Genomic DNA, 72089 nt, shown 5'->3' with positions numbered 1-72089 from the left:
CATCCGGCCAGTAATAATTAATTAGCCATAGTTCTCCTATGCGTGGGCCAACAGTGGAGAAATTCTACCTGTTGCATTTTGAACTCTCATGCAGCTGTTAAAGGCATAGGAGGCCTGCTAGAATAAAAAGCATCCCCTCACGGGCCCTGCAGATAAAGGGATAGCTGAGAAGATCCTTCATACACACTGACAGCTCCGGGTGGCAGGAGGCTTTAGCAAGAGGGCTCTGGTAAGGGGATGGGGCATCACAGTCCTAGACACTTCCTAAAGCTATTTTAAAAAATGCACACAGAATGACATCACAACTCGACGCGTGTGATGGGAGGCCAATTCCCCCCCCCCCCGGCCCAGCAAGCCCCCTGGACTTTTAACAGCGACATAAGAAGAAAATTCAGCTAGGAAAGATTTCCACATTTGAATGTCTGGTTTCTCAAACCTGTGAAAGACACAACAGGAAATAAGCCCTAGGCGAACACATGAACACATCAACTTTGTAAACACAGGGCAAAAACACAGGGGAGGTTTTGCCTTGGATTTGCCGCTCTCTAGATCAGTGCTTCTCAACCTTTTTTACTCCATTCCCCCCTTTCACCATTTTTCAGAATATAATTCCCCCTTCCCAAAATAATCTAACTCAAAAAAACAAACTACAATTTTACAGATTTTACATAATCTACAGGACATCACACTTTGCTGAATAGTGGTTGCAATTCCCCCCTTGAAACCCTAAAATTACCCCCCGGGGGGGAATTCCCCCCTTGTTGAGAACCCCTGCCCTAGATGCACATTTTCCCCATCTGAATTCTCAGAACTCTGCATGGGGGCTTATTGTTGAGTTTTGAGCATTTGGCTTGGGGAAAACGTGCATTTAAAGAGCGGCAACTCCAAGGAAAAACCTCCTGTGTGTTTTCGCCCTGTACAGTCTCCTAGTATATCCGGTTCTCTGTTTTTCTGGGGAATGTCATAAACAATGATAATTTGCCAAGGAACGAAAACTGAGGAGCAAAAGAGATAATAATCGTGTCTTCAGTCAGGGATGGGTAGGGTTGCCAGCTCCAGGTTGGGAAATACCTGGAGATTTTTGGGGTGGAGCCTGAGGAGGGCGGGGTTTGGGGAGGGGAGGGATTTCAACACCATAGAGTCCAATTGCCAAAGCGGCCATTTTCTCCAGGTGAACTTATCTCTATCGGCTGGAGATCAATAGTAATAGCAGGAGATCTCCAGCTAGTACCTGGAGGTTGGCAACCCTAGGGATGGGTGATATCTTCAGCTGAGAGTACCGCAAGAACGTTCCTTTTGTAGCCCAAGCACCTGAACCTAAACAGCTGTACTCCCACTTGTCCTAATCACGTCGACGTGAGCGAGCAAGGATCTGATTCTGCATAAGGGAGCTTCATGTGTACTATATGCAGTGGGCCGTGGCTCAGCGTTAGAGCATCTGCTTGGCATGCAGAAAGTCCCAGGTTCAATCCCCGGCATCTCCAGTTAAAGGGACCAGGCAAGCAGGTGATGTGAAAAGCCTCTGCCTGAGACCCTGGAGAGCCGCTGCTGGTCTGAGTAGACAATACTGACTTGGATGGACCAAGGGTCTGATTCAGTATAAGGCATGTATTCAGTATTGTCATGTGTTCATAACAATAGTGGTTGCAGATCAACATATAAGTTTCTATAATTGTTTTCCAAATATCTAAACATAAGTCCATGTGCAATTGCTGTTTATATGTCATGTGTTCAAATATTGATAAGAGTTCTAAGGTTCTCAATCCATTGATTTTCTGGCATCCCAGGCATCTCCAGTTAAAGGGACCAGGCAAGCAGGTGATGTGAAAAGCCTCTGCCTGAGACCCTGGAGAGCCGCTGCCGGTCTGAGTAGACAATAGTGACTTGGATGGACCAAGGGTCTGATTCAGTATAAGGCAGCTTCATGTGTTCATAACAATAGTGGTGGCAGATCAACATATAAGTTTATATAATTGTTTTCCAAATATCTAAACACAAGTCCATGTGCAATTGCTGTTTATATATCATGTGTTCAAATATTGATAAGAGTTCTAAGGTTCTCAATCCATTGATTTACTGGAAGTAGGCTTTTATCTTTCCAATGTTGTAATATGAGTCTTTTAGCTGTAGTAACGGCATGCAGGGTCAATTTTCGTAGAACATCCTTCAAGAGACAGGCAAATACTTTAAAAGTACATAGACATTTTCAAATATCAGTGAACAGTCTAATATAAAACTGATATGAGTAATAACTCATGTGAGCAAACACCTCCCGAGCACTGCCCTCCCCCTCTCCCCAGGTTCAATCCCCTGCATCTCCAGTTAAAGGGACTAGGCAAGTAGGTGATGTGAAAGACCTCTGCCTGAGACCCTGGAGAGCCGCTGCCCGTCTGAGTAGACAATACTGACTTTGATGGACCAAGGGTCTGGTTCAGTATAAGGCAGCTTCATGTGTTCATAACAATAGTGGTGGCAGATCAACATATAAGTTTATATAATTGTTTTCCAAATATCTAAACACAAGTCCATGTGCAATTGCTGTTTATATATCATGTGTTCAAATATTGATAAGAGTTCTAAGGTTCTCAATCCATTGATTTACTGGAAGTAGGCTTTTATCTTTCCAATGTTGTAATATGAGTCTTTTAGCTGTAGTAACGGCATGCAGGGTCAATTTTCGTAGAACATCCTTCAAGAGACAGGCAAATACTTTAAAAGTACATAGACATTTTCAAATATCAGTGAACAGTCTAATATAAAACTGATATGAGTAATAACTCATGTGAGCAAACACCTCCCGAGCACTGCCCTCCCCCTCTCCCCAGGTTCAATCCCCTGCATCTCCAGTTAAAGGGACTAGGCAAGTAGGTGATGTGAAAGACCTCTGCCTGAGACCCTGGAGAGCCGCTGCCCGTCTGAGTAGACAATACTGACTTTGATGGACCAAGGGTCTGGTTCAGTATAAGGCAGCTTCATGTGTTCATATGTAGACAGAATGGATGAACACGAGACTGGAGTCAGACAACAGTTTGGGTGATGGGAGAGACAGAAGGGGGAGTGCACCTGTTAAACCAACATCTTCAATATTCCCCCTTGCCAGTCCTGATAATCATACAATTAACTCGTTAACTAAAATAGTAAAATCCATTTTTGCCAGTTTATCCCAATATGTGACTGCTTTCACCCATGTTTTTTTTTTTAATTCTTCCATATCTTTTCCAGGTAGGAATTCTGTTAATTTGGCCATTCTCATAGACGTCCATAGTTCCTCTCTCCAGTCCCTTATGGAAGGTTTATTTACTTGCTTCCAAACTTTAGCTATCATGATTCTTGCGGGGGAGAAACAGACACCTCTATACTAATACCAAAGGTTAGGAAAACAGTACTGCAATTTTAAAATACAGGAAGGACCGAAGAAGGATTCTACACTATTGTGATTTTGAAACGGCCGTATGCTATTGAAGATTGTGGCTTCTTATTCATCTGAAAATTGAACTTGACATCAAGTTCAGGGGTGGGGAACCTTTTTTCTGCCAAGGGCCATTTGGATATTTATAACATAATTTGCGGGCCATACAAAATTATCAACTTAAAAATTAGCCTACTATATTTGGTCAAACATTTAGCCAAGAGGCATGGCCAGAGACGGCTCCGAGTATCAGCCACACAGAGCGACTCACTTTTGAACTCTGCTGTCCCTAGCTGGGCCCAAGAGATTCAGGCAGGGCAGCATCCTTCTGAGCTAAAGATCTGCCAGGACCCATGAAGGGCCAGACCAAATGATTTTGCGGGCCTTATACGGCCCCCGGGCCTGACGTTCCCCACCCGTTATACATACCGTACTTGGTACTCTGCTGAGACCTTTGAAAGATTTTTTGCTCCTTTATTGTATATTTTGCACATACTATGTGTTGGTTATAGTGTGGTTGCTTGCATTTGTACATTGTACGCTGATAGGAATCTCAGCAGCTTATATAAAATTGCACCTGGTTTGTAAATGTTTTTCGCTCCTGTCATGATTCTTGCAGCAGCAACAGAAGATTGGCAAATGACGTCACCACTTCCCACCCCTTCTCCCTCCTCCCCCTCCTCCTAGCCCCTTCCTCCAGCCCGCTTCGCCTGGCTGAGGACCGGAAGTGAGCGCACGGCGGCCAGCCCAGCGCCGAGAGCCTGGGAGGCGGGGCAGTCCTAGAAGGGGGCGGGGCGTCGGGCTCGCCAGGAACGTTCTCCCCAACGGAAAATACGCCGTGGCGGTTGGCCCGCAACGGAAAATACGCCGTGGCGGTTGGCCAGCGCCTCGGGATGGAGGCGAGCTGAGGTGAGGGGATGGGGGGGGTTGGAAGAGCGGCGTATTATGGGCACTGGGGCGGCGGCGCGCGAGAAAGGCGGGTTGCCACGGCGCTCGGGATGCCTCCCCGCCTGGCTCGGGACGCTGGGGGTGGCGCGCGCGCGCCCCCGCCGCCGCCGCGGCCCTGGCTTCCTCCTCCCCGCCTCGCTTGGAGTCGCCTTGGAGTCTCCTGGCGGCTGCCTGCTTCCGTCAGCGGGTGTTCCCCCCCCCTCCGCCCGCGCTTGCTTGGGACCCTGGCGCGCTTCAACCCCCCGCCATCTCTCCAAGGGGAGGAATGAATGAATGAGGGGGGCTGTGCTGCTTTCCCCCCCTTTCCTTTGTGACCCCGGGGTTTGGGGTGGGTAGGCGGGGGAGTCCAGGGCAGCCAATTAAGGTGGCGCCGAGGAGGAGCTGCCGGCCTGCGGGCTTCGGCAAGAGGCAGTGGCCCTTTATGCATGGGCGGTTTTGCCTTGGATTTGCCGCTCTCTAGTTGCACATTTTCCCCATTCGAATTCTCAAAACTCTGCATGGGGGCTTACTGTTGAGTTTTGATAATTTGGATGGGGAAAATGTGCATCTAAAGAGTGGCAAATCCAAGGCAAAACCTCCCGTGCGTAAATGGCCTATATAGGGGCTTAGATGCACATTTCCCCCATCCGAATTCTCCAAACTCAAACATAAGCCCCTATGGCCATTTATGCACGGGAGGTTTTGCCTTGGATTGGCCACTCTTTAGATGCACATTTTCTCCATCCGAATTCTCAAAACTCAACAGTAAGCCCCCATGCAGATTTTTGAGAATTCGAATGGGGAAAATGTGCATCTAAAGAGTGGCAAATCTAAGGCAAAACCTCCCATGTATAAATGGCCAGTGAGTTTATGTGGCTGAGGCAGCCTTCTCCGAGCAGTTCTCATGTAAGCTTAGGGGGTTGCTCAGCTTGGAAAGGAGGCGGCTGACGGGAGACGTGATAGAGGTGAAATTACGCCTGGTTTGGAGAGAGTGGGCAGGGAGAGGTTTTTCTCCCTCTCCCATAATACTAGATCGCAGGGGTCATCTGCTGAAGCTGGAGGGCGAGAGATTCAAAACAGATAGATGGCCATCTGTCAGCAATGCTTAAGCAGATGATGAGAGGGAACACATCTTGGTCATCTGGGGAGCGCAGGGTAGTTGTAAATTTCCTGCATTGTGCAGAGGGTTGGATTAGATGACCCTGGCGGTCCATTCCAACTCTATGATTCTAAGTATTTTTTAAGACAACGCATAGTTAAATTGTGGAACTCCCTGCCCCATGATGTGATGGCTGCCAGCTTGGAGGGCTTTAAGAGGGGAGTGGAAATATTCATGGAGGAAAGGGGTATTCATGGCTATTAGAATGGATACTAGTCATGCTGCATACCTATTCTCTCTAGTATCAGAGGAGCATGCCTATTATTTTGAGTGCGGTGGAACACAGGCAGGATGGTGCTGCTGCAGTCGTCTTGTTTGGGGGCTTCATAGAGGCACCTGGTTGGCCACTGTGTGAACAGACTGCTGGACTTGATGGGCCTTGGTCTGATCCAGCAGGGCCTTTCTTATGTTCTTAATTTGATGGAAGGGCCAGCGCTTAGTGGCAGAGCACATTCTTTGGAATCTGAATGGCCCTAGTTTTATTCCCAGTGTCTCAAGTTAAAAGATTTTAGGTAGCAGGGCAGGAAAAGGCCTCTGGAAAAGAAGGGGCCAGTGCTACCATTAGGCGAACGAGGCGGTCGCCTAGGGCTAGGGTTGCCAACCTCCAGGTGGTATATAAAAATAGACACTTCTGTGTACCTTACAGTTCAACCCAAATCATGCAGAAACTCAGTTGTATAAATAAGCCAATTCTATAATCCAAAATACAGTTCTTCCATATAGTCAACATACATTGACTGGAAAATACATTCATGTCCTAGAGTATCACGCATGATAAGAACATAAGAAAAGCCATGCTAGATCAGACCAAGGTCCATCAAGTTCCTCAGTCTGTTCACACAGTGGCCAAACCAGGTGCCCCTAGGAAGCCCCCAAACAAGCACAAAACTTTAAATAGGACATTATAATTAATTATATTCCAAAGCACTGTTGTGGTACTTACCTTAAAATAAAAAATATATAAATTGTCGGTTGGGGATTGAACCTGGGACCTTCTGCATGCCAAGCAGAAGTCTCACACTGGCAATTAGCTATGCATGAGTGAAGGTTTTTATGGCCAAAGGCCCTTGGGTACCGCAGGTGGTAAAAGAGCAGTTTTTGTGGGGAATGTTTGGATAACCAGGAAGTTCATCAGTTACATTAATGTTAACCCAACAATGCATGTTATTGACAGTGAAAGCTATGTATCTATGTATTACAAAATAGGGAACTGCAGTATAAGCCATTGTTTTTGTTCTGTTCTGCTTGTGGTATTTGAGGACACAAAGCATGTAGGGACATAACTATTATGGCCTGTAACGTCCAAGATATGTCAGGTATCTTAACTTACCTGGAATGTCTAAGCAGCTTAAGTGTCTTCTTCCATATTTTAACTCATTGGACCCCTGCAACTCACAGATTCATGACTCGCAATTTGACTTACTCATGATCCAATCATGAGATGCGGTCCCTAGCCTCTTTTTAATCCTGCTGTGCCATCACCATGATCATTGCCCTGTGAAATTTGGTTGGTTTTTTTGCTGGAAGGCAGAAGACCCCTACCTGCCAATATTGGTGGATTTTTGCCATTTATCTTGATTTCACGTATGGCAAGGGTTGAAATTTGGTGTATGACTGCTAAAGTTTTCTTTTCTTTAGATGTGTAATAATTTTGTTTAGTGTGTTGCATTGTGTTGTTTAGTTAAGAGCTTTAAGCAATGAACCAGTTCAAACTTCAGTTAAGATATAAGAAGAAGGTGCTTGAGAAGATGGTCCTCCATAAGGTTGTGATCCAGACACAATGGAAGGATGCCTTGCTGCAATCATCTTTCTTCTGTTTCAGTGGCAGGGGAAGCCAGGGTCTTAAAGCGGATCTGGGAGTAGCTGACTGCTACTCTGGCCTCACTGATGGCAGTTAGCAAAGTTCTTAGCGGCAGTTGGATCCAGGCAAAAAAGAGGGGTGGATGCCAGACTATAAGCTGTTCTCCTTCAGCGATCTCCATAGTATGCAAGACTCTTAAGAGACTGAAGTGCTTATACTATTTACTATATTTTAAAAAAATATTGGAGCTGTAGTAGTAACACATGCAATGTGTCTAACGTTTTGCAGCTATCTTTTCTAATATACATCTTTCCAGTTGTTTTCCCCCCAGAAGAAACAAGGAATCATGTCATAGCTTCTAAAGTATAGAATTAAGGAAGGTGGTATGGTTGTAAAAAGAAGGCAAAATTGCTACATGCAGGTTAGATTTTTAAAATGCTTTTTCCCTTTTCAAAGGGCTCATTAAGGCATTGTTTTGAGATCCCACGGGCTAGTAAGGGAGGTGTGTGAGAAGTGTAAATGTATGCAATTTCACGGTAACAGTTTAGCAGGGCTGAAGCTTCCTTATTATGGAAGGGATGAGAATATAGGTTGCATGGTGTGCTAATTTTATAGTCACTCAGTGGAGCTTGATAGTGTTCACAAAACCTGTGTATATATTTAGTAAATACTGAAGACCAAATACAGACAAGTCAAAGGAAGCTATAACGTATTGGAGAACTTGTTGCCTCTACCACCAGTTCGAAAGATGAAATTATTTCTTGAGGCTTGTCTACAAATTCACTTTTCACTTCAACTTCCCCTCTTATTTTTTTTGCCATATTTTTCTGTCTGTCATGTGGACTGAGTAAACAATGAAAACTGTTAGTCCTGCATTAAGAGAGAACTGAGGGGAGTTACCATTTTCTCTGGATTTTCCCTTTCATTTCACAATGTATGCCCAATATGTTTCCCCTTCAAGGAATTTTGTCCTCCACCCACCACATTCCACTGTCCTTTGTGGCAGACTTTTTTTGTCACTCCGTGTGTGTCGATATTAACATTCTACTGCAGAAGCTATCCAGTTTGTGTCACTGTTTTAATGTGACAAAAAGAACATGCAATATTCACATTCCTTGTGAATGTTCTGATATGTTCTTTAATATCAGTGGTTTCAGGGGGAGAGTTGTATCAAAATAAGATATTGGCACCATTAAAAACCAAATAGTATTATAATTGTTCCCTTATGTTCATCAGCTTTTTCAAGCAGAGATACTAGAAAGAACTGGCCTACATAGAAAGTAACAATATAAAACCCACAATTTGCATTCTGTATTGTGATAATTTTAATTAACCCTATTCATAGTGTGCATAATCTAAGAACGACTGTACCAAACTTCCTGAGGCGATGCCACATCTATGTAAAAATACTTAATCTAGGGAATTTGACTGGTGTTTAATTTTGTCTTTGTCTTGGTAGGCTACAGTAGTAGTTATCAGGATCTTTTTATCCCTTGAGACCATTAATATATTAAAAGACAGCCTCTCTACGGACTTCAGGAATAACATGGTCATATAAAATATAAATCTGCCTGATACTGATTCAGGCCATTGGTCTAGTCCAGAGGTGGGGAACCTTTTTTCTGCCAAGGGCCATTTGGATATTTATAACATCATCTGCGGGCCACGCATTCTGGCCCTGCCCCCTTTAACCCCTCATTGTCGCCACTTCCGCCCCAGCCCTCTTGCAGTACAGAGGAAATATGTTTCTCCACGGCCCAGGTGGGAAAGGGTTAACACGGTTTCTTGTGTGGTCCTAGCAGCTCCATAGCTAATGACTCTTCTACAAGGGGGGGGGGGAAGGTTCCTTTTCTCAGCAAAACAAACTCACATCCATCTTGAATAGAGGCTATTCCTGTCCGTGGGAGGGGGTGGATCGCCAGTCTTAGATCCTTCTGAGCTAGAGATCTGCCAGGACCCACAAAGGGCCAGACCAAATGACTTCACGGGCCGTATATGGCCCCCGGGCCTGATGTTCCCCACCCCTGGTCTAGTCTGTCTACATTGGCTGGCAGCAGTTCCTTCAGTCAGAGGGCTTTTCCTGCCCTGCTACCTAAAATATTTTAACTTGAGACACTGGGAATAAAACTAGGGCCATTCAGATTCCAAAGAATGTGCTCTGCCGCTAAGTGCTGGCCCTTCCATCAAATTAAATATATCGTAATTTGATTCCATATCAACTATTAAAACAACCGAGGTTCCTTCCCCCCCCTCCATTTAGCACTATCCTGAGTAACCAAGGAAACAATATTCATCCTTTAATTAAATTTTTGGAAGACAAAACATTTGAGTAAGGTTAAAGATCCTTTATGAAAATATTACTGAAGGTAAAGCATCTGTTCAACATTATAAGTTGTTTTATATTTAGATGTATTTTTAAATCTGTGAACAGGGAAACATGCATAGTACGTGGTTAGAACCAAAAGAGAAGGATACTGAAATTCCAGTAATATTTTCATTTGAGATCTTTTAAACGTTTGAAACTGATTTTAAAGAATCCGAAGTCTCAACACCCGGGCTTATGGAGTTACTTTTATATTGAAAAGTTTTTGTGATAGTTTATAAGGAATGTGGTTGTGAACCATAGGAGGAAAGGGGTTACCGCACTTTGTATTCCCAGCGATGTATTAAGAGTTTGAAAACGTTATAAAAAACATCGCTTTAAAAGGGTTTTTGGATACCACGGCTAATAAATGGTCTTCACAGCTAAAGGGGCCAAACAAAGTGCGAACAGTATTTTTTATAACGTTTTCAAACTCTTAATACATTGCTGGGAATATAAGTACGGTAACCCCCCATGTCAGTAATCTGAAGCATTCCCTAGAAGGAAACCTGCTGCTAAGAGAGGATACATAAAACATTTTCTAGAGTTTTTGAATAAAAAGTGAATAGTTAAAGTGCTTAAATGTATAGAAAGATGTAAATAGCAGAACCTATTAAGCTGAAGTCCTGGCCAGAGTATATGGGATTTTCTGAATTTCAGCAATAAAAATAAACAGGAAATTTAAACTCAAAACGAGTCACTTGAAAATATAACTCTGTGTGTTTAGGATGCTTACTCTCTGTCCTGTCAATTCCCTTTTTAGTTTCATTTGGTTGTAGGGTGTTTGTTGATTGCAGCAAAAAGCATTCTGGTTAAAAATTGACTTCAGTGGACTCAGAATAGGAGCCCCGTGGCGCAGAGTGGTAAGCTGCAGTACTGCAGTCCAAGCTCTGCTCACGACCTGAGTTCGATCCCAACAGAAGTTGGTTTCAGGTAGCCGGCTCAAGGTTGACTCAGCCTTCCATCCTTCCGAGGTTGGTAAAATGAGTACCCAGTTTGCTTGGGGGTAAAGGGAAGATGACTGGGGAAGGCACTGGAAAACCACCCCATAAAACAAAGTCTGCCTAGTAAACGTTGGGATGTGACGTCACCCTATGGGTCAGGAATGACCGGGTGCTTGCACAGGGGACCTTTGCCTTTTGGACTCAGAATGGTGTAATTTAGCTTAGGAGGGCAGTGTAAACTAGGAGTAGCCAACCGTTCAGCATTAGGGCTGTTTTAATCTATGCATCTTTTCAAAGGTCTGCAGGGGAGTGTGATGTGGCAAGCCACACCTGCTGAAATAGTTGCTGTGTGATGTTGGAAATATTAACATTGAAAGGTTAGTCACCTCTGGCTTCAATAAAGAACATCCTTCTGTGAAGCCTGTAACTGTTTTCTAATGTACTGGAATAAATGGTACCATTCTGGCAGTAGAATCTCATTTTTGAATTATGTTGCATATTTGCTTTACGCTTGCAGCTATTATCAGTCCTCTATTATTCACACTTGTATAACAGGCTTGGCCAGATGCCTTCCTGATTGAATGCCGATTGAATGCCCTTTTAGATCCCCATAGTATAAGGTATAAAATGTTGAGAGTATGGCATGCCCAAGGCTACCAAGGGAGCTTCCTCACTGAATACGGATTTTAGTCTGGTCTCTCCAATAAAATTCCAACACTCCTACTTTTGCCACGTGGTTTGTTAAAATGAAAAATATCAGACATCAATGAACTAGGTGAAATTACTTGGTCCTGACTAAATTTTGCATTATATAGATGGCAGTGTCATGAGGTGTTTTGTTAGTTGCACAATATAGGCCTCACACTTGATTTAAAAAGTGGATTTTGCATATGTTTTGTTGTATGTTATCAGTACACATGGGAGTCACATGATGTCTATGGAGAAGTTACTTTTATGTAGGAAATATTGGCTTGTTTGAAGAGTCCCTAGACCAGGGGTTACCAACCTTTTCTTTAACGAGAGCTCCTTCTGAGCAGTGAAAAATATCTTGAGATAGTCTCCTCTCTTCTATTCTAGAAACAGAACATGGGCTAGGGCCAGGCAGAGCCTCAGAAAAGAAACTGTTGTCTAAGTTGAACAGAAAAAAGGCTAGAGCAGAATTTTGTAATCTTTTCCTTGGGCTTCTACTTCCTGGCCAATGTTTTAATTGCTGTTTGTACGTATTTTAACTCTGTTTTTAATTTTTTTTAATTATGTGTTGCTTTGGGGGCTGATTTTAATGTTTTTTAAATGTTCTTTTATCATGTACGTTTTAAATTGTTAGCCACCTTAGCGGCCCTTGTGAGGCCAGAAAAGTGGGACAAACATTTGAGGAAAGATTGAAGGATTTTGGTATGCTTAGCCTGTCAAGGAGATGACCGAAAGATGATATGATAACCATCTTCAAGTACTTGAAGGGCTGTCATATAGAGGATTGTGTGGAGTTGTTTTCTGTTGTCCCAGAAGGTCAGACCAGAACCATTGGGTTGAAATTAAATCAAAAGAGTTTCCGACTGAACATTAGGAAGAACTTTCTCCAGAACCTGTGTATGTTAAGTACCATCAAGTCACTTCTGACTTCTGGCGGTCTTATGAATCAATGTCCTCAAAAAAGTCCTATTGTTAACAGCCATGTTCAGGTGTTGCAAACTGAGGACTGTGGCTTCCTTTATAGACTCAATCCATCTCAGGTTGCGTCTTCCTCTTTTCCTGCTGCATTTGACTTTTCCTAGCATTATTGTCTTTTCCAGTGACTCTTGTCTTCTCATAATGTAACCAAAGTCTGATAGTCTCAGTTCAGTCACTTTAGCTTCTAGGGACAGTTCAGGCTTGATTTGATCCAGAACCCACTTATTTGTCTTTTTAGAGGTCTGGCAGAACTATTGTTCCATTTTTGACACAGAGATTCTTGTCTTTCAAAGCATAACATTTGTGGCAATAGGTAATCAAATACATAAACACTGTTCTTGTTTCATCAGATATATATGAAATAGGATATAGTCTCAGTCTTCAAGACAGAAACAACACTGTTGCATGATGTCTTTTTGATACCTCGGTGCTCACCTGGAACCTTGGGTACTGGGAAAGAGGGGAGAGGTACTGGTTGGCAAAATGCCTTTCTACTAATACATGGTTGGTCCCATGGGGAAAAGGAGACTATCTAGAAAGAACTTCAGTCAAGATGAGCCTGTCACAGCCTTACTATTTATCTGATGACAGCTCCATAATGTCATGATTGCAATTGGTAACATTGTGAGTAAGGCTACAGCATGACTTTTGTTCGGCTGTTTTTGCTTTGTGGCCACCTTGCCCTACCTTACTTTCCTAGCAATAGCTAAATATTTTATTATAATACCACCTGAGTCATGATGAATAGAGCAGCCTTGACTCATTTTCTTTGTTTCTAGAAGCCAGCCCAAACATTTAGGAGCCAGACTCGTATTTCAGCCTTCAGTGTTAGCAAATATGGTCATATATAACTTGCTGCAGCAAAAAATACTAGGTACCACAATGAAACTTCTTGATGCTATAGCACTTGGGAATTGTTAAGCCCTGATTTAATGGCACTTGGCAGGTGTGGTGGAATCAAATTATTAGAAGTCTATTTGGAGAGGGGATATAGCTTAGATTAGAACTACATTCTGACTCAATAAAGGAAGCCACAGCCTTCAATTTGCAAGATCTGAACAAGGCTGTCAAAGATAGGACATTTTGGAGGACTTTCATTCATAGGGTCACCATGAGTCGGAAGCGACTTGACGGCACTTAACACACACACACACACACACAGAACTACATTCACCTAATACAAACAGCAATATAGGAAGGTTGCTTGTGGATAGGGTCAGGTAGCAACAGTGTATATTAAATAAGCTGCTAGCTTACTGATCAGTGCAAAATCCAATGTCTGGAAGTTTAAAGGGAACAAATTAAGACTAGAAATAAGAAGCAGTTTATAGCAGCAAACATGTACTGTTTGCCAGTAAAAGTAGTAGAATTAATTGTTGCTGTGCTTTCATCCGATGTGAAAAAATTGTGAGCAGTCTGTCTGGATTATTACAACGGTGCTTTCTGTTCCCTCTAGGCTATACAATATTGTGTCTAGTAGTTTGGACTAAGAAGTGGAATTAGGAACCTGGCTAATTTCACTTTCAGTCTCTGTCACTTTGAGACTTTAGTTGTCCCCATCTCATTTACTGGGAGAGAAGGCAGCATGGTATAGCCCAATCATGTCAGATCTCGGAAACTAAGCAGAGTCAGCCCTGGTTAGTATTTGGATGCGAGACCACCAAGGAATTCCAGGGTTGCTATGCAGAGGAAGGCACTGGCAAACCACCTCTGTTAGTCTCTTGCCTTGAAAACCCCATAAGGGGTCACCATAAGTTGGCTGCGACTTGATGGCACTTTACATGCACACGTGTCATTTACTTGATCTTTGAATATGAAGTGGCTGAAATTAAATTGTGTTGTAATAAAAGAAGTATCTTTTAGCATTAATTAACTGCATTAGTAAGACTTCTGTACAATAGTAAGTCCGACAAATAAGTAATTATTGTCCTAGTGTATAGCTATGCATACATAGCCATTGCTGTGTATGATTATCAGGACTGACAAGGGGGAATATTGAAGATGTTGGTTTAACAGGTGCACTCCCCCTTCTGTCTCTCCCATCACCCAAACTGTTGTCTGACTCCAGTCTCATGTTCATCCACTCTGTCTACACATGAACGCATGAAGTTGCCTTATGCTGAACCAGACCCTTGGTCCATCAATGTCAGTATTGTCTACTCAGACTGGCAGCGGCTCTCCAGGGTCTCAGGCAGAGGTCTTTCACATCACCTACTTGACTAGTCCCTTTAACTAGAGATGCAGGGGATTGAACCTGGGACCTTCTGCATGCCAAGCAGATGCTCTACCATTAAGCCACAGCCCCTTCCCCAAGTTTAGGAAGTAGTAGTGGGATGAGCTTGGGTTGCACTAGCCATGAGGTCTTAGCACTGACAACTTGCCCAGAGAATGTTGTCTGTCCAAGGTGAATAAAGCTCCCTATTCTGGCAGACAAGCTGAGCTCTGCGGGATTGGGAAGGAGGTAGTGAGGCCTTCTAGCTGGATTAACAGAGATCGAGAAATGCCTGCATCCTGCAGCTCCCGTTTTCCCAGGATATTCCAGCAGCTCTGGTGCCTCACCCTAAATGCACCTCATGTCCTAAATACATCTTTGCTTGGGAGCCTGCCTCGCAGCTGAACCACTTCTGGTGGCCTAGAAATGATTTTTGGATGTATCAACTGGATACATAACTGGTGTGAGAAACAAGGCAAGCAGTAGCTGTTGTACACAGCACTGGTATCCTGAGCCACAGTACTTGAGTCTCTATGGGAAAAGAGAAATATACCGTAATTGAAATAAGAATATTGGAAATAGTTAGTCAAGCATGAGATTTAGAAATGTACAGAATCACTGATAGATACTACTTCTACATTTGATCATGTGAATGTGTTTTGATTTCAGTTTATCTTTTCTTCTCTTCCCCAGAGCTGCTGAATCTGCATTTGAATGTTCTCAGGCTAAAGACCTTTGAAAAAGTCTCTGAGTCTCTTAATGGGCATCTGCTTTCACGGTATGGCCCAGATAGCTGACAGCAATGAATTCAAACCAAGTTCATCACCGTCTTTGGGCACAGCAAGGGCCAAAGAAGTGGACAAAGAAGAAGCTTTGCAAATGGAAGCAGAGGCTCTGGCTAAGATGCAAAAAGAGAAAGTGGTAGCCTGTAGTAGACAAAGCATTGGCACTTTAAGCAGCTCCTGGCCAAATGTACAGTCCCGCAGAAAACAGGACTATGATCTAATGGTGTTTCCAGAGTCTGATGTCAAGAAAACCATGGGTGACAAGTTAAACACCATTGACATAGAGAAAATTACCCATGCTGAGCTAGAGAAACTCTTGCTGGAGGACAGCTTCGAAGCCAGCAAGCCACCTACGTTGCCACCGACTCCTATTATAAGTCCATCATTCCCTTCACAGTTTTATGCTAGCTCTGCTGCTCAGTGGACAACTGGGTTACCTGGGCCTTCACCTTGCAGTGTACCTTCTATTTACTCTGCACCTTCTTACAGTAAACAAGTTGGTATCTTTCAGAATGGCTTCCATCCAGGTATGTCCTCTTACCAGTCTACAAAGCCTGTTTATCTTGGTCTTCCAGAGAGGTCGCAGTATATTTCATACTCCTTGCCAGCTGCCACAACTTTCCATCCACAAGGAAGCTTGCCTGGATATCATCCAACTCTTACACCTGAAATGGCAAAAGTATTTGATAAGATAGCAAGCACTTCTGAATTTCTAAAAACTGGGAGAGCAAGCACAGACTTTGAGTTGACTGATGCTAAATCTACAATTAGTTTGCCAAGTTCTGAAAGCGTCAGTGATATTAGTAAATTTGACTGGTTGGATTTGGATCCTTTAAGTAAACCCAAAGTAGACAGTGTGGATATTTTGTACACTGCAGAAGATTCTGGAAAGGTGACTTGTAGTATCGTTGTTGAAGATCCTTGGGACGCTGTTCTGCAACAGGAGAAATCCACAGGAAAATGCCTTCTTGAAAGAAAAGTTAGTGGGAAATCTACTTCTGGGGCTACTGTTACAAGAAGCCGGTCTTTAAACATTCGAACTGCTCAGCTTGCTAAGGTACAGGGCCAGTCATCACAGGTAAAATTTATTCAGAATTTTATTTTGAATCTGAAATTTATCATTGCTTGCCAAAGCTTATAAGTTGGACAAAAAATAATGATTTTTCTGTTCTATTTAAACTTTATTATGGTGTACTGTGTGTATAAAGTTCTGTCAAGTTGCATTTGACTTATGATGACCTTGTAGGGTTTTCAAGGCAAGAGACACAGAGGTGGTTTGCCATTGCTTGCCTCTGTGTAGCAACCCTGGACTTTCTCCACCTTGCTTAGCTTCTGAGATCTGATGAGATCTGGGTAGGTTAGACCGTACAGGTCAGGGCATTGCTACTGTGAGACGGTGGGATACAAATAAAATAAATATTAAGATCAAAGAGAAAATCTTAAGAACAAGATATTTTAACTATTCCTTTTAAAATACTATCAAATTTTCTAAATATAAAATAAATAGAAAAATATTAAAGCAAAACATTAACCTAAATCCAAAGAAATTTAACATGAGTGGATAGATTAGGAGTCCCCAACAGTAGCCCGCAGGTGCTAGGGTGCCTGTGGAGAAGGCACCCGCTCAACATTTTCAGCACGTGGGTGGGGCCAGGTGGGGGATTGGCCAGAAAAAAAAATGCTTCAGTAGCTGCTGCAGCCATAGCACATAGATCTTCACTGCTGAATGTAAGCAGCTCCAGGCCTTGACTGTCATCCTCCCTGTTCAGCCCGGAGGGCAGAGAGACCGAAAAGCCCACTGCCACACAAGCTAGCAGGTTTGGTCTGGTTGTGTGTGCTCTGCAGCCCAGCCGGCCTGAACAGGAGAAGGACAACAAAGCCCTTCCTACCAAAACCTACCACCTGGCTTTTGTTCCTGTATTGTTGATGCAGCCTGGGACAAAAGCTGGCTAGCCTGACCAATTTATACTGTTGCCAATTTTTTCGTGACCCCCACATTCAGTTATGGGGTCGCGACCCACAATTTAAGAAGCTTTGATATAGATGATGAGAAAGTGGTTTCAAGACTATTGCTGTAGTATAACACTACTACATAAATACTACAACAATACTACAGTATAACAATACTATAGCAATAGTAGTAGCACCTGAGAGACCAACAAGATTTGGGGGGGTATAAATTTTCAAAAGGCAAAGCTCCATTCATTAGATGTAGTATAGTTGGTAGCTGCGCTGTAATAAGATACTTTGGTTGAAAACTAAAATACTTAGTTTTGTTTCCACTGGCAGGTCTGCGTTTGTGTTCTCCCTCTCAATTGAGACTCATGCAATAAGGCCTTCCTTGTCATTCCTAATTCGCACACTGGTAGTAAACTAAACGAAGAATAACTCCCTCTTCTATCAAGTTTCAGAAGCAGTGTGTAAACATGCTTAGTTAAAACTGTTTCCAAAGCCTTTAAAGTTTTAAAAAACCTTTTAATGAAAGATGAAGCTCTGTGATCTCTTGCTAGAGTTGGGAAAACGAGATGTTTACGTTGTATGCATAAGCAAAGCGCTATCTGGCATAGGAACAAAGCTTTATAACTCAGCAGGACAAAACGTATCAGGCAAGTTTACTTGAAGAAAGAAGCTTGGAGATCTAGTCTATTCACACTAATTCTCAAAAACGTTGTGTTTTTACTAATAAAGTCCACTCTCTTCTGAAGAGACAGACATATTAACTACTGTCCATTCTTTAGGATATCCACGTAGGATCTTTCTTGCATATTTTGTATGTCATGAGTTGGTACGTTGGGTTGGTGAGGATTGATCAGTTCATTTGTATGCTTAAAGTTTTTTAGGCTTTCCTACAGAGTTGAGAATACTGCTGATACCTTAAATCATGAACTATGTCTGTAATCAGGAACTATGTCAGTAGTCAAACCCTTCCCCATGGGACAGTGAGTGTCTCATTGTCTTGACTACTGTTTTTTTTATTTACAGTTGTGGTTTTCTTTTGGGGGGGGGAATTCTAATAGAAGTATTGGCTTGATGTAGGACATATGAAATCCATGTGTTTTTTTCCTAATTTTATAGCTACAGAATATAATTGGTATGCTGATTCAAACCATTCATTCATCCATCCATCCATCTCAGCATTCTGTATAACAGTTACAGGGATCTGCCCATTAAATGGTGCAGATCCCTGTATGTAAAAGTAGTTACTATTTAACCTAAATTAACATCATGTCGTCTTGACATTTTTTAGATTCCTGTAGTGTCTTGATTAATTCCTAATTATTTGCATTTCTATTTAGGAGGCTCAATGGTAGCCATCAGATTTTAAAATTGTGAACTATAGCTCTGTCACTTCCAGACACTGCATTTCTTAGAACTTGATGGAATGAAAAATTAGAAGTAGTTAAATCTTGCGAAAATCAAATACTCATCAAACCTAAACATGCTTCAGTGAAAAGTTAACGTATTAGCATAGTTGAATTTACTTGGAAGTAAAATGGATATTGCATACTTTGAAGTAGGAGTGTTTATTTAAAAAATAATCGGAATCACCATTGCTAATTAAGATGCTTGGAGGGTGAAGAAGCTGTATATTTGTGTGTATTTACCTGTCCACTTCTGTTTGCAGATATTAATATTCCTCTATTGGTGGCTGAGTTCATGTGTGTTAAAAATTTGAGGTAAACAACTAGCTGTATCCCACTTTAGGACACTGCAGCCATTTATCAACGGAGACTCTCACCACTGCTCCCCTGCATTGAGTGCTCTGTTGAGCCTCTTAGTGGGTTCTGTTGTACTACTTACAACATTTTCATGTTAGCGTAAAAAGTAAACCATTTCAAAGCAGATGTGCCTTAAAAATGTTCTCCAATTTTTCTGCTGTGGCTGCACATAATTGGTAGCTCGTAGCTACAACCCAGAGTAGAGTAGAAAGGCTCTCCACTCTATTATTTGGGATTAGGATATAAAGGAACAGTGCAGTTTTTAGCTTTTCTCTCACTAAAGCTTGTGGTTAGTAACACTCCATTGTCTTTGTGTCTCCTGTTTGAGAGAATACATTTACAGTACAGGCTGCTTGCTTAAAAAAAAAAGTCTGTAGAAGATTCCAGTTCTGTTTGGTTTGCTATGGTTGACTTTGGCATGATAATGTTCCAGTGCAATTACTTTATCCTTTTTCTGAAGTTTGGGGAGTGTACAGGAACAGAGAACAGGGATAAACTCACTACTACTATAGAATTCTACACACCACTAAAGAAAGTGTGTGAACTAGACTAGTGCAGGACAGGTTTTTTGAGAGAAGATTTTTAAACGGGTCTTTAAAACCCAGCAGTGTGTTGTTTTTTTAAGTAGGGGAAAAACTAATAATCCAGACAAAGCAGAAGTAACACTGGTGTGAAAGGCTGATGTTTTAGAAGGGCTTCATTTGCATTGGGTAGATGGAGTAGAGTTGGTGTTTGAAAAGCAGGTTAAAGAGGGAGCTCATGAACTGAACCTTGTGGTTTGGAAACTAGTTTATACAGCGCCAAAGAGTGCCTTCTATCAACCACATTTGGTTCACCCAACTCTCTTTCCTTTGAGTCAGCCAATCTGGCCATGCTAGTGCATGTTTTTGTAACATTGTGATTAGAATATTGTAATGCACTCTACATTGGGCTGCCCTTAAAGAGAACTAGGAAACCACAGCTAGTTCAGAATATTACAGACCATTTATCTTGCCTGTTTTAAAACAGCTACATTGGCTGCCAGTTTGTTTCTGAGACAATTAGCTGTGATACCTTTGCCAGGTTTTTTGCTGATAAAATGTCGCGAATACGCTCTGACCTGGATGTCAGTTGTAACACGGACACACCAATGGACAGGACTAATACACAACCTGGTTTATGCATTGACCCTTTTGCCCCAGTTTCCATGATGGACGTCTACAAGATCCTGGGATCAGCGAAGGCCACTACTTGCACTCCAGATCATTGCCCGTCCTGGCTGCTAAAATCATGTAAAGACTACATCAACAAAGCCTTAGTGTCTATTATAAATCAGTCACTAGCTCGGGGCACCTTCTCTCCGCCAATCAAAGAGGCAGTGACGCTTCTGCTACTTAAAAACCTTCCCTACAGTAAAGCATTGTGGCCAGTTCTCGTCCAGTCTCTAACCTGCCCTTCTTGGGCAAAGTGATTGAAAGTGCAGTAGCAGACCAACTCTGGGTCTTCTTGGATAACTCATCTGCTCTAGACCCTTTTCAATCTGGCTTCATGCCGGGCTATGGGACAGAGAAGGCACTGCTAGCTTTAGTTGACATCCTCTATCTGAGTGTAGACAAAGGGTATCCCTCCTTGTTGCTCTTATTGGACTTTGCAGCCTTTTGTTAAGATGCTTGGAAGCCGAAGTAGGTATCAGGAAATGTGCATTGAACTGCTTCAAATTATTGCTCACAGATCTGACTCAGAGGGTTGCTGTGGGAGACCAATTGTCATCTGTGTGGAGTTCCACAGGTTGCAGTCCTATACTCCATGCTTTTCAATCTCTATGCGAAGCCATTAGGACAAATCATTCATAGCTTTGGGGTTGGATATCATCAATATGCAGATGATATCCAGCTCTGTATATCCTTACCCAAATTCCCTGGTGATACAGTAAAGTGGAATGCCTTAGTAATACTTGCTTATGAAAAATACTGCATTCTATGGGTTAGGTCCGAAAAGGCCTCTGTGTCAATGATACAGTAGTCTATTATGTAGCATGGGCGAGGGGAGAAACGTATGCCGCTGTGGCATGATCATGTGATACAAATGTGCTTAAAATTGGGGGGAAATGTATGATTAAAATGCTGGAAAGAGAAGTGGCACAGGTGGCTAGAACTATGAAGTTAAAGCAGCTTCTATTTTAATGTTCATAATTTCTTTTATGAGTTATTCTTCACAAACTTTTTCTAGAGATTGATTTGGGAATTTGAGCCTTTAATAGCAGCTGTATAAATGTTCAAGATTTTTAATAACACGAAGGTATTCCACAGACTCTTGAAGTAAACTACTGCATCCTATTTCCAGAAGAATACCATTAATTTTTATGTGTTAGAAATGTAGAAGCCAGAAAACTAGATAGCTTTAAACTTCAACATTGTGTGTTCAACTTCCTTTAGCAGGGATTACGGATTATATTCCTTTCCTTCCAGTTTGCTTGGATTTGAGAGGGACAGAGCCACTTGGCATGTCTTCCAGTAACTATGGATTGGTTAATTGTCCAATGTGACAGAAAATACTACTAAATCAGTAATACATTTAATCTGGATGCTCAATATAATTTTACTGTCAAATCAAGGCAGTCTCATAATGTGTACTAGCAGCTATATACAACCACTGATTGACTTATTTATCCCTACATTTCAGACTGACAGTGGGACCACTAACCTTCCAGCAGGAAATAACTTTCTCAAAAATGTTGAAGGGCAAAATCAAGAACAAGCTGCTTTTTGTGACACAGTTGCAAAGTAAGCATTCCTTCAGTGCCAACTGATTCTTGGCATTTGCAAATGACATGTTCTGTATCATAATATGTATCTTTATAAGGAAGTCAATATCTGCTCTGGTTTCATTCAGTCACAGAATAAGACTTAGATGCTTAGATTATTTGACTTGCATTGTTTCAGGAAGCAAATGTCTCTTCTGCCTTTAACTTTTTCTCTTGTCCCATCAACTGGAGTACAAAACTACTGTACTAAGGACTGATTCCTGAATGTAAATAAGAATATTATTATTATTATTATTATTATTATTATTATTACTTACTTACTTACTTAGATTTACATCTCGTCCTATCTCAGCCATATGCAGTTGTTGCAATTCCTTTATTTTTAAGATGTCACAATACTATTAAATAGAGGGAGGACAGATGTGAAGTTTACTGCATTGTATGCATTAACAATTCCCAAATTAGCTGAATGGAGTAAACTATACAAAGTATACAAGCTTACATAAACATGTTTACTGTTTCATATTGCTTCGAAGATGTATTGTAGAGGATGCTGTTATTTAGAATTGGGATAGTATGAGATTTGTCGAACATGTGGACAGGTGGTCAAGGATCAGCCTGATAGGTTAGAGAAGAAGCAAGTAAAATGCTTCTTAAAGGTAAAGGTCCCCTGTGCAAGCACCAGGTCATTCCTGACCCATGGGGTGACGTCACATCCCGACATTTACTAGGCAGACTTTGTTTACAGGGTGGTTTTGCCACTGCCTTCCCCAGTCATCTTCCCTTTACCCCCAGCAAACTGGGTATTCATTTTACCGACCTCGGAAAGATGGAAGGCTGAGTCAACCTGGAGCCGGCTACCTGAAACCAAATTCCATTGGGATTGAACTCAGGTCGTGAGCAGAGCTTGGACTGCAGTACGGCAGCTTACCACTCTGCGCCACTGGGAATGCTAAAATTAGCCATCTAATTATTTGCTCAAAATAATCCCTATCTGTTTGAAGGAGAATTCCAAACAAGTAGAATTGCAGCCTAATGCACGTGTTTGTTTGTTTTGGCTGACTTAGTGGGAATTCCTTTTAATTGAAGAGATTTTATTTCATATTGTTTACAGGTTGAGGACCAAGTTTTCTTATACTGATTATGAGACAAACTCAGGCTTTGTCTTGAGTCCAGTCTTGTTGCAAAGAAACATCAGTGGAGAGAATTCTAGCATAAAGATTTCAATAGAAATTGAAGGTTTCCAACAGCCAGTAACATTTACATGTGATGGTATGTATTCATTTTTATAGATGTTCCAGTAGTTCAGAAATTAAGTTTACAGTTCCTATGATGACATTATAAATTGAGACACATGAGAATAGTCATTATTCTACAAGTTATTTCTGCTTGTAAATGTTGTAAAAGGTTCCTATTTAGTGATATTATCTGGTTTAAATCATTAGGGAACAAGGCCAGTTGTTACAATTTAACTTGTTTCAAATCTGCTATTAACAAAAAAGCCATTTCATTCGACAGTCTGGTCATGCTTATATGTTTTGTATCTGTTGATGTTAAGGGGAGCGGAGCTAGTTGGTACAAAAGCAGCGTGCAATGTATTTTCTTGCTAAGATGTTGGATACCATCCCATCAAAAAATGGAAGAACTTCCCTGAGATCTCTGCAGAAGTGCAGGGGCCTTTTGGGCACTCTGTATTTTCCAATGATCGAGGTATCTACTAGCAGAAAGAGAAACTGCCTTTCTGGTTCTTCTGTGTAGAGGACTCACCGTATCTAAACTGGAGTCTGGGCTGCTGTGGTATCACTGGATGCGTGTGATTCCCAGTTGACTGGAGAGAATCTTTCCTAGCACAGGCCTCCAATAGCGATCTAAAGGCTTATCTAGACTAAGACGTGCTATTCAAATTATTTCAAGATTTTTTAAAATCAAGTTAATAATGGTAATATATAATGAACAAAATGTATTGCCCTTGTAACTGGAAGTTGAACAATTTGTTGTGGTTCTCTTGTAGAGAAGTCTGAGAACACTTTCCTGTATGAATTGACCTGTATTCTGGACAAATGTCTGTTGAGCCTTTTTTTTTCTGGGAACGGCCTACATTTTAGAGCAGACATGAGAAAGATGCTGGCCATCTGAACATATTTCTGAGCCATCATATCCTACTTTTAGCTTCCCCTCCACCTTGATCTTCAGAAAGAAACAGGATAGTAAGCTTGACCAGCAGATCAACCTTATGACAAGGCATGTCCTCATGTGGCAAAGCAGAATAAAAATTATACACTTATTAACACTCACTCGAAACCCAATATTAAACTGAAGAATCATCAATAATCAGCACTGAATTGAACAGCAACTGTTGTTAATTTCTATTGTCATCTGTTACTTTTTCCCTTTAAAACAGCAAGTTCTCCAGTTGAGCTTATAATAATGCAAGCCCTTTGTTGGGTACACGATGACTTGAATGACATAGACATTGGCAGTTACATACTGAAAGTTTGTGGAGCAGAAGAGGTTTTGCAGAAGTAAGGATAATTTCCCTATCAATGTTTAACTGTAATGACTTCTGAAAAACTTAGTGCTGCATTTATAAAAGCAAACCTGTAAACTGACTTGATTTCTAGTTTTTGTGAAAAAGGTAACTTATCAGCAAGTGTTAAAGTATTTGTTTAAATATCAGTGTTTAAGCTTGGTTATCCTGATAGATATGCTATTATCAATGCATACATCTTACTAGTTATTAGAAATTGTCAAAGATCTTATCACCTTTTTGTTGCCTAAACAAACATGGTTTACATTCAGTAGGGGGCAGGCAAAGATTTCTTAGGAAGGAAAATAACCCTGGATGTAAGACAACCCCTTTAAAAACATTACACACAAGTCTATTTTAATTACTGTACATAACGGTAACTTGTACATTAATTAATGGCATCTCTCCCCCCTTTCTTTTCTTGATGGCACTAGAGAAAAACCCTAGTCTTTCTTTCAGGAAAATAGGGTATATTAAGTCCATTCTGCTCTCTTTCTATATAGTTCGGGCTATTCTGATTTATACAGTAGTTGTCAAAGTGTTAGAGCTCGATCCAAAACACCATGTGGAACAATGCTTGTGGAACAGAACTGCCCCCACTCTCAACCCCCATTTCAGGCTTCAGACAGTTCTGGGTGAGTCATGTAAGTCGCCTAGTGTTTACTGGCAGGCCTGGCCCTCATGAGTCTTCCCTCAAAGGCCAAAACTGCTCTGGAAAGTGTCCTCCCCCCCCTGCTTTTTATTGACAAAAACCAAGGCTTGAATGATGGCAATACTGTTGTGGTAGCCTAGCAACTTCCACAATGGCCACTGAGATCTCCTTTCTTAAAGGTACAAGTACTCCTATTGTTATTATTGAGAGGGGGGTAATCCCCAGGTATTTTTTTTTTTTTAGATTTCAGATTTTTCTGCAAATCTGGCACTGTTCTGAAGTTCTGCCTGTTCATGTTCCTAATCTTAGTATTATTACTATGTTTCAAAGATTAAGAAGTTTTGTCTCTAATGGATTTTTACATACTTTGCAGACCAAAGTATTAAAAGATTGTTGCTAATTTTTTAAAAGATAGGTGACCTCAGCATTTATTTCTTTAACAGTAAGCACAGTATAGGCAGCCATGAATACATTCAGAACTGTCGAAAGTGGGACACAGAGATTAAACTGCAGCTCTTGACCCGAAGTCTAATATGCAGAGATCTTGCACGAACAGTAAGTACAAAATAATCACACATTCTGAAAATTGTTATGGTTTACTGAGTTCATGAATATTAAGTCAGTGTATATATCTTGTTGTCTTTAAGTCTCGGAATGGTGTAAAATATATTGTATCTTATCCATAGATAGCAAATGAGGATTAGAGATCACTGGTAAATCTCTTACATGAGTATAAGAGTAGGAATAAAATATGTTTGTTTGGGTAGCCTGCTCTTGGAAGGCACAAATCTGACAAGGGTAGACCTCTTTCCCATCAAGATAGTCCATGGCATATTCATCTAGTTTGTGGCAGCCCCTGCTACAGTGTTGATTCCATTATCTCTCACTGCTCTTTCCCAGTGTTTTTTTCAAATTACTCCTCTTGTCCCCTGCACTTGGGCTTCCTTTGTGTGTGTCTCCTCCTCTCATGGCAGCCATTTTGTGTTTGCGCCCACCACCTTGTGTCGAAATTCCAAAAGTGCCCACAGACTCAAAAAGGTCGGGGACCCTTGCAGTAGACTAGCACAGCTATCCCTCTGAAATTGTTAATTTTGTACCTTTTGAACTGTTTTGCCTTTCCATTTTTAAATTGCTTTTAATCAAATGCTTATAAAAGTGAAGAGGACAGGCAAGATTTTCCAGTGAGGAGTCTGCGGCACCCTACAGGCCAAGGCAGTTTTGGTGGCAGGACATGATACAGCATACTTTACCAGACACTCTGTTTCGAGACTGAAGGGGGGGCTAGTAGTAGAATGCATGCTTCGCTTGCAGAGTTCCTTAATTCAGACTCTGGTATTTCCATGTAAATGAATAATTGATTTGGCTTGGAATAATCCATAGTTGAAAGCTAGTAATCTACTGCCAGTCAGAGTAAATAATGCTGAGCTAGGCTGCAGTCCTATGCACATGTACAATCCTCTTCTGGCAGCTGGCCAGAAGGGTAAAAAGTACCAATCATGCCAGTGGAAAATTGGCCAGTTGGTGACCTTATTTATTGGTTGCCAGTGATCTGAGCTACAGATTGTGTAATATTTTCCAGTCCAAGTTCAAGACATTTTCCCATTAAGCAGAGAATCAAATATTTTTTAATCCTTTTGCCATTATATTTATTGAATTTAAAGATTTCCTTCCCTTATAATAAAACAGACAATAGTCTTGTTGAGACAGGATTTACTGTTAATTTTTAGAACTGTATTGATTGCATGTTTCAATTTGCTGGAAACAGCCTCTGAATTTTTAAAATTATAAATGTATTAAATGATCCAATTAAACACCCATGGAGATGAGCTGCAAATAGCTGTGTCTATGCGACAAGATCAGGAGCCTCTTGAAATGGTGGTGGTGGAGGAAAGTTCTGTCAAGTCGCAGCCAATTTATGGCAACCCCATAGGGTTTTCAAGGCAAGAGACCAACAGAGGTGGTTTGCCATCGCCTGCCTTCGTGTAGCAACTCCAGGCTTCCTTGGTGGTCTCTCCTGCAAGTACTAACCAGGGCCAACCCTTCTTAGCTTCTATTGGGCAAGCCTGTGCCATCCAGGTCAGGGGGCTTTCAAAACTGTAGCTATCAAAACAGGCCGTGGAAAAAATTGAGAAAGTACCTGTATATGTGCCTAAAGTTTTCCCGTAGATCCTGACCTCTGCCTTTTAAACAAAGCTTATAAAGTTGGAATTGGCCCTGTGATGAAGCTGAGGACTAAGACATCCGTCATTGAGAGTTGTGTGTTCAAAATTGCTGCTTCATTCTAAGAAAGTGACTGGAATTTGGTACTGTGAGCAATATCAGCAGTAAGTCTTAAGCATTGTACACTCCTATATATCTTAAAGGGCACTTTCACACATGCCAAATAATGCGCTATCATCCCACCTTCAATGCACTTTAACGATCCTTTGCAAGTGGATTTTGCTATTTCACACAGTAAAATCCAGCTGCAAAGTGCATTGAAAGTGGACATTCGGCATGTGTGAAAGCGCCCTTCAAGAGAAAGCATGGCAGAACTTTCATTTTCAGACTTAACTAATCAAAAAAGCAATTCACTGACCATACTTTTGCACATATAAGAACAAGGTAGAATATGGATAATTTCTTCTAAAAACTTTTTTTTTTAATCAGGAAGATGATGAGACACCTATAGATTTAACAAAGCATCTCTACCATGTAGAAAAGCTTTTCAGGGAGAGTATTCAAAGGTGAGCACCGTCACATATGTAACTTGGTAATTAAATTAATTCCTGGTTGGAGTAATGTCACTATATTTGACTTGTATAAATGGGTCCACTTCTGTTTTTCCAGTCACTCTCTTGAAGAGCTGTTAGAAGCTTATCATAATCAAGTTGACATGCTACTTAAAAATGAGGTAAGCTGCATCTTTAAACTGTATTCTAGTACCACTGAGGGCATCTTGGCCATCTTCTGGTCACTGGGTGTGTGTGGGGGGGAGGTAGTTGTGAATTTCCTGCATTGTGCAGGGGGTTGGACTTGATGACCCTGGTGGTCCCTTCCAATTCTATGATGTGATTGAATAGCATGGAGGATGGGACTGATCCTTGTGGAACACCTTAAGTTCCTTTCTATTAGCCTGAAAGGTATCATCACTCCTAATGTCATAAAATATTTTTCACTACTTTACTTCCCCTTTTTTTTTAAAGCTGGTAATGATTTTTCCAATAAATTTCAAGTATGTTCATCATTGATATTATAATTTGGAGGTGGTGGACTCCATACCAAATCTGTGAAGCAGCAGAAGCTAGGATCGACTCAAATTCTTGAGAAACTGCTTTAGTTCCATGGTCTTGACTTTGGTAGCTGAAGGCATCAGGGCTGGCCCTACAATGGACTGGGGATAAGGCATTCCTCAGTGCACTTGATTGGGGTGGGATTTAAGAGATGGAACTTTAGAGAGCAGTGGTGTAAGCTAGTGTTTGATTGCTGGGAGCCACTGTGTAGGCACAGCAAGGCTCTCCTCTCAGTTTGTGCTGGGAGTATTGCTGTTTGGTACTCCGCTGGCTACTGGAAACCGATATATGATATAACCCTCTTCCAATTCTGCTGGTAGGCATATAATATTAAAAGTACATCCCATCCCTACAGCTATTATCCCAGTTGGATGGGTTTTGGGGGCACTTGGGAAAGAGAAATTGCTGAAGAAAAGACCCAGAAACAGTCTGGTTTGAGCTTACATCCAAATGTTTATGCTATGCTATAACTACTAATGGGATGTGGACATCCTGAAGAGACGTCTGATCCTTTGCTCCTCCAGTGGCAGGCTGCCAGAAAAACTGCGTGCTTCCTTCAAGCCTGCAATACTTGGGTAAATGCCCCCTTTGTTTCAGTGAGCTAGGCTGTTCTGGCAGTTATTTGGTTATAAAACTTGTTTGTGTTCATAAATGTTTGAATACTGTTGATCTAGCACTAAAGCATCCTTATTTTTTTAAGTTTTAATTGCTGGTCGTGTGCTTCTCTCGTCAGAATCAACTTAAAGCAGTAGAACAGATCATTAAGACTGTTAAAAAAATTTGTTCTACATTGGATGGGGTAGAGACCCCTGCAATTACGACGTCTGTAAAGAGGTTAAGAAGAACAGTTAATCTTCCAAGGAGTAAAAGTCCTGAGGTAATTACTGCAGTCATGTTGTGTTCATAGCAAACATTCCAAACCCAGGGGAAAAAATCAACTGCTGGCAATTTGATAGTGAGTCACATACTTCTGTTACTTTCCAAAAGAAACACACTGCATGGGAAGGAAAATTCTTCCTTTCCTCCTCAGAAGACTGTGAAGTATTTACTTTGGAGAAGGCAAGGTTGATCTGTTACTACAGTTCCACCTTTTAAACTGCTTTGTCTGGTAAGAGTGAAAAGAACCGCCCAGTCCCACGTGCACTGCCGGCCATTCACAGTAAAGTGGGGACAGTGGGAAGGGCCCATAACTTGGCAGTTGGAAGAAAAGAATCCCTGGTTGATCTCTACAGACCTAAAGTGACATTTCATTGTTAAAATTGAGCTTGTTTGTTCATATTTGCAAGAATACTTTGCTAAACAGATCAACGCTTATGAATGTTTCAGGCATTTATAGTATAATGTGTCAAAGGCTTTTCAATTGTGGGGATGCTTACATTTTTTCACGTCATTTTGTACAGGTGCCTTTGCCGTCTTCTGATGATACCAGCAAGGATGCAGTTGGTAAGAGTGTATCTTAGTCTTTTGTCTCAGTGCTTCCTTTAGTTATTGTTTCCTAAAAAAATATATCTTGCAATCTAGCTTCGTCACAGCCTGCCAACCCTCTGCAAACAAGCATAGATCAGCTGACCTCAGCCATCTATGCCCTTCTCCACCTCTACTTGAATTCATGCAGCAACGCTGCATGCACTCCAAAGAATGATGCAAGCACTAAAGAAGCATGGACCACCACAGAGCACCTCCAGTTCACAATATTTGCTGCTCATGGAATTCTCAGCGGCTGGATCTCAACGTGAGTAGTTTGTTAAACTAAAATGTAAACACCCCCCCACCCCTGGTCTCCAAATGTGTACATCTAAGTGTTTTGATTTGTAACACTGTGTCTCTTTCCAGTTACGAAAAATACTATTTGGTTTGTTCTTTGACCCACAATGGAAGAGATCTGTTCAAACCCGTGCACTCCAAGAAAGTTGGCACATACAAGAATTTCTTCTATTTGATTAAATGGGATGAATTGTAAGTGACTTTTAGTTTCTGAATTCAAGTATTTTGATTTTGCTTGTTGGAATATTATATAATTATGAAGCACCGAGGTGAACCCTGGAAACTTTCCCCCTCTCTGGGATCACCGCATGATCCCCTGCCTGCTGAGACCCCCTTTCTAGGATAGAACTTACAGGCCTATATAAAGATTAGTATGCTTATCTCTTCAGTAAACTGTCCAAAAAGTTTAGACTTCCACAAGGGGTGAGCTTAGACTTCCACATAGGGTGAGTTAAGCCCAAACATTAGCAAAGGTTGATAATTACTGAGTTAATTATTTTATTCTATTTCTACAAACTTTTCCTATCAATTTAGAAAAACATATCAAAATCCTATCCCCTGAGCTCCACCCTGACTCACTGTCATCTCAACCCAACTGTTTCTTTCAACTATCCTGATCCCTTATAGAAATCAAATCATATTGGGTAATATAGATACTTAAAAGTTTATAATACTGTAATTATGTCAGACACCTATCTTGCCACTTCATATTCTAATAGCAAAGTTGGCCAAATCTTCGGTTACTTAAATCTAGTGACTCAAGCTGTGAACGGGCAAGACAGATCTTTTTGCAAACCTGAAAAGGGTCCCAGGTTTGCAGAAAAATCTGAAATAAAAAAAAAAAAAACATTGTGGGGGCTTAAAAAATTTGGAAATGATAAAAGGGGTGCCTGTAGCTTTAAGCAAGAGATTCCCTCGGCTGTTGCTAGGCAACCACAGTTTTCAAGTCTCACTTTCTGGCAGTAAAGACGGGGAAAGGACCTTTCCAAGCATATTTTGGAGAACTCACTGGGGCCAGGCCTAGGGTTTCCAGCTCCAGGTTGGGAAATTCTTGAAGATTTTGCGGTGACGTCTGAGGAGGGCAAGGGTTCTAAAAGGAAGATACCTCGGCAGGGTATAATGCCATTGAGTCCACCCTTTACTCCAAGGGAACTGATCTCTGTCATCTGGAGTTCGGTTGTAATTCTGGGTGATCTCCAGATGACAGAGAAATAACTGCTTTGGAAGGTGAACTGTATGGCATTATATATCCTGCTGAGTCGCTTCCCTCCCCAAACCTCTCCCTCCCAAGGCTCCAGTCTGAAATCCTGAGTAATTTCCCAACCTGGAGCTGGGAACCCTAAGGGGAACTGCTCTCTGTAGTTTGGAGATATGTTGTGATTTCAAGGGAGCCACTGCCACCGCTGCTGCTGTGGGAGGGGGAGAGGAAGGGCATGGGAGGCCAAGAGGGTGATGGGGGGCAGAAAGAGCAAGTGATGGAGGGGGTAGGAACAGAGAGGAAGTGACAGGCATGGGGGGAGAGATAGAGTACAAAAAATAGTAGCAGGAAGGAGAAAGAGTGAGAGAAAAGGAAGGGGAGAAGGGAAGAAGCAGATATGGGGGGAATGGGATAGCTGCTGCCACAGGTTTCTTGCTGGTTCCTACTTGTTATATCTAATTCTCAACATGGGACCAGATGTGGATCCGCAGATGGGAGCTGTGTACACAGAACTGAGATCTGTCTACAAATCCCAGGTTTGCAGAAAAATCTTTTTTTTTAAATTAAGGGTATTACCACACACAAAAAATTTAAAACTAGAGAAGATAAGCTAGGAAGCAGATCTTGGGACAGAAAGCTGATCTCATTGCCTCTGCAGGAGTGGGGGTGAAGGAGGTCAATAGTAGAGGGGAACAAACCAGACTGACGAGAATGGCAAGCAAGCAGGGTCGTGGGAGGAACAAAATAAATAAGACATTGTTGCTGTTAGTGTAAGGAAAAAAGGTGATGGGTAGCATGGCTGCAGCAGTGGCTGGAACAAGGAGGTAGCAGAGCAGCTTTCCCCGTCAGTCCATAGTTGCCAGCCAGCTAGGAAACAACGACAGACAAGCCATGGTGGCCAGGAGGAGGAAGCCCTTCTGCTGTTGCTTTCCCCCCTTCATTTATCCAAGCTACCACACAGGAGATAAAGTAAGCAAGCAGCGGTGCCTCCTCCTTCCCCACCTGCTGTTCCACCCCATGCCAGAGAGAGAAAGCAGGCAAGTGGGGGCAGTCCTGAAAAGAACATAGCAGCTTTCCCTCTCTGCTTACTTGTCTATTTCTAATTCTGTCAGATATGCGAACAAAGAAAAACTGTGATGTAATTTTCTATACAGCAGTCACTTCCATATAGGAAATCGAAAATCCTGTCTGAGGTTAGTCATGCATGAGACATTTGCTCAGGGCGAAAAGAGATGCTTGTTTGTTGCTCATGTAAACAATTCCCTATACAAATAGTGTATGAAAATTGATCCTACTTGAAGACACCTTCACATTAAAAAAAAAAAGGTTTTCCAGCAGTGTGCCAATGCATGACTTTTCTCGTTGCCCCCTCTATAATCCTTTTATTATAGTTTTTTGCTGGTTTAAGAGGGAGTTTCATGAGAGGTATGGTTTGAGAGGTTGTGGCAAAACAGCCCCCCTACATTTTTTTGACATTGGAAAAGTAGTACCGTAAAGTAGTATTTGAATAGTACTTTTCAAAACAAAGTAGTAATCCCTAACAAGCCAGTATTCTTCCTTTACAGGATAATTTTTCCAATCCAGATCTCTCAGTTGCCATTAGAATCTATTTTATGCATTACACTCTTTGGAATATTAAATCAGAATGGTGGAAGTTCTCCTGATACAAATAAACAGAGAAAAGGCCCAGAGATGTTGGGTCAAGTTTCCTTACCTCTCTTTGACTTTAAACAGTAAGTATAAAAATGTCTTCCTTGGCAAAATTGTATAGAATGTCAAGGTGCATACTTCATCTTAACAGTTGTCCTCTGTAATGAGTCTACATGGGAGAATCGAAGAACCCAGTCAAATTAGAAAGGAAAATACATTTGGATTCTGCAATAGGGATGCTAGATTCTTGCCACTTCCTAATCTTGAGCAGTATATTCTGGATGGCCCAGGCTGTCCTGATCTTGTCAGATCACAGGAGCCAAGCAGGGTCAACCTGGTTAGAATTTGTATGGAAGACCACCAAGAAATACCAGGGTCGCTACACAGAGGAAGGCAATGGCAAACCACCAGTGTTCCTCTCTTGCCTTGGAAGCCCTATGGGGTTGGCTGCGACTTGACAGCATTTTACACACACACACGCACGCATATTCAAGAAGTATTTCTTCTTGAGAAGCGTTACATCATAATCAGCCCACGGTGTAAGTGGTCTATAATGGATATAATTGTTTTGAAGCTGAGATAATTTGGGGTCCTAATTAAAACCTCCTTTAATCCTGTAGAGAAATTATTGAAGTAATTAAGATTTAGGAAGCCTAATCCAATGAATTACAGCTATTGATAATTAGGCCTTTATCAGGCCACTGCTAGCACATAATCCTGAAATTTCCGAGTACATTTTCCCCTTCATTAAAACTACGTCTACTAGGTATCTATTGGTCAGTTATTGTCCTGAGTATCAGATTGATTTGATGTCTTGCTGTTGTTTCATTGGTGACTTGTTTTAATACACACAGTTTAGTTGATTATATCATAATGCAAAGATAACTAATTCTATCATATATCGAATTCTAATTGATGGCGCTGTGGTGTCACCCAGAGCAAAGATAGGTGTTTTGGCAAACTGACCTTAAAAAAATTAGGGGGTTTATACCCTCCAAAAACAGTGATTTCACATGGGGGGATTTTCCAGCATGGTTTTGGGTTGCTATAGTAATCCAAAATGGCACCCAGCAGTGATAGCAAATAAGTAGACAAGGGAGCAGGAGAAGACGAGGGAAATATGAAGTACAGGGAATGCAGAGTGGGGAAGCAGGAAGACTGGCAAGGAGGAGGGGGAGACAAGGGCAACAAGAAGGGGAAAACAAAATTATTTTGAGGATAGTTGGGGGAGGAGAGAGTAGGAAAATGAAAGAAAGCAGGGAGGCAGGAATGCACAGAGTTGAAACTGTTAGAACGAGAAAATAAAGCAAGGGGGAAGCAGGGATCTGCAGAAGAAGGAATGAGAGTTTCAATCCTAGCAAGTCCTCATGGGGCCCTTTTTTCAGCTGTCAGGGCTAAAAGAAATGGCTGTTGCCACCGTTCCAGCAGCCGCACACTCAGCCTTGAGCAAGTGTAACAGTACATAAACTTTTGAGAAACTGTTTACAAATGCTAAGTAGTTAGTCTTTTAAATGCTTAGTCGTGCCAGAAAGTGGTGGAGGCAGATGTTATAATGAGGTTTTTGTGTGTATGGACCTCTGCATGGAGCACAGACATTACATGTTCCCTTATGTGTGGGGGAGGGGAAGGATGTATGTCTTCCGTTGCTAAAGTATCTGAACTGGGCCTTACATGATTCTCTAAAATGACATACTTTTTAATGTTGAATATAGTCGCAGTTGCTTATGTTTGCTCTGAATCTGGTTGTTTTTGTATGCAGACTGCCATCACTTTGTAACTGATAGGTAATTCTGCCTAATTGTTTTTTCCCCCCATTTGAATTGGAGTATGCATAATGTAATTGTTCTTTGTTTGGTGCCTTTAGAATGTTGACTTGTGGAACTAAACTTTTACACCTTTGGACAACTTCCACAAACATTGTGCCTGGAATAGCCCTTAAAAAAGGAAGTGTGATGGAAAGAATAGTATTGCAGGTAGGGATATTGCTTTGATGCCATTGTCTGGAATTCTGACAGCACCAATTAATGGTCCCTTTTCTAGTGACATGCATGTGTTCACACATAGGAATGAAGTGCTATATGTATTTTGTCCTTGGAGCACTTTGCAAAACGGTATTGGAACATACACTTTCCCCCTTTCTCGTTCTTGTATATGTGTACAAATCTGGAGGATTTGCAAGGGACAAAAGCTTCCATCCTCGTTTCTTCCTAATTGCAGAGTAATACAGAGCCACCTCCACTCCAGTCATTCAAGCAACCCCAAAGATGTACAAACATCTTGGGGGTTGCTTGAATGAGATTCAGACTTCAAGCTCTCTGTGTCTTATGAGTCTTGTTTGTTTATGCATTTTGTTTTCTTATGAACAGTGCCATGTATCACAGGTCATGTCATTTTGTAAATCTTGAATTTCTGTGAGTGTACCATATTTTTTAATGAAATGAACACATCTTTGTATAGGTGTGTCTATAATATTTGAAAAGGTAATATAAGAGGCCTGGTCTGCATATTGGTGGAATGGTAAGGGGTTGGATTGAGATAGCAAGCTAAAGTTCCTGTTGGTATTTGCATATTGGATTTGAAACCATCAGGAGGAGATTCCATGTTATTGCTTGCTTAGAAATGTATTTTTTTTATTTATTTAGGTTGACTTCCCTTCCTTACCATTTGATGTTATATACAAGACTCCACAAGCTGCAAATAGTTCCACGTGTTGTTCTATAGACACATTAGGAAAAGATTCAAGAGACCGTCTTCTTTCCATTTTTTCCAAAGAGGGTACTCTTGGGTGTGTCACATTGCATTGCTATGTATTTTGTTAACTTTGCTGTTCCCATATTTTTAATTTGCTGAATTTTGAAAATCTGTAACTTCAGCAAATTGTTTGATTGTACAGCATTTTGGCTATACCTTAAATTGTTGTCTTATTGATGCAAAATAATTTGCTTTTTATATCAAGCTTAACCCTTTCCCTTTTGGTCATAGGATTCCTTGAAGCATGACAAAATCCCTACAGCATGTATACTGCAATGTAGGAGGGCACGCAACCAACCTGTTGAATGTCATACATGACAAATCAGTTTAAAATGTACTTTTGTTGTACATATAATCTGGGCATTGACAGAATTCTAGGACAAATGTGGATGACCTTGTCTTTTGGGGAAGCTGATAGTTGGGACACTTTTTACCTTTTCAGCCTTGCTTGTAGCCTTGTATTTAGAACCAAGATTGCTATGGAATCCATGGTGGGTTAAGCTCTAAAATCTAAGTGGGTTAATTTATTTTCAACCTTCTTCTTTTCATTATGGGCCAGCAGACCCTTTCACATCTCTTGGAATAGCCCTGAGATTGTCATGTTCAGTTTCCCTGGGTATGTGCAGAAGGTGGAATTGGAAAATGTTTTTTCCTATGTCTTGGGAACTTACACATAAAGGACACCTGCAACAATCCCTTTTGTTATCATTGTTTAAAAATGTATCGGGTAAGGATCATCTGGATTGTTGGAGCAAGTTGTCATAAATATCTTAAAGACACCTGCATTTCATATTGCAAAGCATCAATTCTGGCACTGGAACGATGCTTGAAAGGTGTTACTTAGCAGATGGAGAACAGACTGAATCCATGTAAGACGCAAGTAGGGGCAGGCATTTGGAGACGGTCATGGATGGGGCTGGTGTACCCCTCCCCCAAGAGATCAAGTTTCAACTTGCCATCGGTTATAGACCCATCATTACTTTAGGAAACTCAGGTGATGCCCATGACAAGGAGCTTATCTATTATCTGATATGCTGTCTTTACCCTGTCCGGGTAATATGGGTCCTGCACCATTGCACATGCTTCTGTAAAGCTGAGGGTTAATTGACTACCACAATGACTTCTATATGACTGCCCTTAATTGTCCAGAACTTACATAATGCCTCTTGAGCTCCTGAATTTACAGGGGTAATGGGGGTACAAGGGAGACCTGTGAAGTTTGTTGGAGGGCATCCCATCCTTTCCCCCTGCTCACCAGGCTGCCCACTCACTAGCCAGCCTGTCTGCTGGGCTGCTCCCTCTGCCTGCCTCATGTAACAAGGCTGGTGTCTCCTGCCTCCCCCTCTCCACTCCGGGCTGCCACTCACCTGGCATAAGTAATGTGGTGAGGAAGACTTGCAGAAGTGCCTAGCCCTAGTGCAGAAGGGGAGATGGGAAGGAGCCCATTCCACCCACTTTGCATCTTAATCCTGCATACCTGTTGTAATACTTCTCCCCAAGTGAAGCTTGAATTACACTTTTCTTTCTTAGAGCATCAGTGAAATGTAACAGCGTTGTCTCAAATTTTTGGGTGTTTGTTTTTTTTCTTCTGAGAGAGCAAGTGGCGATAAAACACATTTTGGAGAGCCTTTAATTGTTGTGGCTACATTTATATTGCAATGAACTAATAAGCTGCTGTGATATTTTTTAAGACTGTCTAGAAAGAATAAAGCCTTTTTGTGGGAAAAGCGACGTTATTGCCACACAGATGCGAACAGTCTTCCAAAGGTGCTAGCAAGTGCCCCAAACTGGGACTGGACCAATCTCCCCGAAATATATTCAGTGCTTCAACAGTGGCCTCCCTTACCACCTCTGACGGCCCTAGAATTACTGGACAAGAAGTAAGTCAAATATATTACGACATCTTCTGTATAGACGTGGAGATAAATGATTCCTCCACAAAAGACTCACAAAGCCTTCAGGTTGGGAGAAATGGACACAGTCAAACATGCTTTCCTTAAGTGTCCCTTTAATGAGGAAGCTAGACTAAAGTTCATAGTTCCCTCACTTAAAAAAAAAAACTACTGCTAGCTCTGAAGAGGGAAAAACCGAGTACTTACTTTGGGAGGGGGATGCCTCAGTCACAAAGCAGGTTGCTAAATTTTGTGCATTCGTTTGCAAGACTCGCTCCTAGAGTGGGCCTCGGAAACTTAAATGAATATTAATCTTTTAACTTCTATGTAAGGAATTTTATGTTGTTGTCATGAGTTTTGTAAGAGTATATATTGTTTGGCTAGTGCCGTGTCAATAAACATTTACATTTGCCTTGAGGGATGGACTGTTCAGAACCGATCTTGTGTATATTTTGAAGTTTTGCAGATCAGGAAGTAAGAACAAGAGCTGTACAGTGGATTGAGGCAATAAGTGACGATGAACTTGTAGATTTGCTTCCCCAGTTTGTGCAGGTGAGGTATACTCAGCCTATGAAATGGGGACCCTTTTTGTTTGCATTTACCTTTTTTTAAACAAAATATGGGTTATTCATGGAAGACAAGACATTTATGTGGCAGATGTATCCAGAGCTAGTTTGCTATTTATGTGAAGCAGAAAGTTCTTGTGGTGTTTGGTTTAAAAGTGATGTCAGTCTTATGGGGTGGGGGAGTAACTGGGAAGAATGCTAGCAGTTTGCTTAATAAGTCAGTCATCTCAGTAAGCCGCCCTTCAATAAATTGGACTGTTCTTGCCATCAATAGACTTTGTTCCAAAAGTAAGGTTAAGTACGGTTTGTTCTGAAAGTAAGGTTCCTCTTGTCTGATCTCGATGCTGATACCCAGAAAATTTATCAGATTGTGAAATATCTAACGCCTGTAATGGCTGTAAAATTGTCACAACAAAATGGTTCTGTTCTGTGCTAAGCTTAAATGGGATCAAGCTGTTTTTGTAAAGCTGTTTCCCTTGTACAATGTAAATGCTTAAGACTGTCAATGAGCAATAAAGGTAGATGACGATTTTAAAAAAATATGTGAAGCCGGTAGATAGTGGTCTCATAAAGCAAGTAATTTCCCACTTACTTTACCCCGCCACATCCATTCTGCCCAAGTTGCCTATGCTGCTGCTTTAAAGCTAAACAAAACTCAGATAATGTATACTGTGTTCCTGTTCAGGATGACAAGGAGTGTCATGTAAACATATAGTGGACATATGAGCATGTAAAGCTGTGTCTTTCCCTCCTGGCATTAAGGGCCAAGAAAGAAAATCCTGGTGCCACAATACCATGAGACTTCATGCAGCCACCATCTTGCTGTGTTCTTCGTTAGTTAGATGCAGCAGTCGAAAGGGATCCTGGTTGCTAAAATAGTGCACCAGCAGTTGGGGGAGGGGGGCTTCTGGGGAAAAAATGCAGGTAGGAATTGCTGAGGCAAGAAGAAAGACTGGAGAAATATTTGAAAGGCTGCTGAAAACTGAGGTTATTTCTTCCTTCATTGGACTAGCTAAAAGTCATATAGAATTAGTTTTTTTTAATTAATGATCATTTGTGTCTGCAAAATATTTTTCACCTGGAATATCTCTAAAATTGCAGGTGTCTGGCTCTCCCAAAGCCAGCTGAGTTTGCCGTTAATCAGCATTATAACTGCGATAGTAACTCAAGCTGATTTTAAATCTTAGCCTGTTATTCTGTTGGGTAAAACCTTGATTTTGATTTTTTAATCTTTTTTTTTTTTAAATTCATAGGCACTAAAATATGAAACCTACCTGGACAGCGCTCTAGTCAGATTCCTTCTGGCCCGAGCATTAGGAAATATTCGAGTAGCACACTATCTCTATTGGTAAGAATATTTGCATCTCTTTTTTTCTTCTGCTTTAAGGCAGATTTAAAAAAATGGAATTAGCTGATCAGCTAACTAGAGGGCAGAAAGAGGGGAAGGAAAACCATATAAGGTGCCCAAAAGCAATTTGAACAGGCCACAATGCATTTTGTGGTTTTTCTTAGTCAGGTAAAGGTCCCCTGTGCAAGCACCGGGTCATTCCTGACCTATGGGGTGACGTCACATCCCGACGTTTACCAGGCAGGGATAAATTAATTGTAAATGCAATGCAAGAAAACTTCCAAACTGCTCATGCCAAACTTTCTGATATTAATAAGACACATTAAAATTCATTTTAGGATACTTTTAAGGTTTTCCTGTTTTATTTCCAGCATTGGTGCCTTTCCCTACCTTCCTGGTTAGCTAGTTTGAGAACCAAAGTGCATTACTGTTGAGAATCATAGTTCCTTATAGAGCAGAAAAATTGGTACTGCCACCACTAGAAATCATTTTTATTTGGATGTAATGAAAAAGGTGCTGTACATTTGCTTCCTCGTGTCCTTCTGGACTGATAGTCTGATGTAACAGGGTAGATTACAGGTCAGTAACCAGCACCAATGTTTACAGTCAGTCTCTCAAGTGCAGTCACAAACCATTCCATCATGAACAAGATGCGTTCCAGAGAAAATCGAATTAATCTAGTTTACAGAGGTTACCTACAGTGCATTCCTAAGAATACTTTCCTGGGGGTAAGCCCTATTGAGTAGACCTGTTCAGGATTCCTTGCTAAATCATAAAATGCTTGTAGCGGTACCCAAGTTACACGAATACCAGGTTTCAAGTATGGACTACAATTCAAATGTAAGAACAAAACTGTATGGTACCACACGTTTCTCTAAAGTTCTCAGGTATGATTCCAGTGTAGAACCTGAGCACCTCATGTAGCATGTGTAGTTCTGTAGAGGGAGACCAACAGGAATCCAAATGGAGATTCCTATTCCATAACGATGTTGATTTTCTCATGTCACTGTGCATACAAAGTAATGTATGACATGGATGGTATGTACATATGCCTAGTTTTTATTATCTTTTCTCTTTTTCCCTTCCCCCTTTTACTGCTTCTGTCACAAAGCTCTGTGATACATGAACCCAACCTAGGGACTTGTGGTACTTTAAAATTATTGCAGCATGTAACTGATAAGCTGGAGCTTCCTTCAGATGCATGAACTGCACACCTGAGATGTTATAAAGGGAAACAACATATTGTTTGTTTCTCTTTATAACATCTCAAATACAAAACAAAAACTTAATAGAAGACAGGCAGTGGACTAACGAAAATAAAGTAAAAGATCACATTAGATATGCGTGCACTTTACACGCACGTATCTAGCGAGGAACACATGTGTACTTGGGTTCCTTCACAAATATTATGTAATATTTCAGGTTACTAAAGGACACCTTGCATGATGTCAGATATGGTGTAAGGTATGAGCATATCCTTGGTGTCTTCCTTTCAATCTGTGGGAGAAGACTTAGAGAAGAGCTGGAAAAGCAGACAAGACTGGTACAGATCCTGGGAATGGTGGCAGAAAAAGTAAAGCAAACGAGTGGATCTGCCAGACAGGTTGGTCAAGCTCGTGGGTTTTGTGTGTGTCAGTGAGAGCCAGCTGGACTACCAAAATGTTTGGGTCAGTGTTCGTATTACAGCCCCACAGGATGGGGGTCCCTGAAGAACATTGTGTGTGTGTGTGTTAAGTGCCGTCAAGTCGCCTCTGACTCATGGCGACCCTATGAATCAAAGTCCTCCAAAATGTCCTACCTTTGACAGCCTTGCTCAGATCCTGCAAATTGAAGGCTGTGGCTTCCATCTCTTGTTGGGTCTTCCTCTTTTCCTGCTGCCCTCAACTTTTCCTAGCATGACTGTCTTTTCCAGTGACTCTTGTCGTCTCATGACGTGACCAAAATACGATAGCCTCCATTTTTACTGAAGAACATTACATTTTTTAAAATTAAATATATACACATATACATATAAATATAGACACAGAACAAAAAAGCCACTACACAACAATATAAACGAAAGAACCAAATAATAACCTTACATCCAGTATAAAAGAGGATACCATCAAGTTATGGGAAAGAAAAACAAAACTCACACAACAAAAAAGGGGAAGGGAAGGAGGAAAAGGGGATGCTTCTCTCTAAGATGGCTGAGACTTGACATATTCATTCCTTTTTAAAAATTACCCTCTGATATAACTATTCAATACCTTATCCAGAATTTTCATGTAAGGCCCTCTAACCATTAAAGAAAATTCTTTAATGAGCTATGCTCTAACCCTGCTTAACTTTTGAGATCTGACGAGATTGGGCTAGCCTGGAGCTATCCAGGTCAGGACACACACAGGAATAGAGCGTTTTTAATTATTTTCCCAAGAATGACCTTTACATATAGGAATAATTAAACAGTTCTTGCATGTATTGATACCTTTGTGAAATACTGAAAGTTTAGTCAATTTTTAATGTTATGTTATTGATTAACAGGTTGTCTTGCAAAGTGGAATGGAACGCGTGCAGTTGTTTTTCTTAAAAAACAAATGCCGTTTGCCTCTTAGTCCAAGCCTTGTAGCAAAAGAACTGAATGTCAAGGTATAGTGTGTGTCTAGATTTTCAATTTTATTGTACTTTATGTGATTATGCCTAGAAGGTGAGAAGATGAAAATTGATGCTGGTTGGGCAGTCTTTTTAACACTGTGTTCGTGTGGATTGGTTGAGTTACAAATTAAACTTAGCAAGAAGCCCAGGAAAAGGGGACAAAGTGATTGCAGAGCTCTTGTTGTAGATAGATAGTGGCAAACTACTTGGCATAAGGACAACCTGAATCTTTAAAAGATAGTTAGGAATATAGCTGCCCTGCCAAAGATTGATCTAGTCCAATTTTCTACTTCAACAGCAGCCAGCCAGATACCTCTGAGGAATTCATAGGCAGAACACATGAAGCTGCCTTATACTGAATCAGATCCTTGGTCCATCAAAGTCAGTATTGTCTACTCAGACCAGCAGCGGCTCTCCAGGGTCTCAGGCAGAGGTCTTTCACATCACCTACTTGCCTAGTCCCTTTAACTGGAGATGCCGGGGACTGAACCTGGGACCTTTTGCATGCCAAGCAGATGCTCTGCCACGGAGCCATGGGAAGGCAGTAGGCCTTTGCTGTTGAGTCTGGCTCTTCCGTCTGTAAAGATGGTGCTTGCATTTTTCTGTCATGGCTAAGAGATGTGGTAACCTAGAACCGTAATCAAAAGGGATTCTGATATGTCTTTTGGTAGCACTAAAAGTAACATGTTCTGCCAGTGTGAATGGAACATAATTGTAATGCTTTGACATACTAAGATATCAAAGAAGTAGGTGTGCATTCATGAAGAAGGAACAGGACATTGTGCAAGCCACACTTTTTTTTGCAATATTTTTTTCTTTTTACCTGTGAGTACTAAATAAACCATTAACAAAGATTGACTAGCCGAGTGGAGTCAAACACATAAATTGTTTGCACGTGGCCTTAAAAAATAAATCAAAACTGCCATAACTCTGAAAATTGTTTATCAGATCTTCTCAGGAGAGGAATGATGTAAGACACTTTGTATCTCCATTGGTGAGAAAAGTGGGGTACAAAGTAAATAATAAAGTTATTTTACTAAATATTCTTAAATCTGTTTACAGTCCTTTTAATTTTAATGTTAGTAATCTTGTCCTTAACGTAATCAATGTAAAATGTATTTGGCAGGCGTGTTCCTACTTCAGTTCGAATGCAGTGCCTCTTAAAGTTGCTTTGGTGAATGCTGATCCCTTGGGAGAAGAAATTAATGTTATGTTTAAGGTATCTTTTTCATGTTCAAGTTAGACCAATACAACTTTATAGCAATAGAAATTTCATTAATATTGTTCTTTTGACATCTGTTAGATTCTCATGACACGTACCTGATCCATCAACATATGAAATTCATTTTCATATTCAAAGGCTGAATCAGTAAGCAAGACTTGGACAATAGAAGGTAGAAGTGTAGGAATATATATTAAAACCTTTATTGGCATAGATATTTTAAATACACCAGTCAGTCATTAAAATACAGTATTTAAATAATAGAATATAAATAAAATAATTAAAATCTGTGATTTTTAAAGTGCTATGTAGTCTATTTAATAGAGTTTAGCTCTGTGGGGGGAGCTTAGTGCAGCGCTCCTAGAGAGGTTTCCAAGAATGTTGCTACCATCAGTGTTATATGTGCGTTACTGTCTCCCTTAGTAGGTAGCGCACTAGGCCCACATCTGTTTGGGCTAGACTATCCTTGAGTAATGGTAGCAGGAATTTTTCTCATGGAAGCGCATGAGGATCGCAGTGTAATAGGACACGGGCTACCGATTCAGGTTGTCTCTTTGGGCAAACAAGTGTAGGAATATGTTAAATGGTCACTTTGGTTCAAGGCCACCTTCCAGATATTAAGAGTGCTAGCATCTACTTCTGCAAGCCCAGTGACACTTTGGGCAAGTTTTATAAGCAGCAAACTCTCCCTCTTCTGTTTTTCTTTCTCCCCTTCTACCCTTGATGCATGACCAATCACTTTAGTTTGAAACACATTTCATGACCTGCCATAGGGTGGGTGGGGTGGGGGCTTGCTGTTCAGAGAAAAAATGCCCAGTAGGCAGGTACAATCTTTCTATATACCTAGTAGATTTTCATATTTCTAGGATCCTACTGTAGCTTTTGTCATCATACTTGTCGAGGCGAAATGGCTGGAAGAACCAATGCTGAATGGCCTATGAATGAAGTATTACTTTGCACACAGCCTGAGAACATGGCTGTGCATAATGGCTGTGCTTTTGCTAGTAATGAGGAAGGCCAAAAAGCTGCTACGTAAGGCAGTGTGAATCCCTTTCTACAGGAAAGTGTCACACTGTTCTCCGAGCTTTTGAGATTTTCCCAGGCATTGCTCATTCCCCTCCAAGCTTATATATGTAGCGAGCAGGAAATGAGATCATCAAAAATATATGCAGAATTCTGTGTACAAGGCCAGTTTCTGTGCCTGTGCAGTAAAATGTGCACCTTGCCTATGAGGCTTGTCCTGCGGAAAGCGCTTTTGTTTATTTGCTGCCTTGGTTCCATTTTAGGTTGGGGAAGATCTGCGACAGGATATGTTGGCCTTGCAAATGATAAAAATCATGGATAAGATCTGGTTACAGGAAGGACTGGACCTGCGGATGGTTATCTTTAAATGTATTTCAACTGGCAAAGACAGAGGTGCAAACTATTCCTAGTTCTTACTGTGTGGGGTCTTCTGTGACATCTTGGCCTTGATCTACTCTGTCTGTATTCCCAGTGGGGATGGTAACTTCAGAGCAGGAAGGCTGAGTACCGCTCTAATTATGCAGCATTTGCAAAACAAGCAAGAGGGATGCTTTGTAGTTAAAGTAGCACTATTAGGGAGTAAAATGGATTGAGCTGTCCAGGGTAATTGCAAAAAATGTGTTCCTTAGTCAGAGATGTGCTGTAGAAAGCATTAACACAGAACTGTTAAATATTTGTATATGAGGATATCTTGGGATGAAACTAGATGGTGTATTTTAATGGAAAATAGAAGCCGTAGGATGAGAGAGTGATCTTGGGATCAGAACCACAGTATCGGGAGGAGGGGATGAGAATCTAATTTTTCCCAGTGTGCCATTTTCCTAACCTCGGTATTACTGCTTGGGGTGGGTGGGTGGGGTGCCCTGCTGCATGGGGAGCCTGTCTTGTGTAAGACTAAGGAAGTAGTATGGCTAATGGTCTTTTGGCTGCGAGCTGTTGATTTCACTCAAGTGCATTGATTAAGGATCAAACTGGATTTGCTGCCTTGTATACTTAGAATCTTTAACTGAGCTTTAACATTATATAAAATCAAGTGGAGAAGTCAGAAGAAGTTGTAGGGGGCACCTCATTTCCCCCTGTATCCCCTTGCCTGCGCTATTTCCTCTTTCCCTCCTGCTGGCAACACCCATATCCTCACCTTTCCCTACTTCTTTCTTTCCTTCCCACCCACCAACCAACCTACCTTTTATCACCTCCCCCACAATCTTCACCTATAGTATTTCATTTAAACCCTGCTTTTCTCCAAAACGGGGATCCAGAACAGCTTTACATTATTCTCCTCTCCCCCATTTTATCCTCAGCAACAAACCTGTGAGGTAATTTAGGCTGAGAATGTGTAACTGGACCAAGGTCACCCATTGAGCTTCTGCAGCAGAGTTGAACCCGGCCCTCTCATATTCTAGTCTGGAATTCTAACCGTTACACCACCCTAGCTTTTATGGAATGGCTGATGTCGAACAGTAGTGAGCAACCAGTCCTGGTTGAGTCAAGCAAGTCACATGGTAGCATGTCGCCTGGTGGTTGCTGCCAAGCCTGGTCCTGATGAGTAGGGTTGCCAGCTCTGGACTGAGAAATACTTGGAGATTTTGTGGGTGGAGCCTGAGGAGGGTGGGGTTTGGAGAGGGGAGAGACTTCCAAAGCAATCATTTTCTCCAGGTGAACTACTCTCTGTTGCCTGGAGATCAGCTGTAATCCCAGGAGATCTCCAGCAACCATCTGGAAGTTGCCAACCCTTCTGATGAGTTCTCCTTCAAAGGCCAAAACAGCTCTGCAGAGGTCCCTGCCCCCTCTCCCTGCCTTTTCTGGGAGAAACCAAGTCTTGAAGACTGGCAATACTGCTGTGGTTGCCAGCAACAGCCACTGAGGGCTTTCATTTCTTAAAACCACAGGTGATGCTTCTGTCATTTGGGGGGGGATTTAACCCCCTTTTTTAAGATTTCAGATTTTTCTGCAAACCTGGGCTGTTTTTCAGGTTTGTAGAAATATCTGTCTTGTCTGTTCATTACTTTAGTGTCCAGATTTAAGTGTCCACATATTTGGTCATGTTAGATATATTGATGATAAAATGCATTTGTAATTTGTATTCCTGCTGCTATTTCTATTTTTTGGGTCTGTGAATTATATGGATTTACAGAAATATTTCTTTATAAAGTGTTTAGTAGACCTAAGTTAACATATGATAATTAAAGAAATAGAACCTTCTTGCTAAGAAATATTTTGAATATGTTTAACTAAAGGAATGGTGGAGCTTGTTCCAGCTTCAGATACACTTAGGAAAATTCAAGTGGAATATGGGGTGACTGGATCCTTTAAAGACAAGCCACTTGCAGAATGGCTAAGAAAATACAACCCTACTGAAGAAGAATATGAAAAGGTAAGTTCCTGCAGATTCAGAACATGAACTTTTATGATAAAACTATTATTTTAAAAAATAAGATACTGAATATTATGTCCTAATGACTTAAAAAAGTAATACATCATGACTTAATTATGAATATGTCATAATTTAAAAATATATGTGCAGTGTAGAGGAACTTTGACATAAACTAATGGCATTTATCCAACCATGCGCTTCCAAAGACTTCAGGACACTTAGCTCTTTGGAAGGCAGCAATTTCCTCCAGTTCCCCCTCCCACTTTGTTCCTTATGCTAGTCCTGAATGTCTCCAGATGCAAAGGAACAGCAATGTTGGATGGCCACCTGGGCTTAAAATCCTTCTGAAAGATGTCTAAATATCAATTACAGCATCAATTATTAGGTTAATAAGCTTAATACAAGGAGCCCTGTGGTGCAGAGTGGTAAGCTGCAGTACTACAGTCCAAGCTCTGCTCATGACCTGAGTTCGATCCCAACGGCAGTTGGTTTCAGGTAGCCGGCTCAATGTTGACTCAGCCTTCCAGCCTTCTGAGGTCGGTCAAATGAATACCCAGCTTGCTGGGGGTAAAGGGAAGATGACTGGGGAAGGCACTGGCAAACCAGCCCATAAACATAGTCTGCCTAGTAAAAGTCGGGATGTGACGTCACCCCAAGGGTCAGGAATGACCCGGTGCTTGCACAGGGGACTGTTGCCTTTTTTAAGCTTAATACAGCCTCTCCTGATAACTTTTACTTTAGAAGCATACCATTGGATCTAAGATAATGGAATTAAACTTGAACCAAGGTTCTTCTTGACTTGCTTGTATCCACTTATGAATGGTCTTTAATATTGCTGCATGGTAATAAGTTGTTTGGACATACCCAACCCACCTTCTAATTTTCTTCTTTGTAAAATTTGTAAGGCTACCCTGAGTTTTTTATTAGTCCTTATACATTTTGTTAATTTTTTTTTGCCATTAATTCGTTTTGCTATTTGCCCTGTCAGTTATATGAGAAAACTTTCAGAAAGGAAAAGAAGTCGGGAAACAGTCATTGTTTTTAAAGTTATTTTTCCAAACCAAGAAAGTGTAATCCTGACTATCTAACCAGATTTACTTTAATTGATGCCCAGATTCTAATATAATGTTCTCCATATAGATCTAACCCCTATGCTTTTATTTCTGTTTTATTTTAGGCTTCTGAAAACTTCATCTATTCTTGTGCGGGATGTTGCGTAGCCACATATGTCCTAGGTATCTGTGACCGTCACAATGACAACATAATGCTTCGCAGCACAGGACATATGTTTCATATCGATTTTGGAAAGTTTTTGGGCCATGCACAGATGTTTGGAAGCTTCAAGAGGTATGCTATGAAACCATGAAAAAATAAAATGGGAGATGACATGCCTCAGTTTTTCATTCCGGAAACTACCTGTCTAGCTTTATAGTTTTATCATCAAGACTGTTAGCCTTCTCTAGCAATGTACTTTGCTAGCTGTAACTTCTCTTAAAAGAATATTATGTGTGAAAAGGTAATATTATGTGTGAAAAGGTAAGACCACTATGCAAATACTTTCTCCAAACTTAAGTTATAACTTAGGAACTAGGTCTGCCCTGAACCGTCTTTCTCTTCCTTCTCCTAAGTGTTTCTTGCTCTCACTTGTCATGGGCAAACATCGTGCAGACCCTGCTCCTGAAAACTGATGAAGTGGGGGTTGGGTGTGCGTTTCATTTGGGTGTGAAATTTTTCACAAAGACTATCATTTTTAGTGTTCTGCTAATATCCCATCATCTTACAAACAAAAGAATATGACAAATGGATTTTTAAGCTTTTCTGTGAAGACATCTAAACTAGCTACTTCAGCAGACAGAGCGCTTTTGCATGTCCGCTTAGTCTTAAGTGGTCTATCTGTTTCAGGGATAGTGGTCATAATTTAACAGTCAGCACGTTCTGAGACCCAGACGTTCTCATTGTACCGCTAAGTGTTGAGATCACGGCTTGTGCTTTGTTGATCTCTTTCCTTACATGCATAGGATGTAGCTAAAAATCTCACCATACAGGTGAGAATCTCTGAAGTAAATGAAATGCTGTAGCCCATCCTAGGTCAGGTAACGTGAATTTGTTGCTTAAGAATCTGTTTTGATTTCACCTTCTCCTTTGAAAGGGACCGGGCTCCTTTTGTGCTGACATCAGATATGGCCTACGTCATCAATGGGGGTGAAAAGCCTACTATTCGTTTCCAGTTGTTTGTCGATCTTTGCTGCCAAGCTTATAACCTGATCAGGAAACAAGCCAACCTTTTTCTTAATCTGCTGTCATTGGTAATAGTCCTAAATTGTATCTTGTAAGGTTGATGATCTGTGGAAATCCAGCTGATGGAGGTTTTTAAGCAGAGGCTAGATGGCCATCTGTCAGCAATGCTGATTCTGTGACCTTAGGCAGTTCATGAGAGGGAGGAAAGAGCAAAAGTCCAGTAGCACCTTAAAGACTAACAAAAATATTTTCTGGCAGGGTATGAGCTGTGGCTCACGAAAGCTCATACCCTGCCAGAAAATATTTTTGTTAGTCTTTAAGGTGCTACTGGACTCTTGCTCTTTTCTACTAGTGCAGACAGACTAACACGGCTACCCACTGTGAATTATCTTCATGAGAGGGAGGGTATCTTGGCCATCTTCTGGGCATGGAGTAGGGGTCACTGGGGGTTTGGGGGGGAGGTAGTTGTGAATTGCCTGCATTGTGCAGGGAGTTGGACTAGATGACCCTAGTGGTCCCTTCCAACTCTATGATTCTATGTGTTTTCATATCAGCTATATGGTTTTCAGGCACAAGAAACTCCTGTTTAAAGTTAAAATGTGGCACTGAAAATGGAAAAGACCAGTTTGTTTACTTGTGCAAGCTAAGTTATCTCTATCTTTAAAAGGGCTGCCGGGTTTAAGATGCATTATTCCCCTGTATAGATGCTGTCTTCTGGATTACCAGAACTTACTGGAGTGCAAGACTTGAAATACGTCCTGGATGCTCTTCAGCCCCAAACTACAGATGCAGAAGCTACAATTTTCTTCACAAGGTTTGACAAAAAAAAAGCATTATGCATGAAGAAGAGCTAGTTTTTATATGCCGACTTCCTCTACCACTTAAGGGAGACTCAAACCGGCTTACAATCGCCTTCCCCTCCCCACAACAGACACCCTGTGAAGTGGGTGAGGCTGAGAGAGCTGTGACTTGCCCAAGATCACCCAGCTGGCTTCGTGTGTAGGAGTGGGGAAATAAATCCAGTTTACCAGATAAGCATCCGCCGCTCATGTGGAGGAGTGGGGAATCAAACCCGGTTCTCCAGATCAGACTCCACCGCTCCAAACCACCGCTCTTAACCACTACACCACACTGAGTGTTTCCATCAGTTTTGTTAATGGGCTTGTGAAGAAATCTCTTGTCAAAATGTTTCTTGAGTTTCTTTCCATTTGCATTTGGGTAAATATGATTTGACATCTGTGTTCACTGTACTACAACTTCAGTTGCTCAAACAGTCCTGTTATGATGATGGATTCATTTGTTTAGCCATAGGCCATTACAAAATATCCTTACATATGTACAAAAAAAAAGAAACCTAAAATGGTATCTAAAAAAGAAAAAATTGCACCGATATACATTGCCCAGATAAAACAATTTCATACACAATCTCTATTAAAACAGAGGTCACCCTCATTTGATTTCCTATACAGAATTTTTCTTGATAGCTTCAAGAGGTCTAATCTTCCTGGCAGCAATAGCAAATTGAGACATTCTGAAGGTGACATGCAAATCAGAATCAGAAAGTGGGAAAACCAATTTATCGATTTCAGAACGAAAAATCACTCCCTTCAAAATTCCATCCACGAATGTGGCTCTAGGCTCACTATACAACGGACATGATAACACATAATGAAAAATGTCCTCCAGCGATGAAGATCCACGGATACATGTCCAATGTTCCTTTGGGGTTTTATTATACCGACTTGTCAGAAAGGCCGAAGGCATGGTCTGAAATCTTAGGGAGGTAAAAGCCACCCTAAGGTTCTGGGATGTGAGGTTGACCAAATAACTGGAGATGCCGGGGATTGAACCTGGGACCTTCTGCATGCCAAGCAGATGCTCTACCACTGAGCCACAGCCCCTCCCCATGGCACCCGCCAACACCTTTCCTGGTGCCCACCAAGTTTTTAGGAAGTGTGTGTACCCAGGTAAGGTTGTTGCTTCTGATTTGGCCATGGGAGATATCTTTGACTGTGCAGAAAAGTTGCTTTAGCAGCAGCTGCCACCACTATACAGGGATCTTCACTGCATGACTGAAGGTGTATTCAACAAAATATTTTTAAACAATATGTTTATTTTAAAAGGCATCCTCTTAAACCCGTGTTGGCGAACCTATGGCACGCGAGCCCTCTCTGTGGGCACGCGCGGACCTGTTGCGTCTGCCTAGGGCTGTGCCGTGTTGCTGTGGTGAGGGCGCTGAGGGCGGTGCTCCCCAAGCCCATGCTCCCTAAGCCTGCACTGGCGCCCTCCCTCTCATTGCACCCAGGGCAAGCCCCTCCCTCTCTCAGCTGAGCTGCGGCCGAGCACCTTGCCACCCCCCTTCTCAGCTGAGCTGCGGGGCAGCTCAGCTGTTTGTCGGGGCCCCACCCGTCTTCAGTTTGGACCGGGAGGCTGTGGCCTAGCATATTGCCACGCCCCCCCTCTCAGCTGAGCTGCAGGGCAGCTCAGCTGTTTGTCGGGGCCCCCGCCTGTCTTCAGTTTGTCTGGGGCCCCGCCCGTCTAAAAAAGCATTTAAAAAATTCTACAACATTTGCAGACAATCCTACAAGCCATCAGGAAATCTACAAGGAATTTTCTAGTATTGTAGCAGCTGCACAGGTGAATTTTAGCAACAGATTTTTACAGTTCCGTAAGATGGAGACAACCCTGTGTTTTCTTACTTCTCCAGATAAAGCCACATTTGAAGAACTTGATCTTTCCTGCCTACACTGGTTAGATTTAGAAAATCTGGAAATGGAGCTAATAGAATTTCAAGAAAGCTCTATTGAAAAATAAATTCTATGACCTGCGTAAAACACTTGAGAAGATAGAAGGGATGCCAAAGGACAGCACAGTTAGTTCTGAAAATGAAATCCTTCAAAGTGTGGAATTCTCTGCCAAATAATTTTAAGTCAATGAAAGCACTTGGGATTGCTTTCCTTACTTTGTTTGGATCATCTTATGCTTGTGAGCAGCTTTTTTCAGCTTTGAATTATATCAAATCTGACACCAGAAACAGACTAACAGATGACCTGAGTGCTGCATGTGTTGCTCTCAAACTTACAAAGTATGAGCCAAGGGTAGACAAATTATCAGCATGCACACAACAGCAAAAATCACATTAATTGTTCAAAAAATTTGACGATGTCCTCAAAGATGTCACAAAAATGGTGAATTACATCATGGCTCGTGCTCTGAATTGTCGACAGTTACAAGCCCTTCTTGAGGAGGTTCAGGCACAGTATAATTGTTTACTTATGTACAATAATGTCCGGTGGCTGAGCAGAGGACAAGTCCTGGAGAGATGCATGCCCAATGCAAACTTTTACCTTTCAATAAAAAGTTGTTTGTATCATTGAAAGCTCTGTTATTGTGTTTTTCTTTTAACGGAAAATATGTGAATGTATGAGTTGTTTTTTCTAAACTAAAACCTCAGTATTCAGGTTAAATTGCTGTATTGGCCAAGAATCAGATTTAAAGTTTTGCAAGACGAAAAGAAAAGAGGAGGATTAGCACTACCCAATCTTAAGCTATACTATCATGCTGCCTGTTTAACTTGGATTACAGAATGGATTAAACATCCCAAAAGTAGACACATCACTTTAGAATGAGCGGATTTTGGGCAAGGATTCCATAAAGTTTTGTGGGACTCCTCAACAACAACTCAAACAGATAAAACATCAGAAGACTGTGATATCAAGATGGCGATATTAAAAGTTTGGAAAAGGTATAAAAGAAGACTCAGTCCCTCTCCACCATCCATAATGTCCCCGATCGAAACCTATCATGATAATGTTAAACTGAAAACGGCTGTTCATTTCATGTACAGTGACATGGTAGACCCTACAGGAGAAATCAAAAGTTTAACTAAACTTCAAGAAAAATTCCAAAAGTTAAACTGGCTGACTTACCTTCAACTGAGATCCAATCTACAAAAAGACTGTTTACATCCTCGCCCATTTCGAGAATTGACTGAATTCGAACTGACAATAACTAAGAACGATGTTCACTTGTTAGGAGAAATCTACAAACTCCTCTTGAAATATGACACAGAAGAAGAACAAGTGAAAATCAATATGATCAAGGGGATGCAAAACTTTGGTGAAATGGTTACAATGGAATCATGGGAAAAACTCTACGTCTGAATTGAAATATACCGTGTGCCAAGAAGTGAAAGAAAATTGGTATAAAACATTCTACAGATGGTACATGACCCCAAATATGATTTCACAGATGACTTCCTCCGGAAAGAAAGGCGCTTGTTGGAAATGTCAAGAAACGGATGGTTCTTAATTTCATGTTTGGTGGACTTGTTCTAAACTACAAACGTTCTGGAAAAAGATCCAACAAGAATTACAGACAATAACAAAAATGAAGATAACACTAGACCCTAAATATTTCCTGCTCAGTATTGTCCCATCAAATTTGCCTTCGAGATTTCATGATGTTTTTAAGTGTGCTACAACGGCAGCCAGAGTGGTTCTGGCAAGAACCTGGAAGCAAATGCAAATACCCGAAATAGAAGACTGGAAAGAAAAACTCCTAGACTACGCCAGTATGGCCAAAATGACTTTCATGCTGAACCCCAATCACAACGAATTTACAGAACAATTTGACGAAAAGTGGGAATCATTTTACATTTACATGACTTCCAGTTAATCAAATGATTGATAAATACCGAATAGCACTAGAATGAGTAATAGGCAATGTTCTGTCCATTATGTTCCAACCATTCGTCATGTAACTTCTGGGTTTTCAAACGGTATAATACACTTTTATTATGTAATAGGTAGATAATCTGATTGATTTTTATTTATTTTTTACAATCACATATTCAGATATATTTTATTTTACTTGATTAATATTCATGCTTGTTATATGGTATTGTATTCGACTAAGTTTACTTTCCCATTGAATCTGCTATATTGTTTTTGTATATCAAACGGTTTTTACCCTTCTCTTCTTTTCCCTTCTGTATCCCCTTAATTATAAAAATAAACCTTTAAAAAATTAAAACAAAAAGTGGGTTTTGGGTTGAAGTTTGGGCACTCGGTCTCTAAAAGGTTCGCCATCACTGTCTTAAACAGAGCTTCTGCCTGAAATGTTAAAGTGCTGCTGGTAGAGGTATGGCATGACCCTCACTCCGACGTTTTGAGGTCGGCTCTGCCTCAGATGTGGCATCTGTTGTGCCCACCACTCTGTGTCAGACTTCCAGAGGTGCCTGCAGGCTCCACAAGGTTGGGGACCCCTGCGCTAGAGTTGACTGTTTGAACTTCTAATACTGTATAGCACAGCCAAAATGTTGTGCATGCTCAGTCCATGGAGCAGAATGTAATCAGTTTTTCCTTTGTTTCAGACTGATTGAATCCAGTTTGGGAAGTGTTGCCACGAAGTTCAATTTCTTCATCCACAACCTTGCTCAGCTCCGTTTTTCAGGCCTACCTTCCAACGACGAGCCCATCCTCTCTTTCTCTCCTAAAACGTACTCACTTAAACAAGATGGCCGTATCAAGGAAGTGTCTGTGTTTACATACCACAAGAGATACAGTCCAGATAAATATTATGTAAGTGTGTTATGTTTTGACTCCTAAGGATGTTTTCTGCATCTCTTTAGCCACCTTGCTTTCTCCCATTCACTTCTAACCAGAATGTCTCCCGTTACCCCCATCCATAATGTGTCTCAGTTATAGATCCTTCTATTTTTTTTTGGTCTCAATATAATTGTCAAACCCTGAGTCAGATCATTGTTGTTGCTCACTTCTAGAATATTTTGCTGTTCGATTCAAATGTTGCCTCATTTTGTAATCTGCTTGTTGACTGTCTGAAAAGTTTTTATCATACTTGTAAATCAACCTGGAGTCTCAGTGAGAAGGGCGAACTATAAATGTGTAGATTTGCCTGGGTCTGGCAGATCATTGCCAGCAGGGGGCACTTGTGTCTCTCACAGGCCTCAGACTGAGAGGGAAGGAGGCTTCTGTCACCCGGGTTCTTCACCTCCGTCCTGACCCTGCTCCTTTCAGCCTCAGAAGCAAGAGCCAGTGTGTCCTTTCTGACCTATTTCCCTTTGCCTTGGGAAGGGCCTGGCTTGTCCTGGGGCCAGCCCCTTTGGAGGCGGCACCCCTTTGGAACAACCATGGGACCTGAGCGATTACTTGTGGGAAGCCCCACATCCCAGCTGAGACGACTTTGTGTCCCGTCCCCCCCGTCCCCCCCCGGTCTCAAGGCTGCATCCCAGCTGCTCATCTGATACAGGGCAGCTAAAGGGTTGGTTTCTGTCAAGCAATGAAGCAACAGGCTTTGCCTCAAAGGTGTCATATGTGTTGCAGCTTTGACTCTTGGACACTGAGGAGTGGGTCTCTGGCTGACCTCAGAGTTGGGGGGCCTGGAGGTTGCTTAGGACCCAATAGTAATAATAATATGACAGACAGTGAAATCTATCTGATGAAGTATGAGTACTCTGTACGAGTGAGAACTCTTGGAAAAAGAGCAAGGTAATCGCCATTACTACTGAAGAGAGCTGCTTGATTTGAAAACAGGTTGATATAGCTACACCCTCAAAAGGAATGACCATGTTACCTTTAAACCAGTCACCAAATTTGGGGGCTTAGCAGTATTACTGATTACTTTCATACGAAAGGCTTCAGTAGCACCTTGGCCATGTATAGGCCACTATCATACCTCAAGGAACTAGGAAAAACTGTTCATGGGGCATGTCTTGAGCACTCCTATCTCCTGATGGCCTCCAAGAGATTGTGGGGGGGGCTGCTATACTCCTCAAAGGAGTCTCCCAGCAGTCACCTCATTCTCCAGGATTCGATATCCTATAGCCCAGGCCTTTGTTGTTCCACTACTATGGAGCAACCTCCCAAGAGGCACCGAGTCTTGGGATCTTCTGGTGAGGCTATGAAATAGAGCTCTCTGTGGGACAGCTTTAGATGTGTTTTAATTAGCTGTTTAATTATTGTAACAGATAGTTATTTTTATTGCATTTACCGTTACCCACCTTGAGTCCTGGGCTGTCTTACGAGAAAGGTGGGGGGTACATAAATACCACAGATAAATGTTGAGTTCACCTGGAAGCCAAGACCGAAAAAAATTCTAAAGCTATTTACAAATTTGCTACCTACTATTTACTGTAGTGTAAAGAAGATGGAGAGATATCAGGGATGTCTGTGCTCAATATGGGATTGCAGGTGTGGGGTGCTGAAGTGGAACAACACTGAGTTGAGCCTCATAAGACAATTCCAAGGCTGCTGATTCTACCTGTGTGCTTTTCTTGTCTCCCCTCCAGGGTAGGAAGCCATGGCCAATTCCTATACATTTCTGTGTGTGTGTATGAGTCTAACGATACTGTTTCAACAGTTATGGCTCTCGTGTTATGACCAAAGCCAGGCCTTGTGATAATGTAACGCCTGCAAAGGAAAATGTTATGGGCTTATATATTGCCATCTAGTACTTAAAGCATGGTGATAGCATTGGGTGCTGCTGCTTTCTTTGCTGTATTTCCCATTTGGATGCCTTAGCAAAACGTCATCATGGTGAACATGAAAAGCCTGCACATTCAAAACAGCCAAATTAATTTCCTCAGTAAAGCTGTTAATCTTACTGGTCCCTCAGAAGACCTTTTAAAGAAGGGTGATAATTAAATACAGTGACAACTTCTGATATGAAAAGCATGATCCTTAAAGCCTAAAGTCTGGACAGCTGACACTATTTATTTGTCTTTTTTTCATGGCTTGATGGGAAACAGATGTTTCTTGTATCTATTCATTTGGCAGATCTATGTTGTCAGAGTTTTAAGAGAAGGGCAGGCTGAACCCACATTCATCTTTCGGACATTTGATGAATTTCAGGAACTCCACAATAAGCTTGGTATCCTGTTTCCTCTTTGGAAATTACCAGGGTATGTTTCAAACAATTCTTATGTTAAAATACTGCACTTACTGGCAGTAAGTTTCCTTTCTGTGTAGACATAAGGTTTTGCCTTCCTAAGATTTGCTCTACAGTGAACCTCTGAGAATAAGTTCACATTAAAGCATTTCAAAGTGTGCTGTTGTTGTATCTCGCCCATGGGCAATCTAACCTGTGTACCGTATTTTTCGCTCCATAAGACACACTTTTTTCCTCCTCAAAAGTGAGGGGAAATGTCTGCGTCCTATGGAGCGAATGTGTGTGAATCCGGCCCCAGGGAGAAGGGCAAAGCTGCCTAGGCAGCGCAGAGCAGTTTAAATACCCCCCCCCCCCGGCTTCCAGGGAGTCCCTGGAAGCCGGGCAGGGGGGGTCTTGAAAGTTCTCCATGCTGCCATCCCAGGCAGCGCAGAGCGGTTTAAATACCCCCCCCCCCCGGCCCGGCTTCCAGGGACTCCGGGGGGGGGGTCTTGAAAGTGCTCTGTGCTGCCTGGGATGGCAGCATGGAGTCTCTAGAAGCCGGGTGGGGGGTGGGGTCTTGAAAGTGCTCTGCGCTGCCTGGGATGGCAGCGTGGAGAACTTTCAAGACCCCCCGCCCGGCTTCCAGGGACTCTGCTTTAAAGCCTCCTCTAAAAACTTTTGGGTGGTGCAGCACAGCTGTTTTCTATGGGGCTTTCCTTCCATTTCCCAATTTTATGTAAAAAAACAACAGCTCTTTTTTCCTCCTGTTGAAGCCGCAAAACCTCTGTGGAGGTGATGTGTCAGCACCTCTGCCTCACCATCCCCAGCTGCTGCGTCTTTGAGGAATGGGCTGTTACTCAATATTTTTATTTCAGCGAAAAGTAAATATTGTTTGTTTCTATAATCATTGGTATCTGTGTCATAGCTTTCCTAACAAGATGGTTCTAGGAAGAACTCACATAAAGGATGTAGCAGCCAAGAGAAAAGTAGAGCTGAATAGCTACATACAGAGTTTGATGAATACATCAACTGATGTGTCAGAGGTGATTATAAAAACCATATTAATGATTTTGTTTTAAGTATTTAATGCTTAATACAGTCAACTTAACATTTTTTTTGTCTTTATCGCCAGTGTGATCTTATTTATACTTTCTTCCATCCCTTACTCCGTGATGAAAAAGCTGAAGGAATTGATGGAATAGCTAGGTGTACTGGTAAGAATATTATTTTTGCACTGTGATGTGAATATTGGAAATATTCTGTTAAGGGGCGATCCAAGCATGAAAGGAAGCAAAGAACATACTGAACACAAAAAAACATGGTATGTACATGTTTCATGCTACAGGCAAATTTCATGCAAATTAAGTTTCCTTGAACAAAAGTGTAGCTGGATTCTTCCCCTTTTGGTGCTTAATGGTGAAGCACAGATCTTGTTTATTTATTTTGTAGCAAAAATCTATATTGTACCTTCCATAAGAAGCATGTGTCACACTTCTCACTAGTAAATTTGTTTTGCTGATTGTAGCAGGGTAATTATTCTTTGACTCACCAATTCGTATGATTAATATGTCCTTTCCAGAATTGTCTATGTGCTATGGTACTGTTTTAGACCTCACAAACAAAGGTTTGTTCACTCATTCTTCCTCTGTTCCCATGCATGCAGAGTATGATTGAAAACTTCCTAGTTCCTGAAATATTCAGTCCCGTTCCAAATAGTCATGACATCTGATTGTGGGTGCCTGGAAAAATTGGAAATGTTTCTTCCCCACAAACCATGTTTCTAAACCATCCTATTTTGAATCCCAGTGTATGGACAAACAAACAAAATCTAATTTGTCCACATGCCCACATCCAAATGTCACAGTGAATTGGATTGAAGACTTCCAGGACCAGGAAGTTTTGATTCATGTTCTGCTCACAAGGGGTGGACGGAAGTAACACAGTGTAGCAGTAAATAAGTGCATAGTGCTATTTAAAGAGGGCAGGAATCCATAAACTAATTAAATGTCAACTCAACCTCTGCAAAAGAAGAGGATGACTTAAACCTGCAAAGATTCTACATTAGAATGTAGGACAAAAAATCTTTACATTTTCCTTTACATTTTTAGATGCATGTCCATCAAGTCCCACCTCAGGCAAAGTAGGTGGAGAAGTTAAGCTGTCCATTTCGTATAGGAACAGCACTCTGTTTATCATGGTGATGCACATTAAAGATCTGGTAAGTGAACAGATTTGTCTGTTTGATTTTACCCTGCCTTTTCTCAAGGAGTTCATGATCATGTACAGTGTTCTCCCATCTTCCTGTTTTATCTTCATAGCAACCCTCTGAGCTAGATTAGGCTAAGAAATTTGACCAAGGTCATCCGGTGAGTGTCAGTTTCCCAAGCTGTCATCCAGCACTCAAACTGCTACATCATATTGTCTCCAAAAAATAAACAATTACTCTGGAAACATATGGGAATGTCTATAAGATTGTAATTGTACTATGTTGTTGCTATCAGGTTACTGACGATGGCACAGACCCAAATCCATATGTGAAAACATACCTCCTTCCAGATGTACATAAGACATCTAAACGGAAAACCAAAATATCACGGAAAACAAGGAATCCTACATTCAATGAAATGGTAAGTTAAAGCAACATGCTATATCAGAATGTTGAGTAGCCTATCAAATTTTGCATAGCCATTGTGGCTAGAATTTTTAAAACTGGGAAGTTAATTCATTCACTTGTGAGCATTTGTATACTGGCTTGGATGTTGAAGAGAGGAACTTTTCAAAAACATCGTTCAAGTAGGAAGCTAGTACCTAGATTTTTTTAAAAAATGTATGTCCAAATTGCACCTAACTTTGTTTATCCATTTTATATCTTTATAAGAATCATTTCCTAAGTGCTGCCATACCAAAATCCCTTAAATTATAACTAGGCTCACTTTATTTTATCCCAATCCAACTATTCAGAAAAACCTGAGTTTTATGATTAAGCCATAGAATAAATGGAAAAGGCAACCTTGTATGTTCATCTTTAAAGTAGTGTACACAAACTGTAAAAACAAAAAAAGCCCGAGCAATTTACAGTGGTTCACCTGGTAATTGAACAAAATAGGTATAATGTGAATTACTATGGGGAAAATATTCCACAGCTGAGGTGCCACAACTGAAAAGGCCCATCACTAGATACTGTCTGACATCAGATGGTGGGAACACAAAGCCGGGCCGGGGATGCAGATCTTAATCAGTGGGCAGATTAGGTATGGGAAAGTACAATCCTTCAAGTGTTTGGACTAAGGCCAGGACTGAGCATCTTTTTCCAGACTAAAAAACACACACTCAAATTGTGTTAAAAAGCCTGGGTGAACAGAAACATTTTGGCCTAGAAACTAACTGGTAGCCAGCATTGTCCTCTTAATACTATTATGACATGGTCTGTAACCTTCCATCAGTAACTTGGTGTGACGGACAGCTATCTGCAAATGCCTTATACCAGTGTGAGAACCCTGGCTCATCGCTCACCAACAGCACCTGATGCTTGCCTAGGCTGAGACTCAGTTTATTGCTTCACATCCAACCCATTGCTGTTTCCAACATTCATCCACAATGCCCATTGATGCACCTGATTCTGTTAGGGAAATTTGGGTTGGGTGTCATCAGAATACCAATGGCACTTAATCCTCTGAGATCTTTTTCATTGGCTTCATGTAGATTGATAAACATATTCCAGTAAAAGAAACTTCATTGGCATACATTCTGCTGTTCTTTGTACCGATGAAGTAATGATGATTGTTGTTTTTAAACAAGAAGTACTTTCAATTATCTTAGCACCCTCTTGCTGAGCTATGCAAAGCATTTTTAAGCCACACATTGGAGGTCATAACAACTATTCATCTTTTCCCCCATATGCTAGACTGAAGGAGAGAGTTGTCTTAATTATGTAGTAGATGGCAATAGACTAAGGCCTGAAGAAATACAGAAATCCCTATGTCCAATTCGGCGAGGCACTGTGGCTCAATGGTAAAGTATCTTTTTTGCTTGCAGGAGGACCTAAGTTCAGTTTGTTAAGTGATGTGAAAGTTCTTCACCTGAGACCCTGGAAAGCCACTGCTACTCAAAGTAGATAGTACTGACCTTGATAGACCAGTAGTCTGATAAGGCAGCTTTGTGTGTTCAACTCATCAAGTGTTTATAACTTTGTCCTGGATATAACTGTCCTAAATGTCATTGCTTCTGGGTTTTTTTACAGCTTGTGTACAGTGGATATAGCAAAGAAACATTAAAGCAGAGGATACTTCAGCTAAGTGTGCTCAGTGCTGAATCACTACGCGAGAACTTTTTCCTGGGTGGTGTCACTCTCTCCTTAAAGGATTTTAACTTGAATAAGGAGACTGTCAACTGGTATCGGCTGACTGCTGTGCCGTACTTGTGAGCTTGAAAATTCGTACAGATGAAAATGAGAATAGAATTGAACAAACTTGACTCCACTGCTATCTGGTCACTTTTCCTACTTGAAGATAACTTGTACACTTTAGCATGAAACACTGCAGCTCATCAAGATTATGGTTGGACCAGCCTTCAAAAAGTTTAAACGGGACTTCTGGAAAAGCAATTCTGCTTTATGCTTTTACCGTAATGTCAAAGCATTGATGTAAATTAATAATGTACATTTAATATTTGTGGATAATGAAGTTCCTAAACCATGACTAGATGTTCCAAATTAAGTCTGGGGGGGAGGGTCTTTTTATTCACTCAAATTTGAACTGCTTGCCTTTTTTGATATGTTGCAAGCTGCTTTATATTTCTGCTGGTGTCATATGTACCACCGTGTTGTAAAAATACCAACACAAAAAAATTGCTCTTTTTCAAGAAACTGTTAGTTGCTGCACAGTCAAAAGGGAAAACTGGACAGCTGAGAAACTTCCTTATTGCCTGTCACAGTAGGACTCCATAAAACCTCTTCAAGGCTATTATCAGGATGAGTGCCAATAATGAAAATTACAAATTATAGTGCCTTATTTTGTCATTCAGCTGCTTCTTGAATTTCACTTCTGATATTTAAAAAACCAACATCTTTATCCAGCCCTTTTAAAAAATGAATGAGTGTTTCCTCGTGTGGCTCACTATTTAAGTATTTTATCGAACACTTTCCCTTACACTTGCTAAGTTTCATAGGTTAAATTTGAATGATGCCACACATTGGAATGCTTGTCCATTTTACCTTGTGACCTCCATTTATGTGCTCTTAAGTAGTACCTTAATGAACTGCAGTTATTACATGGATGCACTTTCAAATTGACTTAGTTATGTTTTGATATGCAACTCATACATTTCCAGAAACTAGATAATGTAGATTATTAACTGTTTGGTAGGACTTTTGGATCCAGTTTACAGATTGCCTTTCTAGCAGTCCCTGATAAATCACTGTACCGTCAGTAACGTGATTAAAAAAATTAACCTCAAAGAGCAAAGGACCATAACACCAATTTCTGATTGGAAATAAGTTGCACCGGTAACTTTTGGTGATGAAATTGAGCTAACTAGGTATATTTTCCAGGAACACTAAAAATAATCCTCCAAGCACTTTATTCATTTCAGTGGATCTTGGCTTGCCTTTACTGAAATGAATGGAAGATGCACAAGCCCTGAATAGATTATAGCCTAAATCCACTGACTAATTTGATCTGAAATTTTATATCTGTGTGACAACTAAGGGGAGATTGCATATAAATGCTATCTCCCATAAAAATTGTCTGACCTAAATGTAAGCTTAAATGCACAATATTTTAATGCTAAAGCCCAAATATTTTTTTAGTAAAGGTAAAAAATCTCCACGACAATTAACTTAAAACAAAATATGCAATGGCCAATGAAAATATGGGAGACAGTGACAATCTTTGTTTTAGTTGCCCAGAAATGAAATAGGCTCTAATTTATTTTCTCTAGTTACCAGCCCGTGCTGCAAACCTAATAGAGCAAAGTAAAGCACATGAATTCTTGGTGCCTAAAATATCCATGGTCCAACTGTATACAATAAAACCTTGGAATGTCTCCCCGAATATTAAAACCACCATTGTGGCTAAAAAGAAGCTGCTTTTTTTAAAAAAAAAAACCAAATTCTATTGGTAATTATTTTCATTATGTAAATAGTAATTATAGAGTAAGTAGAATAAACTAACTAGATTGTATTTCCGGATCACTTGATGCTTTTTGAGACACATTCCATCCACCGAATCACAAGTCATTTAAACAGGAAACCAGACTACTGTTTTCGTGAAACGTTCCATTCAAGTAATTGAAAGCAATATATGCACTGCTTTTTTGAAGTCTGTTACTAGAGCACAGTATCTTGCAGCACAAACCTAGAGGTTTAAAGGGTTATTTTCACAACACTTGTTTGCGACGGCACATGTGCTGTACTTCTTTCGGTAGCTTTTGTCAATGTTTTTCTTAGCTCACGCCTGGGCTTCACCACTTTTCACATGACATACACATTTGCTTAAAGTTATTTGGACACATTTTTTAAAAATCATTGTCCCTATCAAAAACTAGTTTTCTTCTTTTTGAACTATTTATGGTAATATTGATCCAAAACAGATGGTTCTGCAATTTACAAAATATGCTCCACATTTTAAAACTGACATGGGGGCGGGGGGTGCCGGGAAATTGATATGAAAGTTTATACTTTACTAATTTTTTTAATGGGGTGGTATCATGACACTTTTATACTTAATCAAATAAACTCTTATGCAACATACATGGACTGCAGCCAGAAATAATTTGTCTATTTACATTTTTTTTTACTTGTTGAGGAAAGCTTCTTTCTGTAAGAAAAACGACCTCCACGTTTTCTGTACTAAATATCCTGGCTAGGACTTTGCACTGAAGTTTTTTTTATTACTGCCTTTTTATGAGCTCCACATACACAAAAGCATGAGTGATCTTTGATACTTCTCTATTTTTAAAGTTTAAATTGTGTAGAAATCTTAGTATCTTGCCTTAAAACCAACGGCTCTTTCTAGAATACTACACAGTACAGTGTTCAGATAGAACATTATTTGCAGGATAATGCAGCAGTCCAGTGGAGTGTTATGATAGTGGTGGGCTGAAGCATGCTTAAGTCTGTGTTGGATTGTAGCCGCTGCATGTTGTTACATAGAGGAACGTTTTCCTGGCAATATTGTACCATTATAACCCATAGGAATTTTTCCTCCTATGCTTTGTACTCTCATACTGTGACTAAATCTACAGCAAAGGTTTATAGATAATGCAATTTACTGGGAGCAGTTTGCCCTGAATTGTCTATCTCTAAGAACCAAATACTTCAGTTATATTACACTGATAGATAATAAAGATGTACAGTATTTCTATCCATATCCTAACCCATAATATATGGGTTAATGTGACTCCATAACTGTCCTACAATTACATTAAACACTATTCTGGAATAAATAATGTATTGTCTCTTTTTGTTTCTTTTCCCATCAAATATATTAGAGATATGGAAGCTAAGAAACAGGGCAGTTCAGTCCTAAACCTTGGATGCTGGTGCAGGTAGTCATATCCTCTGCACTCTTAGAGAAAAAAAGTGCCCCAAAATTCTCAGGTCAAAGAAACTGAGAGCATAGCAACTGCATTGGAGACCATAGGGAAATTGCCCACCAGTCATGGTGTGATATGATGGCATCCCCCATACACATAAGCAGCCAAACTAATGCACAGTGATACCAGCACACCTCGGCACCACCATATCTCTTCTTGGAGTACCAGTTATTTATTTATGCTGGTTCTCACAATAAGGAAAGGACCAAAGGAAACAAAGTATCCTCTTCTGCTCTACGGAGGACTAAGGTGTGCCCAATGCTAAGATCTCTGTAAATGAGGGTTCAAATTCTCCCTGCAAGCACATTATTTTTTGACAGGCACAGAAGGAAGCATGACCACTCCAGCAATATCACCCAAACACCTCCCTAGTTCACCTTGCAGGAAAGACATCCATTTGAAAGGCCGTGACATCTCCCACACAAAGAATGAGTGTGTTGCGGAGGGGTGTGTGTGTGGGAGGAGAATGATACCCTGAAGAACAGCTTCACTGAGATACGGGCACTGAGAGCAATAACAGAACACTCAACCATACATTGACAGAAAGCACCTGTCATTTCCCCAATAGCTCACTATAGAAAAGCATATATAGGAAACCGAAATGAGGGGGGCACAGATGGAATACGGCAAAACACATATTTTGACCAGCACTAAAGCAACCAGCAACATAACAGACAGGATTAGAATCCACATCTCACATAGCGCAAGTATTCCTCTAACCTAGTGGTTTCCAAAGTGGGCAGTATCACCCCCTGGGGGGCGGTGGGATTATCTAGGGGGGCGCTAGGGGTGGGCCCCGTCTACTGTGTTGTTCACTAATTTACAATAGGTCAAGCTAATGCACCATGCTGGCAAATTTGGTGGAAACTCAGAATTTTTTCCCAGACTTCAAAGAGCTGGTACCACTGGATCAAGTTCATCAGTTTTGTTGAATGAATTTCAACTGAAAAGTTTTAATGTGATTTTGAACAGATGTGCAATTAATTGTTACTGTTTTGAAATTTCATTGTTATTTTCTTTAGTGCGTCATGCAAACCCCTATTTTGAATAATGCTTTTTATAGGGTAGGGTAGGGGGGCGCTGGGGTTGATTTTGTGGGACCAAGGGGGGGGTGGCCCGAAAAGTTTGGGAACCACTGCTCTAATTGCACCCCAAAGGAGCACGCAGGGGGGGGAAAGACATCTCATGAGGTGCAGATAGCAGTGCAAGGCAAAGAGTAGAGAACAGCATAATACTCTTACAGTGCTTGAAAATACTGTATCAAACTTTGTGGTTATGTACTAGTTGCCTGTGGAAGTAATTCCAGGCACAGCTGTGAAGCCAGGCACTGCCAGACCAAAGCATGAGATCGCCACCGCTATTTTGCTCGGCCCCTTGCCATGCGGCCATCCCTGCGGTGAAAGACATCTTGTCAGTCTCTGAAGTGCCACTGGGCTGCCGTTTTGTTTTACAGGAAGAAAGTAACACAAAAAATTCACCCACGGCGTTTCATTCGACCAAGGGGCCAAAACGCACAGGAGGTTTTTTGCCTCGGATTTGCCGCTCTCTGGATGCACATTTTCTCTGGCCAAATTCTCAAAACTCAAAAAAATGAGCCCCTGTGCAGTTTTGAAAATTCAGATGGGGAAAATGGGCATTGATGGCCCAGGCTAGCCTGATCTCGTCGGATCTCAGAAGCTAAGCAGGGTCGGCCCTGGTTAGTCTTTGGATGGGAGACCACCAAGGAAGACCAGGGTTGCTGTGCAGAGGAAGGCACTGGCAAACCCCCTCTCTCAGTCTCTTGCCATGAAATCCCCAAAAGTGGTCGCCATAAGTTGGCTGCGACTTGAAGGCACTTTACACACACACGGGACTACCTTTACCTACCTAAGGCCAATATTACACAGAAGAATTGATAGCAGAATCTCATTTGGGAGCACACAAAAACTTAGTCTTTAAACAGCATGCAACTCTTCATGCATCTGAAGCAGTAGACTGCTGTTCAGTAAGGCTGATGTGACAATAAACCTGTTTGTCCTTAAGGTGCTCCAAAACTCTTGTTTTGGCTGAAAGTGCTTAGGATCATCGCTATGCTTCTGAAAGAATTTACTGAACCACCATATGTGATATGTTGCCTTGCCTCTACCAGAATCCCTCCCTCATTTTTTATAGCATTGAATATTGTTGTGACAAACCGGGGGTTCGGGGGGGGGGGGGGAGACCCAAAGACCATTGTTTCAAGAAACAGTTATTTTCATTCATTCATTCATTCATAGACCTTTATTGGCATAAAAAACAGTTATTTATTTGGAGCAGCTGCGACCCAGAGGCCCTAATGGGGAGAAATCTCTGAGTCCCGATCATACTGAGGAAGGGATATTTATCCAAATTCAAGATGTGACAACCCATCAACATTCAGGGTAAAGCTGATAGCACTACAGACAGAGAGGCGGCAGTACAGTAACAGTTTCACCCAGTTCTTGTTATGGTTCACTGTGACCCTCCGCGACTCTTGCCCCAGTAACTTAGCACACAGACACACTTGAGAGATACCCTGCCCAGCAACAAGCTATTCCCTTGCTGTCCTTAATACATTTACAGAAAGGAAAAGAGATTATTACAAATTGCTAAATCAGTGGATCTTCCATAGTCAGGGGAAGTCTACCTTGCTGTCCCAATATGGTGAACAGCTAGATAAAAGCTTTCTGTAAGCGCGCGCACACACACAGCGACAAATCCAAGGCAAACCCTCCCCAGGCGTTTCCTCCCTTGAAGGGTCAGGCGTGGTCTCTTAGCAACGCCAGACAAACGGGGCGGGCTAGAGCGCCGCCTCTCGCAGCGCATCACGGGAAAACGAAAGCCGCGTCCGCCCCGATGCATGACGGGGGCTGTATTTCCTGGGCTCGGACTCGCCTCCGGGTCTGACGAGGGCGGCGGCGGCTCGCGACGACGTCATTTCCGGCGGGGCCAGGTCGATCCGCGCAGGCGTGTCGCGCCGCTCTTTCTTTCCCCCGCCGCCATCATGGGTCGCATGCACGCTCCCGGGTGAGGACTTGGGGGGAAAAAGGGGGCCGGTTCCCGAAGGCTGCCATTGCCGTGTCCCCGGGGCGGGCTGGGACTGCATTGTGTGGGGAGGAGGAGGAAGGCTTTCCCTTCCCGGGGCTTCTGGGCTGCTCCTCGGCCTCCCTTTCCTTCTCCAGGTCTGCACGGCCTTGGAAAGGGAGGGCGGCGGGGAGCTCAGGGTTTCCTTTCCCGTCTCCCCCCATCCCCGGGGGGTTTCTGGAAGCTCCTCGTGGTCTTGGGGAGCGGGAGGGGGGTGAGTTGGGCGCTCGCTCCTCGCTGGAAAGGACCAAGAAGCAAATTTCTAGACTGGGAGGCCTGGACAACGTACTGTGCAAAATGAACTTAATTTGGGAAACATTAAGGGATATGTTCTGATCTAATTCAAAAAAAAATTTTTTGAAGTAATTAAGATACTAACGTTTAAAAGTAGAGTTTAAGATAATGATAAAGGTGGTTTATTGCAATGAATTAGACACTAAATACAAAGAAAGAAATAAGAATATCAAATGGACGGGGGGAGAGGGGAAGTCAACTATATATATTTGTTTAATGATAAGATGGAAATTGTTTATAGTATATACTATATGAATTCTTTTAGATTGCCCCTTCTATGTGCTATTTAACTTGCTCCAGTACAAGAGATACAGGAGTAATGAAGTGAAATGCAAATTTATTTTGAGTGACCATGATCCTAAAATTACGGCTACTGTGGCTGAATTTCTTACAGGAGTTCTTAAAGAACAAGAAAAGTTTTATTAACCCGACTTGTAACTTATATGTATTGCCCTTTGGAGGTATATTGTTGTTTTCTATCTCTGTCTTTTGGTACGCCAATAAAGGTTAATGAAATGAAATGAAATACTATATGAATGGAATGATATAATAGAATGTGAATTAGTTTGAAAAATAAGAATAAATTTTTTTTTTAAAAAAAGAAGCAAATTTCTGAGACATCCGCGGCATCCCCTCATCCCCAGGGCCCTTTTTCTGATCTCCCCCCCCCCCAGCCACATGTGTGGGTAATAAAACAATACAGAGCCTGGATCTGCAGAAACATTTCGGCCAGGTGGCGTCTAAAATTTAGCAAGCTAGCTAGCTGTCGGTGGGGGGGGATATAGTCTTCATAGAGTCATCGTGTTTTAACTAAATGGGAAATCGTGCTGCTCCTTACTTCCTGCCTTCATTGGGGAAGGCACTGGCAAACCACCCCGTAAAACAAAGGGCACTTTCACACAGGCCAAATAATGCACTTTCAGTGCACTTTGAAGGTGGATTTTACTGTGTGAACTGGCAAAATCCACTTGCAGACGATGGTTAAGGGTCATTGAAAGTCTATAATTTGGGCTGTGTGAAAGTGCCCAAAGTCTGCCTAGTAAACATCGGGATGTGACGTCACCCTGTGGCTCAGGAATGACCTGGTGCTTGCATAGGAGACTACCTTTTCCTTTTTACTTAAGGAAATTCTGTTCTTACAACAATCCTGTGGGGTAGGTTAGACTGGCTGAAGGTTACACAGCGAGCTTTATGGCCCAGTGGAGATTTGTAATGAGGTCTCCTCGCTATTCTGGTTCTGATCGTGTATCAACATTGCCGTGCTCACAGCTGCTCAGAGGACTTGGAACAAAATGAAGTAAAACCATTATGTTCCAGTTCTTGCATTGCTTCAGTGAGGATAGATTTGTTGAGGGTGCTGGTGGGATCACAGGGAGTGTGGTGACTTGTTTTATTGGTCCGAGCTTGGAAACCTATTCCATACATTTTTACTTTTTTCTGATCTGCATGTTAATGATGTTTCTCTCTGTTCAACAGAAAGGGTTTATCCCAGTCCGCCTTGCCATATAGGCGAAGTGTGCCCACTGTAAGTAGTAACCTCTGTGATCTGTTTGTTTCTGTGACCCAGTTTTCACTCAATGTGAGAAGTGTGTAATGGTGCAAATAAAAACGACATTAATGTACATGACTAAGTTTATAGCCCATAAGAAAAAGCTGTCTAATTTGGTGCAAATGTCTATGCGCAATCTCTTGCGTGCTGTAGACTTCTAAATGACTTGTCTAAATACTTAAAAACACTAAACCTTAAAATGGTCTAGCAGGTAGGCACCTCTTTCAGGTTTCAAAATTGTTGTGGAGAGAACTCAACTGTTCGTCAAACATATGCATTGGCTTGGGCTTCCATTTTTAAATGGTTATTACTTGTTTCATACATGTATATCGGATCCTACTGATGTTGTGTATGTTGAGTGTAGATTGTGTTAGCTAGGTTGCGCCTACTTTCTGTAGAAAAGTGATACAGAAATATTTTGATGCATTTTAATAAATACTTGTTTGCTGCTTAAATTTCTCTACTTATAAACACAGAGCATTCTCCAACACTAAAAAGAATTGTGCAAAATATCTTTTGTATCTTTGTATTGCAGATAGTTTATTTACTCTGCACTTAGAATCTGCAAACCAAACAGAAGGCGTTATTTGAAAGCATTTTTGATATATTTCTGCATGAAGTTCACGAAATATTAAAGCTGCAACTTTCCCTTGCAGGTCTTTAATTCATGTTGTATTAATTTGGTACATTATATCCAGTTAATGTATTTGGAGTTTGAAAATAGTCTGTTTAATTGATGGGAATATAATTACTTGAAAGTCAGTTGTAGTCAACTGCTGGTTGCAGAATTTCATTAAAATCGTTGAATGGAAGTAAATCTTTGCTGTATTTTAAAAGATTTTTTTGAAGCTCCTTGTCAATCTATGAGATTTCAAGGTATCCCACTTTTGCTGTTTTTCTCCTCTTGCATATTATAAATATTGGTTATTAGAAGGATGTATATAAATATGAGCAGAGGAAGGTGTCTGGCACCATCCTAGATGCGGACACACTTTTGTACCTGGCACTGCTGCAGTTACATTTTTGTTCATTCTATTGATTTTGTGGTGTGAAATATCAAATCTTGGTTATGATGTGGCCAATGCACTTTCAATTTGATCTGGGTGTAAGTGCACCCAGTAGTAAGTGCATTCTAATATAAGGAACTCCCAAGATAATTTCTATAGAAGGTAGGTTCTCTTAAGAAATGTTTTGCTGATCCAGTTGTGTACCTATACCAGTGCAGACTGCTGCTTGGGTATCTGATCAAGGTTGCTATTTGTAAATTAATATGATTCTCAATTGAATTTTGCAGTGGCTGAAACTTACTTCTGATGATGTAAAAGAACAGATTTACAAGTTGGCTAAGAAAGGCCTGACTCCCTCACAGATTGGTATGTCTTCAGCTAAAATGCAGCATATAGAGAGAATGTCCAGTGCAATAATTATGTTCTTGTTGTGTAGTGTCCAGTGTATAGTTTTTTGTGAGTTAGAGCCATCTTTCAGATGTATGAAGCATTATCCTTGGTGTCATCTGCATATGAACAAACAGAAGAAGGGCAGGGAGCAGGGTGTCTGCTTATAATATCTCTTCACAGTCCAGGAGATAAAACAGGGCAAGAGAGGCATGCTATATGACTATGCAGTATTTTTCCAATGGGGAAGCTGACTTAAAAGCAAGAGAAGGGAAAAACTCATGAAATACTTTTTGTAGTTTACTGTCTTCTGCAACATGTGAAAGGAACTAGTCTGTTTGGAACTATTTATATCAGGGGCCCCCAGCGTAGTGCCTATGGGCGCTGAGGTACCTACCGACATCTTTCCTGGCACTCACCAAATGCTTTTAGAAAGTAGGTGGAACCAGGTGAGGCTTCTGCCTAGCAAGGCTTCTGATTGACCATCGAATATTGATTGGCTGTGCAGATTTTTAAAAGTGTTGCTTTGGCAGCGGCTGCCATCTTAGCATAAGGATCATCACTGTGTGATTGAAAGTAATTTGCGGCAACTGTTCTGTGGCTGGTTCCGCCTCTTGCGGCAACCATTTTCACACCATGTCAGAACTCCAGAGGCTCCCACAGGCTCAAAAAGGTTGGGGACCCCGATTTATACCAACTCAAACAAGCTAGCCTATGAAGGAATAGAGAACTTCATTCAAATGTTCAGTTATTTGAAATCCATGTACATAAAAATGAAAGTTCAGAATTCAGAGGTGTTAATTTTTCAGTAGCCACTTTTGATTGGGAAAAGAAAGATTTGAGATGATAATGTTTTGAAAGAAGTACTTCCTACTTAATGGGGTACTAATTATGTCCACATTTGTTAAGTTGGGTGTCTTCAATAGTGTAGCAGTTATTACACTTCAATAGTGTAGCAATTAAACATAGTTTAACTAGAATCACCAGATTTAGTAATAATCCTTAATATGATTTAGTAGTGCTGGAGAGATCCTTTTTTTGGCTGACTGGCAACAGTTTTAAGAATGAATAACTCGATGTGGGATTAAACTGCAGTTGGTCTACAGTTAAGCACAAATGTCTCATTTATGTCATGTTGGATGATATGTAGGACTGGGAGCTTTCAATTGGTTTAGGAAACTAGCAGTTTAATTGCAGACACTAATATCTATATTTAAAAGTTATCAGCAGCGCTCTTTTGAGTTGTGCACACTAAAAAACAGACACATCCCACAAAACTCACAAATTAAAGATATATGTTTGCTTTAGTTTTGGTCCTGGGGTTCTGTCCTTTTCACTAGCATTCCAAGGTAAAAAGCATAATATAACTTCGAACTTATGTTTTTTTAAAGGTGTTATACGCAACTGACATACAGAACGGTGTAAAATACTGTCTTGCTCACTGTGATGAT

General features: G+C 41.2%; 2 protein-coding genes and 1 non-coding gene across 3 annotated transcripts in view; all 3 read left to right on the top strand.

Annotated features, from left to right (window-relative positions):
• The first annotated feature begins 15241 nt into the window (after window positions 1-15241).
• Window positions 15242-61265, top strand: PIK3C2A (phosphatidylinositol-4-phosphate 3-kinase catalytic subunit type 2 alpha). Its single transcript, XM_056851145.1, has 32 exons — window positions 15242-16345; window positions 21648-21748; window positions 22844-23001; window positions 24131-24251; window positions 25352-25463; window positions 27558-27634; window positions 27738-27801; window positions 28914-29057; window positions 29581-29623; window positions 29702-29912; window positions 30014-30136; window positions 32708-32875; window positions 34657-34765; window positions 35435-35577; window positions 37235-37423; window positions 37894-37987; window positions 39255-39349; window positions 40772-40952; window positions 41873-41977; window positions 43110-43202; window positions 44492-44621; window positions 46466-46602; window positions 47780-47949; window positions 48752-48908; window positions 49545-49654; window positions 54215-54422; window positions 56637-56761; window positions 57653-57770; window positions 57860-57941; window positions 58836-58945; window positions 59229-59354; window positions 60968-61265. The coding sequence occupies exons 1-32, from the start codon at window positions 15242-15244 to the stop codon at window positions 61148-61150; spliced, it is 5091 nt and encodes a 1696-aa protein (XP_056707123.1). The 3' UTR covers window positions 61151-61265.
• Window positions 61266-67274: 6009 nt separating this feature from the next.
• RPS13 (ribosomal protein S13) overlaps window positions 67275-72089 on the top strand; it is a 6157-nt gene continuing 1342 nt past the window's right edge. Inside the window, exons 1-3 of the mRNA XM_056851122.1 lie at window positions 67275-67344; window positions 69172-69220; window positions 70539-70617. Coding sequence (XP_056707100.1) covers window positions 67322-67344; window positions 69172-69220; window positions 70539-70617 — 151 coding nt within the window. The 5' untranslated portion in view covers window positions 67275-67321. The remainder of the gene's footprint in view (window positions 67345-69171; window positions 69221-70538; window positions 70618-72089) is intronic.
• LOC130479834 (small nucleolar RNA SNORD14) overlaps window positions 72077-72089 on the top strand; it is a 91-nt gene continuing 78 nt past the window's right edge. The window contains exon 1 of the small nucleolar RNA XR_008933384.1: window positions 72077-72089. This exon is cut by the window's right edge and continues 78 nt beyond it. This is a non-coding gene — a small nucleolar RNA (small nucleolar RNA SNORD14).

This window comes from Euleptes europaea, chromosome 6, assembly GCF_029931775.1.
Source record: "Euleptes europaea isolate rEulEur1 chromosome 6, rEulEur1.hap1, whole genome shotgun sequence".
Taxonomy (NCBI): Eukaryota; Metazoa; Chordata; class Lepidosauria; order Squamata; family Sphaerodactylidae; genus Euleptes; species Euleptes europaea.
Note: the sequence above shows the minus strand (reverse complement) of the source record. Positions and strands in the feature narration are given on the sequence as shown.

Excerpts from the sequence above, each read along its gene's own strand:
- PIK3C2A (XM_056851145.1), top strand. The coding sequence starts at position 15,242 with ATGGGCATCTGCTTTCACGGTATGGCCCAGATAGCTGACAGCAATGAA. Across the intron at positions 29,913-30,013 it reads CTCAGCGGCTGGATCTCAAC|TTACGAAAAATACTATTTGG; the intron begins GTGAGTAGTTTG and ends GTCTCTTTCCAG. Across the intron at positions 57,942-58,835 it reads TGGAATAGCTAGGTGTACTG|ATGCATGTCCATCAAGTCCC; the intron begins GTAAGAATATTA and ends TTACATTTTTAG.